The sequence below is a fragment of the Podarcis vaucheri genome, assembly GCF_965113315.1.
Source record: "Podarcis vaucheri genome assembly, chromosome: 5".
Lineage (NCBI taxonomy): Eukaryota > Metazoa > Chordata > Lepidosauria > Squamata > Lacertidae > Podarcis > Podarcis vaucheri.
This window is the reverse complement of record NC_138763.1, coordinates 99,332-170,945: the sequence shown is the minus strand read 5'-3', so window position 1 is coordinate 170,945 and position 71,614 is coordinate 99,332. Positions and strand designations below refer to the sequence as shown.

The window sequence follows — 71,614 nt, the reverse complement described above, 5'->3', positions numbered from 1 at the left end:
GGGCACTGACCAAAGCGAAAAAGCGGGCATGATACTGCCTTACGCTGGCCCTCCCTTGCCTTAGTCCATGCACCTCCTTTCGGGCAAGATCCACGTCAATGCTTGATAAAAAACACCCATCCATCGCTTTAATAAAGGCGTCCGCATTTTGGAGCGCAGGATCCTTATCTCTCCACAAATTGCGCAGCCATGCTTTAGCGTCTCCATGCAAATGGGACATGACGAACCCCACTTTCTCTTGTTCATCTCTAAAGTCTTTGTGCAGCAGTTGCAGTGCACACATTACGTCTGCTCTAAAGTTGGGATACTGTTGCAAATTCCCATCGAAGTGAGAGACCAGACCGCCTGTGCGTCTCCCCAACCCAATCCCCTCTGGTTTGGGAGTCTGTTGCCCTTGCTTCGTAAGCACGTCCAACCTGACCTGGAGATCCCTGTAGGCGGCAGCTGCTTCCTCCTCTCTCTTCCTGGACGCCAGCGCCTCGGCATTCAGTCGCGAAACTGCTTCTCTGAGTTCGGTTATTTGCTGTTCGGCCGTCATATTGTCTGCCGTTCGTGAGCTCTCTTGTAGGCACCCGCTTTCTCTCCTCTCCACGAGGCCGTGGATGCCCACAATTTGAAGAGACGGAGCTTACTGTCAGGGTTACTTCCAGATCCTAGCTCACAGAGGATCACGCTAGCCAGCGATCGTTAAATAAAAGTCTTTATTGAGTTACAGTCTCCATTCTCGAGCTGCTGCGTGCAACCCTACGTCTTATGCTTAGATCGGCGAAGCTCCGTCTGAGTCTCCGCCCCTTGCGCACCAACTTAATATCCTAGCCCTGCTCCACCTTTTCCGCCTGACAGTTCTCCTCTGGGTCCCTCTGCCCCCCTGGGTCTCTTCCTTCCGGGATTCTTCTGACGCTGACCCCCCTGACTCTCCTGTCTCCTTGCGCCGGGCTTTAGGACCTGGCTCCCTTTCCGGGCTGCCTACTGCGCCACCTTCCTGTGCATTTGAACTTGGCGCGCGCGCCCAACCTTCCACTTTCCGTCTAACCATCACTTCGCTCCCCGATGAAGGTGTGGCCACTCCTGACTCGTGCCCTCCCTCCTGTTGCGAGCTGCCAGTGCTTGATCCCTGGTGCTCTTCCTCTTTCCTACTCTCTGGCGGTGATGCTGGTCCCGATCTCCAACTGCTCCCCTCTGAGTCCCCTCTGGCTCTATCTTCCTGGGGTGTCCCCCTAGTCTCTGTTGATATAGCAGAGTCCTTTTGCACAACGGAATGATGAATAGTACGTGCCACATGCTTTAAGTTGCTTTATTTACAGTTCATTGTAGAGAAATTACAAACATGCATCTTGCCTCTGCGGGAGCAGAGAAGCAACCGTCCTTCTCCTCGGAATAACGAACACCGAGAACAGAGAGAAACAGGAAACCAGTGTAACGTCACATCCAGCTTCCCATTCCCGTGGGAAAACCCAACAGTACTCTGACTGTGGAATGTAAACATTGTCTTGTGACAAGCACTCTGCTGCACAGTGAAGAGAGCAGAAACCAACATCCTCCCCCTTTCCGTGAACATCACTGGGCAGCGTGTTCGTACAATATCAGTACAAACCCAACTTCTGTACATAGGTACAGTGTTGATCCCTTGACACAATCTTGGACAATACATCAGCAGGAATTTCATTACCTGGTATATAGGACACCGTTACGAGTCCCTTCTGAATATGTTCCCTAGCATGTTGCACCTTCAATTGCAAGTGCTTCGTGCTTTGCTTACAACCTTCCGAATTCAGCAAAGCCAAACATGCTTTGTTGTCCTGGTAAACCTGGATTGGACATTTGACAGGAATTTTCATGTCTTTGCACAATTGTAACAACCATTCACAATCCTTAAGTGAATAAGACAGTGCATTCAGTTCAGCTTCACAAGTACTTAAGCTAATTGTTGTTTGCTTCTTGCATAACCAATCAAATAGACCCTGATTGTACATGTAGCAAACTCCAGACGTACTTTTCCTGTCTGTAGTGTCACTTCCAAAACTTGCATCTGCAAAAATCTCAAGACCACCAGACTTCTGATTGTTAAATCTCAGTCTGTAATGCATAGTGCCTTTCAAATAGCGTGCTACGCGTTTCAGAGCTTTCCAATCCTTAACAGTAGGATTGTTAACTTGTCTGCTTAGCAAATTACAGCTAATAGCAATGTCAGGTCTTGAACATCTGGCAATGAAGTTTAGCTTGCCTAGCACACTTCTGTACAGTGTAGTGTCAGAAAATGCTTCTTCAGTGTCTTCTATCTGATAACCTGTTGTCATCGGTGTGTCTACAGGGTTAGCATCCATCAGGTTCAGTTTGCTTAATACATCAGCAATTTTCCGTGACTGGTGTACTAGAATGTTACCACTTTGATCTTTCTCTATTTCCAGAGATAGGTAGTTGTTTACCTCACCAAGATCTTTCATGTCAAAGTGCTCTTTCAGTTGAGCTAGGGTATTATTGTACATTGTGACATCTTTCCAAAAGAATAAAATATCATCAACATAAAACAAACAGTACAGTTTCTTTTGCCCCTCCTCTTTGACAAACACACATGGATCAGCTTTCCCTTGCTTAAAACCTAGAGAAAACAATGCTTCAGTGAGTTTTGTGTGCCAACACCGTGCACTTTGTTTGAGACCATAAAGGGACTTCTTTAGAGCACAAACATATCCCTGTTTTACCTGTACGCCATCAGGTGGAAGCATATAAAGTGATTCACCTAGAGATCCGTACAAAAACGCTGTATTTACATCGTGGTGACTAATGTGTAGATTCTCCTCTGCAGCTAGCTTGAGCATAAGCCTAATGCTCTCATACCTCACCGTGGGTGAGTAGGTCTCGTGATAGTCTTCACCTGGTACCTGTGCAAAACCTCTGGCTACCAATCTGGCTTTGTGTCTGACTATCTTGCCATTTTGATCAGTCTTCGCTTTGAAGACCCATTTGCTTCCAAGCAGTTTCATTCCTGGAACTACTGGAACTAGTTCCCAAGTTTTGTTCCTTTCTAAGGAATCAAGCTCAGCCTTCATAGCATTTAACCATGGCTCAGCTTCCTTAGAATCCAAATCCTGGATTTCTTGGAAACTTGAAGGTTCAAATACCTTCTTGGAGCTTTTAACAGCTGCTACTGCTGTCTTGGCATATTCATCAGCAAATCTCTTTGGAGGTCTGCCTTTTGTGGCTCTTTGTGACCTGCGAATCAGCCTTTGGTCTTCAACACTCTCCTCTTCCTTCTTAGGAGAAAATTGACCTATTGTGAACAATGGTTCTTCCAATTCCTGATCAGAGCTTTCAGAGGGTCGCATAGAGGCTTTCGCACTCTTGAAATCCTCTGACTTATCTGATTCAGTTTCAGACTCAGAATCAGAACCTTCATCAGTGGGTGTGGGTTGTTGTTGCTTATCCTCAGTCTCATCACTGTCATCAGGATAACATTGAAAAATTCCCACGTTCTCTCCCCACTTGGCATTGTACTCAACACTTCTTGTGAGCCTAATTGTTTTAGAGTCAGTCATCATTATTCTGTAAGAACCTTTCTGATAACCTAGAAAGATACCATGCAAACCACGTTTACCTAATTTGGAGCTTTGTGGTGAATGAATCCACATGTCAGAACCAAAAATTTTCATGTGTTTGATGTATGGTTTCTTTCCAAACATCTTCTCATAGGGGGTACAACCAATCGCTGAAGATAACCTGCGATTGTAACTGTAAAGAAAACATGAGAGAGATTCGGCCCAATAACTCTCTGGAAGATTGGCATCATGCAGCAAGGTTTTTAACCCTTGAAGCAATGTTTGATTTGCCCTTTCGCAAAGTCCATTCTGCCATGGCGAGCGAGGACTGGACAAATCGTGTTGAATTCCTTTCTCAGTCAGAAAAGCTTCAAACTGCTGAGAAGTGAATTCTCCCCCGCGATCTGTGAAAAGAATTTTTATCTTCTTACCATGCACATTTTCCAACCAAGCACAGAATTCCTTGAACCTTGGAAAAGCCTCTGATTTCTGTTTGAGATTGTACACGTAAATATACCTGGAAAATGCATCAATGAGAACCATGAAGAACCTATTGCCACCCAAAGAGGGCGATAGTGGACCAACTAAATCAGCATGAACAATCTGGTATGGTTCTGTAGCTTGCCTACTAGACACCTTACCTTTCGCAGCCATTTTCACCTTGTTTGCTGCGCATGCCTTGCACTTCATGTGGTACCTGCAGGGTTTTATAGTCATACCTTCAACCAAGGTAGGCATTTTAGAAACCGCCTCAAAATGCAAATGACCAAATTTTCGATGAAAATCATGAATACATCCTGCATGCAAACTTTTGTTAGAACCTGCAATGCAACAAGTATCATTCTGCACAACATCATCATAATACAAAACAAACAAACGATCAACACATTCAGCATGCAAAACATAATCGTCTTTCTTTGTGATGGTGCATTTCTTGTTCTTGAAGGAAACGTCAATGTTGCGTTCATTCAGCTGCATCACACTTAGAAGATTGTGTGTGGCATCTGGAACATACAGTACATCCTGTATCTCTAAGTCCAAACTGTGAAGAACAACAGTTCCGTAGCCTTGACTGGGGATCGTGTGGTCATCCGCCTGGTGAATCGCACCTTCCTGCGGTGTAAAAGACACGAACAGTCTCTTGTCATTGCACATGTGGTGGGTAGCTGCTGAATCAACAACGAAGAAAGATCTAGATGTCTTCTGGACCTTTGCAACCTTTGGAGTGAAGCGTGAGACCATTGCCTTGTGCTGCGTTGTCCTGGACACCGGACCTTTGCCTTTGCTTTGGCCTTTACCACGCGATGAACTTCCGCTGCGCTGCTCTGTCTTGGCCCTGGGATATTTGCATTCCCTCTTCATATGGCCTAGACGTCCACACGAGTAGCATTTCACTGCCTTCAAAGCTTTGGCGCCCTCTGGTGGTTCCACTGCACTCTGGGATGACGTCTGTGAAGACTCCCCCTTACCCATGCAGCTAGCACCCCGACGATCTGCTTCATTCTGGATCACGGCAGTAACATAGGCTACTGTGAGCTGAGCAGTTGGTTGAACAGCAATCTGAGTGGCAACGGACTCCCAACTTGGACCCAAAGAATGTAGTATCATGAAGGAATACACAGCCTCTGGAAAGTTGAGTCCTCTCTGCTGCAACTCATGTCTCAGATTTTGCATCTCCATCAGGTGTTTACGCACATCTCCACCTTCAGCAAGAGCCATATCATGCAGCTTTGCATAATAGTACATTGAGGAACCAGCCTCTGTCCTCAAGTGAGCCTCTCTTAAAGAGTCCCAAATTTCTCTGGCTGTGGTCTTTCCACGCAACAGACAGAGCTCTTCTGGGGATACTATCAACGTAAGCGTTCCCCGTGCTTTGGAATCCTTAGCATTCCATTCAGCTGTAACTGGAGCTGGGGGGTTGTCTGTAATAACATTAAACAGACCTTCTTTCCGCAGAACTGCCTCTGCATATAGCACCCACTCTGTGTAGTTATTCTTATTGAGCTTAGGAATCCCAAAAGCATCAACCAGCTTTGCGTTTGCCATTTCTGCTGCTTAAAACGAGCTGCGTCACAGTCCTGCAGCTTTAGCCAAAAGCACTTTTAAAAGTACTTTCGTTTTCCCAGCCATCCAAGCCTGTGAGCTTGTGCCTTTTGGAGCCTTTGCCTGTTACGCGGCAAAACGGCTTTAAAAGTTCAAAGTCCAGCCATAAAGCATAAACAAGGAGCTGGCAGGCTGCTCCGGGAGCATGAGCACATACCTTCATCAATCAAACTTGACGCGCAGAGCAGATAACGCCGATCCGTTCCTCTGTTCCTCTGCCGGCATTCCTCAGTTTGATTTACGTCTTTCTGGGCCCGGAACCAAAATGTTGATATAGCAGAGTCCTTTTGCACAACGGAATGATGAATAGTACGTGCCACATGCTTTAAGTTGCTTTATTTACAGTTCATTGTAGAGAAATTACAAACATGCATCTTGCCTCTGCGGGAGCAGAGAAGCAACCGTCCTTCTCCTCGGAATAACGAACACCGAGAACAGAGAGAAACAGGAAACCAGTGTAACGTCACATCCAGCTTCCCATTCCCGTGGGAAAACCCAACAGTACTCTGACTGTGGAATGTAAACATTGTCTTGTGACAAGCACTCTGCTGCACAGTGAAGAGAGCAGAAACCAACAGTCTCCCCCCTTGCCCTGGCCACTGGTGCTCCTTTTTGTGAATCTTCTGATTCACTGGAAAGACTCGGAGATCTCGGGTCGTCGTCATCACTCATCCTTTCTTCTGCCTCCTCCCCCTCGCTCTCTGTTTCCTCCCTTGCCCTCGCCTCTGCTCCTGAACCCCTGACAGTGTGTGTCACGGGCTCAGGGGCTGAGCCACAGGGGAAGGAGGAGATGGAGAGCGAAGGGGAACAATCTGAGGGGAGTTCAGGAGGGTATGCCAGTGATCAGAGAGATTCCATGAGTCTCTCCAGCGAATCAGAGCATTCCCAGAAGGGGGCCCCCAGAGGCAGGGCAAGGGGGGCCAGTGGGGAGTCTCCAAGCGGCAGCTGGAAATCAAGGGTAGCTTCCCCACCAGAGCGTAGCGGGGGGGAAGAATCCCAAGGATTAAAACAAGAGCCTCCTGCAGGAGGAGAGAGAGAGGCTGGACTGACCATGCCTCCGTCAGAGAGTGGAGCGGCGGAGGGAAGAGCAGGTCCGGCCAGCCTCCCTGAAGGAGAAAGCAGTGGGGGGAGCAGTGTAGCCGTGAGGAGGAAAGTAGGCGGCTGGGCGCGCGCGCCAAGTTCAAATGTGGAGGCGCACGGGCCAGCAGAAAACCCGGATTGGGAGCCAGGTCCTAAAGCCCGCCAGAAGGGTGGGGAGGAGTCAGAAGAATCCGCATCCGAAGAAAGTAGGAAGGAGGTAACCCCAGAGGACAGGAGGACCCGGAGGAGAAAGGAGCAGAAGGAGGAGAGGAAGAGGTGGAGCAAAGCTCGGGTCTTGAACTGGTGTAGGGGAGGGGAGGAGTCAGATGGAGCTTCGCCGGTCTAAGGACTCAGACGTAGCGCTGCGCGCCACGGATGTCAAACCAACAATGAACCACAATAAAGACTTTTGTTTATAAAGAGCAACTGGCGTTGGTTCTCTGTGAGCTAGGACCTGAGGCAGCGCTGACAGTAAGCTCCGTCACCAAAGAATTTAACCCTAGCAGCGCGAGTTGGTGCAGCGAGGGGCAAAACTTGGTGTTTTGCGAGCTCACGAAGAGAGACAAAGATGACTTCAGAAGGGAAGATGGAACAGCTGGAAAAAGCAGTTGAGGCGCTTTACGCAGAACTGGCAGTTTCCAGGAAGAGAGAGGAGGAAGCAGCGAAGTTCTGCGAGGATCTGCAGACCAGGTGGGAAAGATGGGGCAAGGAGGGGCTGCCGGGACCCAGATCAACAGAGGGAATTGGCCTCGGAAAGAGGGGGGCAGCCTAGTAGCCCATTTTGACGGAGACCTGCAGCAGTATCCTAACTTCAGAGCAGATGTAGTTTATGCGCTCAGGCTGCTTCGGAAGGACTTTAGAGATGAGGAGGAGAAAGTAGGATTTATCGTAACGCACTTGCATGGAGAAGCAAGATCCTGGCTGCGCAATTTATGGCGCGACAATGATCCAGCCCTCCAGAATGCGGACGCCTTTATAAAGGCTATGGACGCTTGTTTCCAATCAAACACTGATGTGGACATGGCTAGAAAGGAGATGCACGGTTTGCGGCAGGGGAAGGCAACAGTAAGACAATACCATGCCCGGTTTTTTGCGTTGGTAAATACGCTGCGCTGGGAAAAGGACTCTGTGGTTGTAAGAGATCTCTTCTGGGAGGGGCTAAATGCTTCCGTGAAAGATGAGCTGGCCAGGGGCGATAGACCTAGCACCACTGCGGAGGTGGTCCAGAGAGCACTCACAATAGGAGTGAGAATGGAGGAACGCCCATGGAACAGAGATGAGGGTCGCTTAGCACGCACACCGGCCAAAGCACCTCCTTTCATGCCCAGGGAGAGTGGACGCGCCCACTCCACGCCTCCTTTGGGGGAGGGAGTAGAACCAATGGAGTTGGGTGTTGCTAAGGCTCAGACAGCGGCCAGAGCCCTAACGCCAGGAGCAGTCAAGCCGAAAAATCCTAGAGGGAACAGGAAGTGTTTCTTATGTGACAGTGCACAACACATGGTCATAGAGTGTCCCCAGAGGATCCAGAAGAACACTGCAGCCTCCGCAATTATTAAAGGGGGAATTCAGCAGGAGGGGGAGCAGCAGGGAAACGAACAAGCCTGGTTGGAAGCAGAGGCACTGGGGCCCAGCCAGGCAAGGTTTTGAAGCAGTCCCCAGAGATTCTGAAGCCCAAAGACCCCCTCCCGCCCAAACCAGTGGTGCAGCTCACTGCCTCACTTCAACTGCCCAATGGATTCCTCTTGGAGGTTCCTATTACCATCGATTCTGGCAGCAATGCAGACTTTGTGGGGGTGGAATTTGTCAAGCAGCACAGCATAGCACTCCTACCTGCCACGCTGCCCCTGAACGTCGTCACAGTCGATGGCAGGAAGCTGTCACCTATGGTGATGCAAATTGGGAATCACCGCGAAGTCATCAGTTTCAATGTCACCCACCTAGCCGAAACGCCCATAGTGTTGGGCATGAGTTGGCTGGATAGGCACAGCCCAGCACTAGCCTGGTACCAGAGGCAACTGACCTTCTGCTCCTCTTACTGCGCGGAACATTGCATCCAGACCAGTCAGGAAGAGGAGGGAAAGGAGGATGCACAACAGTTACATCTCGGCATGGTGCAGGCGGTACCCAACAAGTACAAGGAGTTTTTGGACGTTTTCTGCAAGAAAGAAGCTGACAAGCTACCTCCTCATCGGCCCTACGAATGCACGATTGACCTCCTACCGGGAGCGAAGCTACCAACGGGGAAGCTGTATTCCATGTCTGAGGACGAAATGCAAGAACTCAAGGAGTTCATAGAGCTCAATTTGAAGCGGGGATTCATCCAAGAATCCAAATCAGTAGGGGGCAGTCCAGTGTTCTTCGTGAAGAAAAAAGACACGCCCCAACGGAGACTTGTGGTGGATTTCAGAATTTTAAACTCGAGGACAAAGCCCACTGCATTCCCCATGCCCAAGATAGAAGATCTGCTAACAGTGGTGAGGAAGGGGAGAATCTTCACCAAGCTGGATCTGCGAGGCGCATACAATCTGATACGCATGCGAGAGGGTGATGAGTGGAAGACGGCCATGTTTACACCCTTAGGCACCTATGAATACAAAGTCATGCCTTTCGGATTACAAAATGGCTCTCACACTTTCCAAAAATTTATGCAGCATGTGTTGGCGGGGCTCCTCTACAAGAAGTGCGTCTGCTTCCTAGACGACATCCTGATCCTCTCGGAATCGCAGGGAGCTCACGAGGAGGACGTCAGGGAGGTCCTGCAGAGACTACGGGAGCACAAGCTCTATGCCAAGCTGGAAAAGTGCCAGTTCGACGTGACGGAAGTGGATTTCCTGGGATACAAGCTGTCGGACAAGGGACTCGCCATGGACAGCGCCAAAGTCCGCTCGGTGCTGGACTGGAAGAGCCCACGTAACAGGAAGGAAGTCCAGAAGTTTGTCGGCTTCGCCAATTTCTACCGCAAATTCATCAAGGGGTTTGCAAAGGAGACGGCGGCTATCACGGACACCCTCAGCTCCAAGAAGAAGAAGTTCATCTGGACGGAACAGGCAGAGCAGTCTTTTCAGAGGCTCAAGCGTCTTTTCGTGTCCGAGGAACAGCTGCTGCACGTCAACCCCGGCAACCCGCTGAGGATTGAGACAGACGCATCAGACAGAGCGGTGGGGGCGGTCCTGTTGCAGCAAGATCCGCAAGAGAACTGGAGGCCCTGCGCATTTTACTCCAGGAAGCTCAGCAAGTCGGAGCAGAACTACACAATCTGGGACAGGGAGTTGCTGGCCATTCATGCAGCCTTCAAAGCGTGGCGGCATTTCTTCGTAGGAGCCCGACACACGGTGCAAGTTTGCACAGACCATAAAAACCTGGAGTACTGGCGCACGGCGAGGTTCCTGAACCAGAGACACATCCGATGGGCGGAGTTCTTTGCGGATTTCGACTTCAGGATAGAGTACATCCCGGGAGACAACAACGTCATGGCGGATGCACTTTCCAGGAAACCGCAGTATCTGGAGGAAGCGGCGCCGGCGGCAGCTAAACACATTTTCACACCGGCAGTGTGGACGTGCTCTGCAGCCACCGTCGACCTGGACGCGGTACGTTGAGCTCTACAGACGGATCCATTCGCGCAATCCAAGATGGAGGAGGTGCGATGGGGCACAGCGAAGGACGACGAGTTCCAGATACGTGACGGACTGCTCACCCGCAAAGGGGCGCTCTACGTGCCGGGAGATGACCTCCGTGCGAAAGTCCTGCAGCAGTTGCACGACGCGCCCAGTGCTGGACACTTTGGCAAGGAAAAGACAGCGGAATTGGTGGCCAGGGACTTTTGGTGGCCCCAGATGCGAGGGGAGGTTGCAGATTACGTCGCCAGGTGTGACACGTGCCAAAGAGCCAAACCAGTGCACAGGAAACCGGCGGGACTGCTGGAACCGCTACAGACGCCGTTCGAACCATGGGAGCAGGTGGCCCTGGACTTTGTCACGGATCTGCCCAGCTCGCGAGGCAAGACAGCGGTTCTAGTGGTCGTAGACCTGTTCACCAAGATGGCGCACTTCATCCCATGCGTGAAGGTAGCCACGGCGGAACAAACTGCCAAGCTGTTTATAGACCACGTGTTCAGGGTTCACGGCTTGCCACGGTCCATCCTGTCTGACAGGGGGCGCCAGTTCATCTCGAGTTTCTGGCGGAAGCTCCTGGGCATCCTGAACGTCAAGATCAACTTAGCGTTGGCGCGACACCCGCAGACCAACGGGCAGGCGGAGAGGGTCAACGCCATCATGCAGCAGTATCTACGATGCTACGCGAATCAACAGCCCTCGACCTGGGTGGACTACCTGCCGCTGGCCAAGTTTGCCTACAACAACACGAAGCACGGGTCCACAGGGGTGACACCGTTCTTCGCCAACAATGGGCGGCATCCCAGAACCTTCCCGGGGTTTGAGAAGACGGGGGAGGGGGAGTCACGAGGGGGAGCTGAGCACTTGGCAGCAGAGTTACAGGAGGTACATGAGCAGCTCAGGAGGCATTTGGAACTAGCCAAACACGCCTACAAAGTGCAGGCAGACAAGCACAGGAGGGTAGGGGAAGACATCCAGGTGGGGGACTGGGTATGGCTAGCGGCCCAGGCAGTGCCGGCCAAATCGTTAGCCAAGCAGAAGCTAGGACACAAGCAGTTGGGGCCTTACCAAGTGGAGGCACAAATCAATCCAGTAGCCTTCAGGTTGGCGCTTCCGGAGGGTTCCAGGATGCACCCGGTCTTTCATAGGTCGGTGCTCACACCCTACAAGGCACCACACAGGTTTCAGGCACAAAGGTCAGCACCAGCCCCAAGCAGAAAATCACCTGCGGGGGGGGGGAGTCACAGAGGGTGACACCAATCAACGAGGTCACAGAGATTTTGGACTCCAGATGGGGGGAAGAGGGAGTAGAATATTTCCTCGCCAGGGAGGGTACCCCGGCTAGCGCCAACAGATGGGTACCAGACTATGCCCTGGAAGAGCTCTATCTCAAGGACGAGTTTCATGCACTCTTCCCCCAAAAACCCATGCCAGCAGATTTTTTCGACGACTGGCTTTTCACACCCACACTTTCGGCCAGAACGTTCCAGGGGTTCTCATCAGACGAGGAGGCGGAGCCGGGATGGAGCACACCAAGGGGATCTTGTTCGGGGGTCGACACAGACCGCTCCTATTGGTGGGACGATCAACCGGAGGAGCAATGGAGGCAGAAATGGTTGAGGGGACCTTGGCACGCAGAGTCACCCGAGGTATCGGAGGGTGGGACAAACATGGACGAGTGGGGTGAGGAACAGGGGTTTGAGCACGAAAGCAAAGAGATGGAAGCGGAGGAGATAGACGTCTATTGTCAGAGTTGCTCCCCGATCCTAGCTCACAGAGGATCACGCTAGCTAGCGATCATTTAGTAAAAGTCTTTATTGAGTTACAGTTCCCATTCTCAAGCTGCTGCGTGCAACTCTACGTCTTATGGTTAGATCGGCGAAGCTCTGTCTGGGTCCCCGCCTCCTGTACACCAACTTAATATCCTAGCCTTACTCCACCTTTTCCGCCTGACTGTTCTTCTCTGGGTCCCTCTGCCCCCCGGGGTCTCTTCCTTCCGGGACTCTTCTGACGCTGACCCCCCAGACCCTTCTGTCTCCTTGCGCCGGGCTTTAGGACCTGGCTCCCTTTCCGGGCTGCTTACTGCGCCACCTTCCTGTGCATTTGAACTTGGCGCGCGCGCCCAACCTTCCACTTTCCGTCTGACCGTTTCTTCGCTCCCTGATGGAGGTGTGGCCACTCCTGACTCGTGCCCTCCCTCCTGTTGTGAGCTGCCAGCGCTTGATACCTGACTCCCTTCCTCTCCCCTGCTCTCTGTTGGTGACGCTGGTCCCGATTTCCAACTGCTCCCCTCTGAGCCCCCTCTGGCACTTTCCTCCTGGGGTGTCCCCCTAGGTTCCCCCCTTGCCCTGGCCACTGGTGCTCCTTTCTGTTAATCTTCTGATTCACTGGAAAGACTCGGAGATCTCGGGTCGTCGTCATCACTCATCCTTTCTTCTGCCTCCTCCCCCTCGCTCTCTGTTTCCTCCCTTGCCCTTGCCTCTGCTCCTGAACCCCTGACATCCATCCCCCCCTCGAAGCCCCCTCTTCCCGCCTCCCCTCCTTCCGGTGCGGGAGCTGGGTGCTGCCGTGTCATGGGGACGAATGTCGGATACAGTTCGCTTCCCGTGGCGGGCCTCCATCTGAAGTCTTCCGGTTCTTCCTCCCTGCTCTCGTCGACGACGGTCACTTCCGCTTCCATCTCTGTGCCGCCGTGCTCGAAACCCGGGTCGTCCCCGAATACGTCCATGTCCGTCTCTCCCTCACTTCCTCCTGGGGGCGTTGCTCGGCCTGGACCCTCCAGCCACTTCCTGCGCCACTGCTCCTCTGGTCTATCGTCCCACCAATACGAAGGTTCTGAGACAGATCCCGAGGGTGACCCCTCCGGGGAACGTGCGTCGCGTGTCGGTTCCTCGTCCGAGTCGAACCCCCGGAACATGCTGGCTGAAAGCGTGGGCGTGAAAAGCCAGTCGTCGAAAAAGTCTGCTGGCATGGGCCTGTGTGGGAAAAGGGCATGAAACTCTTCTTTGAGCAGAGGTTCGTCTAGAGCGTAGCCTGGCACCCAGCTGTTGGCACTGGCTGGGGTGCCCTCCTTGGCGAGAAAGTATTCTACCCCCTCTTCCCCCCATCTAGAGTCCAAAATCTCTGTGACTTCGTTGATGCGCTCCTCCTGTGCCACTCCCCCTTGCTCGGTTCTCTCTCGGAGTGGACTTGGTCCCGTGCCTGGTTCCTGAAATCTGTGAGGTGCCTTGTAGGGAGTGAGCACCGATCTGTGGAACACCGGATGCATCCTGGAACCCTCCGGAAGCGCCAGCCTGAAAGCCACCGGGTTGACCTGCTCTTCGACTTGGTAGGGCCCCAGTTGCTTATGCCCTAGTTTCTTCTTCGCCAACGACCTGGCCGGCACTGCGTGGGCTGCTAACCAGACCCAGTCTCCCACATGGATCTCTTCGCCAACCCTTCTGTGTTTGTCCGCTTGTACCTTGTATGCGTGTTTGGCCAGCTCCAGGTGCCGCCGCAGCTGATCGTGGACCTCCTGCAACTCTGACGCGAACGCATCTGCTGTCTGCGGCTCCCCCTCCCCCATTCTTTCCAGTCCCGGGAAGGTTCTGGGGTGCCTCCCGTTGTTGGCGAAGAACGGCGTGACCCCCGTGGACACGTGCTTCGTGTTGTTGTAGGCGAACTCGGCGAGAGGCAGGTAATCCACCCACGTCGCAGGCTGTTGATTCGCATAACATCTCAGGTACTGCTGCATGATGGCATTGACCCGCTCCGCTTGCCCGTTGGTCTGCGGGTGTCTAGCCGATGCCAGGTTGATCTTGACGTTCAGGAAGCCCATCAGCTTCTGCCAGAAATTCGAGATGAACTGTCGCCCTCGGTCGGACAGAATAGACCGCGGCAGACCGTGAACCTTGAACACGTGGTCTATGAACAGTTTGGTGGTTTGTTCCGCCGTGGCCACCTTAGCACATGGAATGAAATGTGCCATCTTGGAGAACAAGTCCACCACCACCAGCACGGCCGTCTTGCCCCTCGAGCTGGGCAGATCCGTGACAAAGTCCAGGGCCACTCTCTCCCATGGTTCGAACGGAGTTTGCAGCGGTTCCAACAGTCCGGCCGGCGGTCTGTGCACTGGTTTGGCCCTCTGGCAGGTGTCACACCTCGCCACATAGTCCGCGACTTCCCCTCTCATTCCGGGCCACCAGAAGTCTCTGGCGACTAATTCCATCGTCTTCTCCTTGCCAAAGTGCCCGGCAGTGGGCGCGTCGTGCAGCTGCTGCAGTACCTTGGCGCGAAGTTCGTCTCCCGGCACGTAGATGGCCCCTTTACGGATGAGCAATCCATCTCGCAGCTGGAACTCGTTCGTCGCTGCCGTGCCCCTGTGCACCTCTGCCATCTTTGCTTGCGCGAAGGAGTCACCCTGCAACGCTCGTCGCACCGCCTCCAGGTCAACTGTTGCCGCAGCGCACGCCCACACTGTTGGTGCGAAGATGTGCATGGCGGCCGCTGGCGTTGCCTCCTCCAGATACTGCGGCTTACAGGAGAGAGTATCCGCCATGATGTTGGTGTCCCCTGGGACATACTCTATTCGGAAGTCGAAGTTCGCAAAGAACTCAGCCCAACGTATCTGCCTTTGGTTCAGGAACTGTGCCGTGCGCCAGTGCTCCAGATTCTTGTGGTCCGTGCAGACCTGCACCGTGTGCTTGGCGCCGATCAGGAAGTGCCTCCACGCTTTGAACGCTGCATGAATGGCCAGCAACTCCCTGTCCCAGATGGTGTAGTTCTGTTCGGACTTGCTGAGCTTCCTGGAGTAAAACGCTCCCGGCTTCCAAGCCCCCTGCGGGTCTTTCTGCAGCAGGACTGCTCCCACGGCTCTGTCCGAGGCGTCTGTCTCCACCCTCATCGGCCTGCTGGGGTTGACATGAAGCAGCTGCTCTTCCGACGCGAAGAGCCGCTTGAGTGCCTGAAAGGACTGCTCCGCCTGCTCTGTCCAGATGAACTTCTTTTTCTTGGAGCTGAGCGTGTCCGTGATGGCCGCCGTCTGCATAGCAAAGCCTTTGATAAACTTGCGATAGAAGTTCGCGAAGCCGACAAACCGTTGGACCTCCTTCTCGCAGAAAACCTCCAAAAATTCTGCGTACTTGTGGGGAACCGCTTGCAGCGTGCCTAGCTGCAGCTGTGACTCCTCTTCCTCTCCTTCCTGCCGGGGCACGATGCAGTGTTCAGCACAAAAGGAAGAGCCGAAGGTCAGCTGCCTCTGGTACCAAGCCAGCGTCGGGCTGTGCTTGTCCAGCCAACTCATGCCCAATACAATGGGCGTGTCCGATAGTTGAGTGACGTTGAAGCTGATGATTTCCCTGTGATTCCCAAGTCGCATCACCATTGGTGGCGTCTGCTTCACCACTTGCCCCCCTAGCAGCTCCCTGCCATCCACCGTGACAACCTGCAGGGGCAGCGTGGCAGGCAGCATCTGTATGGCGTGCCGGTCGACAAAGTCCTGCCCTATAAAGTCCGCGTTGCTGCCTGAGTCGATGGTAATTGGCACGTCCATGGTGATTCCATTGGGCAGCTGGAGCGATGCGGTGAGCCTCACTACTGGCTTGGGTGGGAGGGGGTCCATGGGCTGTAAAATCTCTGGGGACTGCTTCACTGACACGTCTGGCTGGGCCCCAGTGCCTCTTCCTCCAGCCAGACTGCATCGTTTCCCTGCTGTGGTTCTCCTTGCTGTGTTGCTGCAGTTACCATTGCTGAGGCTGCAGTGTGCTTGTGGAGCCTCCGGGGACACTCTTTCGCCATATGCTGTGGATCATCGCAGATATAACACTTCCTGTTCCCTCTAGGAGGCTTCGCTTTCACTGTTGCCGGTGCTAGGGCTCTGGCTGCTGACTGAGCCCTTGCACTTCCAACCTCCATAGGTTCCGCCCCTCCTCCTGGCGGAGGCGTGGATTGCGCACGCGCTGCTTCTCTGGGAAGGAAGGAGGAGCCCCTGACTGGTTCGCGCCCTCCACGCCCTTCGTCCCTGCTCCACGGACGTTCTTCCAGCCACACCCCCACCGCCAGCGCCCTCTGAACGATCTTCTGCGTGGTCCGGGGTCTCTCCCCCCTCGCAATTTCATCTTTAACCGAGCCGTGCAAGCCCTCCCAAAAAAGGTCTCTGACAGGAGCCGAATCTCTGTCCCATTCCAGGGCACTGACCAAAGCGAAAAAGCGGGCATGGTACTGCCTTACGCTGGCCCTCCCTTGCTTCAGTCCATGTATCTGCTGCCGAGCAAGATCCACGTCAATGCTTGATAAAAAACACCCATCCATCGCTTTAATAAAGGCATCCGCATTTTGGAGCGCAGGATCCTTATCCCTCCACAAATTGCGCAGCCATGCTTTAGCATCTCCATGCAAATGGGACATGATGAACCCCACTTTCTCTTGCTCATCTCTAAAGTCTTTGTTCAGCAGTTGCAGTGCACACATTACATCTGCTCTAAAATTGGGGTACTGTTGCAGATTCCCATCGAAGTGAGAGACCAGACCGCCTGTTCGTCTCCCCAACCCAATCCCCTCCGGTTTGTGTGTCAGTTGCCCTTGCTTCCAACCTGACCTGGAGATCCCTGTAGGCGGCAGCTGCGTCCTCCTCTCTCTTCCTGGATGCAAGTGCCTCGGCATTCAGTCGTGTCACTGCTTCTCTGAGTTCCGCTATCTGCTGTTCAGCCGTCATGTTGTCTGCCGTTCATGAGCTCGCTAGTAGGCACCCGCTTTCTCTCCTCTCCGTGAGGCCGTAGATGCCCACAATTTAGGAGACAGAGCTTACTGTCTGAGTTGCTCCCCGATCCTAGCTCACAGAGGATCACGCTAGCCAGCGATCATTTAGTAAAAGTCTTTATTGAGTTACAGTTCCCATTCTCAAGCTGCTGCGTGCAACTCTACGTCTTATGGTTAGATCGGCGAAGCTCTGTCTGGGTCCCCGCCTCCTGTACACCAACTTAATATCCTAGCCTTACTCCACCTTTTCCGCCTGACTGTTCTTCTCTGGGTCCCTCTGCCCCCCGGGGTCTCTTCCTTCTGGGACTCTTCTGACGCTGACCCCCCAGACCCTTCTGTCTCCTTGCGCCGGGCTTTAGGACCTGGCTCCCTTTCCGGGCTGCTTACTGCGCCACCTTCCTGTGCATTTGAACTTGGCGCGCGCGCCCAACCTTCCACTTTCCGTCTGACCGTTTCTTCGCTCCCTGATGGAGGTGTGGCCACTCCTGACTCGTGCCCTCCCTCCTGTTGTGAGCTGCCAGCGCTTGATACCTGACTCCCTTCCTCTCCCCTGCTCTCTGTTGGTGACGCTGGTCCCGATCTCCAACTGCTCCCCTCTGAGTCCCCTCTGGCTCTATCTTCCTGGGGTGTCCCCCTAGTCTCCCCCCTTGCCCTGGCCACTGGTGCTCCTTTCTGTGAATCTTCTGATTCACTGGAAAGACTCGGAGATCTCGGGTCGTCGTCATCACTCATCCTTTCTTCTGCCTCCTCCCCCTCGCTCTCTGTTTCCTCCCTTGCCCTTGCCTCTGCTCCTGAACCCCTGACATCTATGAATATAGTACGGACTGGCTGGAGCCAGCAGGAGGGCTGCACGACAGGGGCACCGAACAGTATCCAGCTCTCGCCCCCGATGCACTGGAGCGCCCGGAACCCACGCCCGGAGAGGGGGAGGGGGGAAGGGGGGCTTCGAGGGGGGTGGATGTCACGGGCTCAGGGGCTGAGCCACAGGGGAAGGAGGAGATGGAGAGCGAAGGGGAACAATCTGAGGGGAGCTCAGGAGGGTATGCCAGTGATCAGAGAGATTCCATGAGTCTCTCCAGCGAATCAGAGGATTCCCAGAAGGGGGCCCCCAGAGGCAGGGCAAGGGGGGCCTGTGGGGAGTCTCCAAGCGGCAGCTGGAAATCAGGGGTAGCTTCCCCACCAGAGCGTAGCGGGGGGGGGAGAATCCCAAGGGTTAAAACAAGAGCCTCCTGCAGTAGGAGAGAGTGAGGCTGGACTGACCACGCCTCCGTCAGAGAGTGGAGGGGCGGAGGGAAGAGCAGGTCCGGCCAGCCTCCCTGAAGGAGAAAGCAGTGGGGGGAGCAGTGTAGCCGTGAGGAGGAAAGTAGGTGGCTGGGCGCGCGCGCCAAGTTCAAATGTGGAGGCGCGCGGGCCAGCAGAAAACCCGGATTGGGAGCCAGGTCCTAAAGCCCGCCAGAAGGGTGGGGAGGAGTCAGAAGAATCCGCATCCGAAGAAAGTAGGAAGGAGGTAACCCCAGAGGACAGGAGGACCCGGAGGAGAAAGGAGCAGAAGGAGGAGAGGAAGAGGTGGAGCAAAGCTCGGGTCTTGAACTGGTGTAGGGGAGGGGAGGAGTCAGACGGAGCTTCGCCGGTCTAAGGACTCAGACGTAGCGCTGCGCGCCACGGATGTCAAACCAACAATGAACCACAATAAAGACTTTTGTTTATAATGAGCAACTGGCGTGGGTCCTCTGTGAGCTAGGACCTGAGGCAGCGCTGACAGTGGGTTTATTAAGGGACTATGTTTAATGCATTTTTCAGAGTTTACCAATGAATTATTTTTGGGGATACAACAGAACTCTTATTTCTTGGTATTGATTCAGCTGTTACCTGCAGTTGACTGTGCTAGGGTGGTCTCTTCTTGCAATGGGCTTGAGGATGTCGTGTGTCATGCTATGCTATGGTTTTTTCTCAAACAGCACACAGGATATGATAGCAAATAGGCAAACACTACCCCAAAAGGAAAAGGCGGTGGCTCCAGACCAAGCTGGAGAATAGACATTCCCTGGAAATATCTCCTGCTCTGAATATGTTTAACATAGCCCACCCCCCAGCCCCGCCGTGGGCCTGACATATCGAAAAGGGGCAGCATAAACAAAAACAAGATCCTCTCTATGCTTAAAGAGCCTCCTCTACATGAACGGTGTGAGGATGGAAAAGGTGAAGCTACCTCTTTTGAAACTACCTGTCACCATACTATGAATTTCAAGTCTCCTCTTCCATTAACCCTTCAACCCCTGGTAGCCTTCTGAGAAGACATTTCTTTGGCAACGATCAAGGCATCTTCTCAGAATGAGAGCCAATGTGGTGTAGTGGTTAAGAGCGGTGGACTTGTAATCTGGTGAACCGGATTCACTTCCCCGCTCCTCCACCTGCAGCTGCTGGGTGACCTTGGGCCAGTCATACTTCTCTGAAGTCTCTCAGCCTCACTCACCTCACAGGGTATTTGTTGTGGGGAGGAAGGGAAAGGAGGTTGTGAGCCGCTTTGAGACTCCTTAGGGTAGTGATAAAGCGGGATATCAAATCCAAACTCGTTTTTCTTCTTCTTCTTTTTCTTCAGAGCATGATTTATCCAAGCACCGGGTCCTGTGCAGTGTTGAAGAAGAAAGAGACAAAAATAACATGAAGTCAAAAAAGGAAAAGAAGAAGAAAGAAAAGGCTAGACGGAATGAGGCTAGACTGAATGGAAATCTCTTTGGTGAAAGAGACCATCTGTGAACTGTGTGGGGAATCCCACCCATACCCAGTGACGTACCACATGAGACAAGCTCATCCAGGTAAGATGCTTGTTTCATGAAAGTGATTTTTTGCATCATGCAAAGGACCCTTGCTGCATATGGTCAAGAGAATGGGAACTGACCCAGAGGTGTTTGAGGGCTAAGCTATGGACATGATGGCAGCAGTCGTGTTTTGTTTCATCATGTGTTTGCCCCGTTCACGTAAAAACCAAAGAACATGGGATATGTGGGGGACAGATGGACCGGAATTGGGTCGGCCACTTTTGTCCGGTAGGAGGGACAACACACAGGCCAAAGGTTCGCAACTCCTGCTTTGAAGACTAATGGTTTTTTGTTGTTTAGTCATTTAGTCGTGTCCGCCTCTTCGTGACCCCCTGGGCCAGAGCACGCCAGGCCCTCCTATCTTCCACTGCCTCCCGCAGTTTGGTCAAACTCATGCTGGTAGCTTCAAGAACACTGTCCCACCATCTCGTCCTGTTGTCCCCTTCTCCTTGCATCCTCCATCTTTCCCAACATCAGGGTCTTTTCCAGGGAGTCTTCTCTTCTCATGAGGTGGCCAAAGTGTTGGAGTCTCAGCTTCAGGATCTGTCCTTCCAGTGAACACTCAGGGCTGATTTCCTTCAGAATGGAGAGGTTGGATCTTCTTGCAGTCCATGGGATTCTCAAGAGTCTCCTCCAGCACCATAATTCAAAAGCATCAATTCTTCGGCAATCAGCCTTCTTTATGGTCCAGCTCTCACTCCCATACTACTGGGAAAACCATAGCTTTAACTATACTGACCTTTGTCGGCAAGGCGATGTCTCTGCTTTTTAAGATGCTGTCTAGGTTTGTCATTGCTTTTCTCCCAAGAAGCAGGCGCCTTTTAATTTCGTGGCTGCTGTCACCATCTGCAGTGATCATGGAGCCCAAGAAAGTAAAAAACTTCTGGGAGTTCTCGGTCCATATACTGCTTGAGCCTTCCTTGTAGAATTTTAAGCATAACCTTGCTAGCATGTGAAATGAGTGAAATTGTGCGGTAGTTGGAGCATTCTTTGGCACTGCCTTTCTTTGGGATTGGGATGTAGACTGATCTTCTCCAATCCTCTGGCCACTGCTGGGTTTTCCAAACTTGCTGGCATATTGAGTGTAGCACCTTAACTGCATCATCCTTTAAAATTTTAAATAGTTCAGCTGGAATATCATCACTTCCACTGGCCTTGTTATTTGCAGTGCTTTCTAAGGCCCATTTGACTTCACTCTCCAGGATGTCTGGCTCAAGGTCAGCAACCACACTACCTGGGGTGTACGAGCCATCCATATCTTTCTGGTATAATTCCTCTGTGTATTCTTGCCACCTCTTTTTGATGTCTTCTGCTTCTGTTAGGTCCTTACCACTTTTGTCCTTTATTATGGTAATCTTTGGATGAAATGTTACTTTCATATCTCCAATTTTCTTGAACAAATCTCTGGTTCTTCCCATTCTGTTGTTTTCCTCTATTTCTTTGCATTGCTCATTTAAGAAGGCCTTCTTGTCTCTCTTTGCTATTTTTTGGAAATCTGCATTCAATTTCCTGTATCTTTCACTATCTCCCTCACATTTTGCTTGCCTTCTCTCCCCCCCTATTTGTAAGGCCTTGTTGGACAGCCACTTTGCTTTCTTGCATTCCCTTTTCATTGGTATAGTTTTCGTTACTGCCTCCTGTATAATGTTGAGAGCCTCCATCCATAGTTCTTCAGGCACTCTGTCCAGCAAATCTAAATCCTTAAACCTGTTCCTCACTTCCACTGTGTATTCATAAGGGATTTGATTTAGATTGTATCTTACCGGCCCAGTGGTTTTTCCTACTTTCTTCATTTTAAGCCTGAATTTTGCTACAAGAAGCTGATGATCTGAGCCACAGTCAGCTCCAGGTCTTGTTTTTGCTGACTGTATAGAGCTTCTCCATCTTTGGCTGCAGAGAATATAATCAATTTGATTTCGATGCTGCCCATCTGGTGATGTCCATATGTAGAGTCGTCTCTTGTGTCGTTGGAAAAGAGTGTTTGTGATGACCAGCTTTTTTGCTTGACAGAACTCTATTAGCCTTTGCCCTGCTTCGTTTTGATCTCCAAGGCCAAACTTGCCAGTTGTTCCTTTTATCTCTTGACTCCCTACTTTAGCATTCCAATCCCCTATAATGAGAAGAACATCCTTCGTTGGTATCACTTCTATAAGGTGTTGTAAGTCTTCATAGAAGTGGTCAATTTCAGTTTCTTCAGCACCAGTAGTTGGTGCATAAACTTAGATTACTGTGATGTTATAAGGTCTGCCTTGGATTCGTATCGAGATCATTCTATCATTTTTGAGACTGCATCCCAGTACAGCTTTTGCCACTCTTTTGTGGCCTCTTATGAGGGCCACTCCATTTCTTTTATGGGTTTCTTGCCCACACTAGTAGATATGATGGTCATCCGAACTGAATTCGCCCATTCCTGTCCATTTTAGTTCACTGATGCCCAGGATGTCAATATTTATTCTTGCCATCTCATTTTTGACCACATCCAACTTACCCAGGTTCATGGTTCTTACATTCCAGGTTCCTATGCAATATTTTTCTTTACAGCATTGGACTTTTCTTTCGCTTCCATGCATATCCGCAACTGAGTGTCCTTTCGGCTTTGGCCCAGCCGCTTCATCAGCTCTGAATCTACTTGTACTTGTCCTCCGCTCTTCCCCAGTAGCATGTTGGACACCTTCCGACCTGAGGGGCTCATCTTCCAGCGTCATAACTTTTATATGCCTGTTGTCTTTGTCTATGGAGTTTTCTTGGCAGGGATACTGGAGTGGCTTGCCGGTTCCTCCTCCAGGTGGATCACGTTTGGTCCAAACCCTCCACTATGACCTGTCCATCTTGGGTGCCCTGCTCGGCATAGCTCATAGCTTCTCTGAGTTCTTCAAGCCCCTTTGCCACGGCAAGGCAGTGATCCATGAAGGGGAATTCTAACAGTAGATTCATCCAAAGGCCAAATGGTGGGTGACTGACAGCATGTGCCCCTAAACTGTAGTTCTAACTTGGAGGTAGACAATGGCTTCAGTTGAAGAGAGTCCTTTCTTTCTTTATTTTTATTACTGTAATTAATTAATATACTAATACTATTAATTACATTCCCTCCAAGGAGCTCAAGGTGGTTTCTATCTTCTCCTCCTCACCCACAGCGAGCTGCATTTCTGAGTGAGGGATTTGGAACCCTGGTCTCTCCCCAGGTCACAGCCAGATCCTTGATCCACAGTGGTTCCCATCTTTATAAAAAGCCTCCACCTAAAGGAGCAACGTGTTTGTTGCCTGGGATCCTGTAAGGCAGGGAAGTGATTTTGCCGCAATGGAGCATGGACCTGTGTGTGAATCCAGTCCCAGCAAAACATCTTTGGGTGCCATTGCAAAGTCTCGTAGACTCTCCCACTCGGTCTGAGTTAATTCCGTAACAATCTGAAGTAACAATCTGGGTGGCAATCTGTCCACAAGCGGCAGGACTGAGAGCCCTCCGTGAACTCATTCTCTCTCTCTCTCTCTCTCTGCCCCACTTTTAGCAAATACAGATCTTTGGGAATATCCAGTACCTCCTTCAAGATCACCCTAGTCGTGTGCCTAACAAGTAAGCAGATCACTGTGTTATGGGGTTTGGGTTTGGGTTTGGGGCAGCTGCTACAAGGAAGGTGCGCAGTCAGATGTGAAACACGCCAATTCCCTCTTGAGCTGAAGGGAGCCTGAATTTGACTTACCCCAACCTGAATGAGCAAGGGACACGGGTGGCACTGTGGGTTAAACCACTGAGCCTCTTGGGCTTGCCGATCAGAAGGTTGGCGGTTCAAATTCCTGCGACGGGGGAGCTTCCGGTTTGGATCGCCAGCAGTATGGGAGCGCGGAGAAGTTGCTGAACGACTTCTCCGAACTGTACGGGGTTTTTGAGGGGCAACGCAAAGGCACTGCGACCCCCAAACCTCAAGGGGGGGCCCCTTGAGAGAAGCGCTGCCAGCAGTGTCGGAGTGGTCTGAAGTTCTTTTGAGTTTTTCTACTACTGGGGAAGACTCAGGAGCGATGGGACCGAGAGATGCATTCCGGTAAGCTCTGCGGACCCCGTACGGCTATGCCTCGAGCTCCCGCTGAAAAGCGGCGACAAACCTCCGTAATTTTTTAGAACTGCCGCCCTTGGTGTCGACTGATAAATGTTGGAACCGAAAAATTGGAAAAATAGAACCCAAGGCGCGACGGATGTTAATAGATTAAGTTAAGGAGCCCAACCTGTATTTTGGATCTAAGATGGCGCTGGGAATCTAATCGGGAGAGTGAAACAAAGTAACTTTTACTCACCCGCTGCAGAAATATAGAAGGGGAAGTCCCCGTCGGGAGTTTCGCGGGGCAAAAGTAACCAGCAGAAAAGTAGCTAATTTGAAAAGAAAACCTTGGAGACTTTGTATTGTATTCCTTAAGCGGTTTATGGGAGAGCTTTGATAGAGGCTTAAAGGGAGCACTGAGAAGATTGTACGGAGCTGACAAACAGAAGCGGAGAAGACGAGAAGAGGGGGAGGAGAGAGCTTATCTGCATAAGGCACCGAAGAAGTAAAGCTTCCCCCACCAGCCTTGGTGGTGGGGTTAAAAATTTATTCCGACCCTCCGTTCCCCCCTTTCTTTCTTTAAGTTTCTCAGTTCCCGGCCGTTGTTACATTTCATCAATAGCGGGAGGAAAACCTCGCGCAAAACCCGGGTGCATACGATACAACAGCTTTATCCTCACCTGGCAGTAGCCCTATTGGAACTGTTGGAACCTGCATGGGCTTTAAAAGATTTTAAAGGACTTTAAAGGACCCCCCTACTTTTTTCTGGATCTAACTTGGGTCACGGAAGCGGCCTCTCTTTCTGGCCCTGATCTACGCGTGGAACACATTCTCCCAGGGGAGGCAGAAGCCCCACCTCCTACCCCATTTTGTTGGGAAGTTGGAACGGAAACCAGACTCTCCCCCCCCCTGGAGGAAATTTTTTAAGCCCTGCAGAGAGACTCTGAAGCTCTTTGGACTTCTAGCCCTGCTCTTGCCTCCTGTCTCTCCCTTCCCCCCTGCTTGCCCTTTCCCCCTTTTTTGTCTGTACCCCCCCTTTCCTCCTGCATTTACCTCCTCAGTTTTGGCTGCCTTCACAGGAATACCAACCAGACAAGAGTCTGTAGCACGCAGAAACAGATTAAGCCAAACAAGTGGCTGAAATTCAAGAGAGAGACTCTTGCCTTATCTCATTTACTTAGTTTGTTTCTACTTTTCTGGGTACCCCGTTGTCCCCCCCCCTACGTCTTTTCTCTTTTATCACCTCCCCTCCATCTTTTTACCTTCTTTACCTTCCCTTTTCTTCCTCTTTCCAATCTCTTCTCAACTACAACCTCCCCAATATTTAAGCGCAACAGCTTTCTAAGTAGACGGGAAGGTTTCAGTATTGTGCACAGATATATTGTTAACGGTAATAAGCTGGTTCCCTGCCTACCCACCGTTGAATGGTTGCTGAGACCTTAAACGGGGAGGGGGAAAAAACTGGTTGGTTTAAGTTAATATCTGTAAAGCGGGGAACAACTGTCTATCGATTGTTGAGTTAGATAGAGCAGTCTCTACCTTGACCCAAAGGACAATTCAAATATAACATAGGCAGGGAGAAAACACTAGACGTGTTTCTTAGTGTAATTTCTTTTGAGATAACTAAAAGTACCTAAGATTGTGCGCCCTCTAGGGGAGAGCTACAAAAACTTTCAAGTCGGTTTATTGCTGGAGACAGGAGGTGCAGGAGGAAGTAGACCGGGCAGATGGCGGGGAGGGACGGGAAGAAGTCCGTGGGAACACCAATAGAGAGGAAAATCTCAAGACAAGAGGAAATAAGAGACTTAGATGCATTATGGTTGAAAATAAAAGAGGAATTCAGACAGAATGAAACTCACATGGAAAAAAAGTTAGGAGAGATGCAGGAATCTTTTGATAAAAAGATTGAAGTCGTGGTAGGGGAACTGTCAAATAAGATAAAAGATCTAACGGTCCGAACAAAGTCGTTAGAAGACTCAAACAAAAAAATGCAAAGAGACATGAAAGACCAGAGAAGAGAAGCTGAAAAAACTAAAGAGAATTTTGGAGAACTGAGCAAAAGTCAAGACCAGGTCCTAGACAACTTAGCCTTGATGGAGATGAAACAAAAACAGTTAAATTTAAAATTTAGGGGAATAGGGGAAGAAAGGGATGAAGACATTAAAGGAAAAATGATCAAAGAACTGGCGACATGGTTAGTATTAAAAGAAGAAGAAGTTGCGCAAACGATAGAAAATGCTTTTAGAATAAAAATAAGACCCAAACAAAATAGATTGAAAAAGGTTCCAGGAGACTGCTTAGTGATTTTTAAATCGATAGAAATGAGAAATACGATCTTGAGAGAAAGCTATCAGAAGAAATTGGTAATTGACGGGAAACCAATCATTATTTTTAAAGAAATACCAATCAGACTCCTTCGCAAGAGAGATGGCTACAAACAATTAGTTAGTACCTTAAAAAAGAACGGCATACAACACAGATGGGAATTCCCAGAAGGGATTTCCTTTTTTTACAAAGGGAAAAGATTCAAGATAACTGAAAATCAGGAAGTCAGCAAATTCTTACGCAGATATGAAAAAGATCTCGGGGGGACGGAGGAGAGACATGGAGGGAGAGATGGAGAGAGGGAGGAGAGAGGGGGGGTTTGGGGGGGAGATTGGAGAGTGGGGGGAGGGCGGAGGGAGGGGGAGGAGGATGAGGGTGAAGTGGCAGGGGAGGAGGAGGCGGGAGAGGAGGAAGAGGAAACAGAGGACAAAGTCACCCGAATCTAAATCGGTTAAAACCTAAATCGGCAAATTACTGACTTATCAGTAGATAAAAGTGATAATGAATCTTAAAATTTTAACATGGAATGTAAACGGTTTGAACGAAAAAACTAAAAGGAATAAAATTGTAAATGTATTGAAAAAGAAAAAATTGGATGTAATTTGTATACAAGAGACTCATGTAGCTAAAAAGCACAAACATGTTTTAGTAAATAAACACTTAGGAACGGAATTTATAAACTCCACGGAAGAGGAAAAAAAAGGAGTGGTAGTATATGTCAATGAAAAATGGGAACCAAAAATGATCTACAAGGATGAAGAGGGAAGGATACTGGGGGTTCAAATCTGCTTCCAGGGAGAAAAGATCAACGTGGTAAATATCTACGCCCCAAACATAAATAGGCCGGAGTTCTTCAAGAAACTAGAACAAGTGTTATTAGAATTAGGAGACAACAAGACGATACTATTGGGAGACTTCAATGCGGTGCCGACTCTAGAAATTGATAGACAAATGGAAAAAAGAAAACGAAAGCAAGGAAAACTACCGAAATCATTTCAAGATTTGGAAGAAAATATGGACTTAATAGATATATGGAGACATAAGCACCCAACAGAAAAGCAGTTCACCTTCTTTTCAGAGGTGCATAAAAGTTGGGGCAGAATAGACCAAATTTGGATTTCGAGGGCACTTACCGTAAGAACCACAAAATGTGAAATCCAACCAAGAACCCTCTCCGATCACAACTCAGTAACATTGGAAATAAAAGGCGTAACGCATGGAGGCTTTAGATGGAGGCTGAATGAATATCTACTAGACAATGATGAGGTTATCGAAAAAGCTAAAGCCACTCTAAAAGAATACTTCGATCTGAATCTGAACACAGGAACAAATATAGAAGTGGTATGGGATGCCAGTAAGGCGGTACTAAGAGGTCTGTTTATCCAGCAAAACAATTATAAGAAGAAAATAAGACAGCAAAAGAAGGAAGGAAGAAGGAAGAAATTCTCAAGCAGCTAAGCGAGTACGAGAAAAAATTAATAGATCACCCGAAAGATGAACAAAGCATACAAACAATAAAAATATTACAAACACAATATTCAATGCTTACGAGCCAAGAAATTGAATGGAAAATTAAATCAATGAGGCAAAGATACTTCGAATCAGCGAACAAAACGGGAAAATTCTTAGCTTGGCAACTGAGAAAAAGACAGAAACAGAATGTGATAAACAAAATAAAGGTAGAGGAAAGAATACAAGAAAACTTTCTTAAATTCTATGAGAAGTTATACAAGAAAGGAGAAGAAGACCCAACCCAAATAGAAAGATATTTAAAGAGCTGTAAAGGGAGGATCATTACAGAAGAAGAAAGACTTCAACTAAATAGACCCATTAACATAGAAGAGGTTCAGAACGCGATGAAAAAAATGAAAGTAGGAAAAGCACCAGGGCCGGACGGTCTCTCGGCTAAATATTACAAAGTCCTGGGAAGCCAACTGTCACCAGTGCTTTGTGATACTATGAACAACATTTTAGGAGGAGGGAAAATACCTGAGTCTTGGAGGGAAGCTTTTATAACACTAATCCCAAAACCAGACACAGACAAAACGTGCATCAAGAACTATAGGCCAATATCTCTATTGAATAACGACTATAAAATATATGCTGACATTATGGCAAACAGATTGAAAAAGTGCCTATCAAACCTAATCCACAAAGATCAAGCAGGCTTCCTCCCAAATAGGTTCCTGAAAGACAATGTGAGGCACATCATAAACTTAATTGAATATTTGGAAATCAATAATGACATACCAGCAGCCTTGATCTTTATAGACGCAGAAAAGGCGTTTGATAACGTCTCTTGGTTGTTTCTATCAAAAACTATAGAAAAGGCAGGGATAGAGGGCAAATTCTTGAAAGGAATACAGGCAATATATTCAAATCAATGTGCCAAATTGGTAATAAACAACAATCTTACAAACACATTCCAAATTGAAAAGGTACAAGGCAGGGATGCCCTCTCTCCCCGCTCTTATTTATTATGGTCTTAGAAGTCCTGGTGAACAAAATAAGATCAACGCCTGAGATACGAGGGATCAAAATAGGATCAAAGGAATTCAAATTAAAAGCCTACGCGGATGACTTGATGCTATCCTTAGAAGAGCCGCAAGGAAGTATTGACAAAGCGTTGGAAACACTAGAGGAATATGGCAGACTATCGGGCTTTAAACTGAATAGATCAAAGACAAAAATGCTGACAAAGAATCTGAAGAACGATGTGAAGGAAAAATTAGAGAGACAATACGGAATCAAAGTGGCTAAAAAAATAAAATATTTGGGAATTTGGCTTACACCCCAAAATATAAACCTAATTGAAGATAATTATTCGGCGACGTGGAACAAAGTTAAAAAAGACCTGGATGTTTGGAATAGAGCTAACCTCTCGTGATTGGGCAGGATGGAGGCAATAAAAATGAATATTCTCCCCAAGATGCTGTTCTTATTTCAAAATATTCCTGTTATTAGAGGGACCAAAATATTTAAAGACTGGCAAAGAATTCTCTCAAGATTCATATGGCAGGGAAGAAGGCCAAGGATTAGATTTAAATTACTTACAGACCGAAAAGAGAGAGGAGGGCTCGCAGTACCCAACCTGAAATTGTATTATGAAGCTGCCTGTCTATGTTGGGTTAAAGACTGGATAACCTTGGAGAACACTGATCTATTGGACCTCGAAGGCGCAGATAACAGGTTTGGCTGGCACGCCTACCTTTGGTTAAATAAGGAAAAAGCACATAGAGGATTTTCGAGCCACATCATTAGAGGTCCTTTGTATGAAGTTTGGGGGAAAAACAAAAAAGTGCTAGAACGGAAAACACCCTGGTGGCTGTCCCCAACAGATATCCTATCAATTAAAAAAATAAATCTGGAAGAGCAAAGATTGACATATGAAGATCTATTGGTAAGCTTTCATGATAGCTGGAAATTAAGACCGTATGAGGAGTTGAAGGAGAAGCTGAAGGGTTGGTTACAGTACCATCAGATCAATGCAATATGGACAGAAGATAAGAAAGTAGGAATGAACGAAAAGAAATCCAAATTTCAAATTGAAATAATAGAGAGTAAATCTAAGTTATTATCCAAAGTGTATAACATCTTACTGGAATGGGATACTGTCAGGGTTGCTTCCAGATCCTAGCTCACAGAGGATCACGCCAGCCAGCGATCATTAAATAAAAGTCTTTATTGAGTTACAGTCTCCATTCTCAAGCTGCTGCGTGCAACTCTACGTCTTATGCTTAGATCGGCGAAGCTCCGTCTGAGTCTCCGCCCCTTGTGCACCAACTTAATATCCTAGCCCTGCTCCTTTTCCGCCTGACAGTTCTCCTCTGGGTCCCTCTGCCCCCCGGGGTCTCTTCCTTCCGGGATTCTTCTGACGCTGACCCCCCGGACCCTCCTGTCTCCTTGCGCCGGGCTTTAGGACCTGGCTCCCTTTCCGGGCTGCCTACTGCGCCACCTTCCTGTGCATTTGAACTTGGCGCGCGCGCCCAACCTTCCACTTTCCGTCTAACCGTCTCTTCGCTCCCCGATGGAGGTGTGGCCACTCCTGACTCGTGCCCTCCCTCCTGTTGTGAGCTGCCAGCGCTTGATCCCTGGCGCCCTTCCTCTTCCCTGCTCTCTGGCGGTGACGCTGGTCCCGATTTCCAACTGCTCCCCTCTGAGTCCCCTCTGGCTCTATCTTCCTGGGGTGTCCCCCTAGTCTCCCCCCTTGCCCTGACCACTGGTGCTCCTTTTTGTGAATCTTCTGATTCACTGGAAAGACTCGGAGATCTCGGGTCATCGTCATCACTCATCTTTTCTTCTGCCTCCTCCCCCTCGCTCTCTGTTTCCTCCCTTGCCCTCGTCTCTGCTCCTGAACCCCTGACAGATACAAAAGATGAAGAAATTAAAGAAGTTATGGTTAAGTGGGCGAGAGATCTGGGGTACAATATAGAATATGAGAAATGGTCAAAATTATGGAATGAGGGAATAAAATTCACAGCAAGCGCTGCAATTACAGAAAACTTAGAAAAGATGATATACAGATGGTATTTAACACCAGAAAAATTAAATAGGATGTATAAGACTGGTAACAAGGTCTGCTGGAAATGCAAAACAAAGGAAGGTAACTTTATACATATGTGGTGGATATGTGAGGAAACGAAAAAGTTTTGGAATCAGATATATAATGAGTTAAAAAAAAATATTCAGATACACATTCCCCAAAAAACCAGAGGCCTTTTTATTAGGGATGGTTGGAAAAGAAATACCGGAAAAAGATAAAACCTTATTTCAATATTCAACAGCAGCGGCTAGAATGTTAATCGCTCAAAATTGGAAAAGTACAAATCTACCAACGGTGAGGGACTGGCAAATGAAACTATATGATTTTATAGAATTGGCAAGAATGACGCAAAGAATCAGAAATCAAAAAAATACAAAGTTAAGGGAAGACTGGAATAAGTTCACGGCTTACATTGAAGGTAACTTTAGTAACTTACCAACTACAGCAGGTCTGATATAAAACTTCCGATGTTCTAAATTAAAAACCAATACCAGCAGTAAAATGAAATTATTAAAAGTAGAAACCCGAAATCAGGAGGGAAGGAAGTGAATGTATCCTAATTGTTATTTGTTTCACTTTTTTGTACCTTTTTTCTTCTTTTTCACTTTCCTTTCCTTTCTTTTTTAGTGCCTTTTTTCGTTAACTTACTTAATTATGGTGTGTATTTAAATTTTCTCTTTTTTTATTGAATTGTCTGTTTTTCTATTTTTTTTTTTTTTGTATGTGTATGATGAAGGAAATATAATAAAAAAAACATTAAAAAAACAAATTCCTGCGATGGGGTGAGCTCCTGTTGCTCGAAAGCAGCCACAGGTGAGGCCCCCATCCAAAGAGCGCACCTCCCAGGGAGAGGCTTAGAGGTGGGCTGGGGTGGGAGGCCAGGGGGTGCCGTTTCCCTCTTGCTGGTGTCTAAGGGTAGAGGCTCCCCTTATTCCCAGAGGCAGCAGTGGGAGGGTGGGGGCAAATTTGAAGCTCACCCAGGCTTGCTCTGCTCATGGAGAATACCCCCAACTTGCTCACGGGGAAGTCATACGAGATCCTCTCTCGGTGGAGCCTTCCTTCTGATCTGTTTGTGGGGAGCTTAGATGCCTCATCCTTTTGAGCTGCAAAGTGTCTCCTTAAAAGAAAGAATTGGGAGGTGGTGATGGGTGCTGAAGGGGCAACAGGGTTTAGTGAGCAGGAAGAACCTGTGACAGGGGGCAGTTCAGACTCTGAGGCTGGAGCAGAGGAGGGGGTTCAAGAGGCTGCTGCAGAATCCAGAGAGGCTGGGATATGTGATCCATGAGAGGCAGTCAAGTACAACGTTCATTCTAATGCTAGAGAAGACATGCAGGGGAATGTTGGGTCCAGCCAGTTGAAACTTCCTGTTCCTCCTGGCTGGAGCATCCTTGCTTTGCATGTGACTAAAGGTGGGCTTCAGCAAACCTGTCCAGGTAACAAAAGGACAAATCACCTCTGTCCTTTCGATTGCCATCTTTGTTTGACCAGCTTCTAGCTAGGACTGCTCTGCTAGCTGTCAGCTAGCAGAAGCTCTGGGATTATTCCCCCATATGGGGTAGATCCACATGTACATATTTGTAACTAAGTCTGTCTTTGGGAATCCAACTGTGAACTGATGTGAGTAAACATCTTTCATCATCTTTGAATAAGACTGTGGCATCTTTATACTTTTAAGAGGGATTCAAGGGAAGTTACCAGGAACGTACAATTCAATCTGAGACAGACTGAATTGTATGTTGGAGGGGGAGATTTCCAGCTGGTGGCAGAGGACAGAGTGACTCCAGGAGACATAGGTGTAAAAACCCAAACTAAAACGAAGACTTTATTACAAAATAATAAACACAAACTCTGGTGGGTGTTATTCCTGCAGGCAGGCTACAAAACTCAGCTTTTTTCCTTTATAGCAACGGCCAGCTGCAGCCAATTAATCCCAGAAACTTCTTAAAGGTATACACACATGTTTCTGTGCCGAATGTCCCCTAACACCCCCTCTCATTCAAACAGAAACAGAAACAGTACTTTAAACATATACAGACATATTTACACATCACACACAACAATTCCTAATTTTGTCACCAGTTGTGCATGTTTTTCAAAAGTTAGTGCTTTTGTAAATACATCAGCCATATTTTGCATACTCTCACAATACAGTGGTGCCTCGCAAGACGAAATTAATTCGTTCCGCAATTCTCTTCGTCTTGCGGTTTTTTCGTCTTGCGATGCACGGTTTCCCATAGGAATGCATTGAAAATCAATTAATGCGTTCCTAGGGAAACCACCTTCAGGCCAGGTCCGGGGACAGTCTGTCCCCGGACCTCTTCTGAAGGCTGGGGGGGGGGACAAGGGCTTTTCTTCCCACCCCCAGCATTTTAAAAAACCCTGGGACAGCGGAGGACTTCTCCGCTGTGCGGGGCTATCTTAAAATGCTGGCTGGCGGCATTTTAAAATCGCTCCGGACAGCGGAGGACTTCTCCGCTGTCCGGGGCGATTTAAAAGCCCCTGGGAAGGCAGGCGGGGGGGACAAAGACTTTCGCCCCCTGCCCGCCTTCAGAAGGTGTTCCCGCCCCCCGCCCCACTTCGGAACAGCTTTCCGAAGTGGGGCGGCGGGGCCAGGTGTTCCCGCCCCCCTCCCCACTTCGGAAGAGCTTTCCGAAGTGGGGCGGCGGGGCCAGGTGTCCCCGCCCCACTTCGGAACAGCTTTCCGAAGTGGGGCGGCGGGGCCAGGTGTTCCCGCCCCCCCTCCCCACTTCGGAAGAGCTTTCCGAAGTGGGGCGGCGGGGCCAGGTGTTCCCGCCCCCCCTCCCCACTTCGGAAGAGCTTTCCGAAGTGGGGCGGCGGGGCCAGGTGTTCCCGCCCCCCCTCCCCACTTCGGAAGAGCTTTCCGAAGTGGGGCGGCGGGGCCAGGTGTCCCCCCCCCCACTTCGGAAGAGCTTTCCGAAGTGGGGCGGCGGGGCCAGGTGTTCCCGCCCCCCCTCCCCACTTCGGAAGAGCTTTCCGAAGTGGGGCGGCGGGGCCAGATGTTCCCGCCCCCCTCCCCACTTCGGAAGAGCTTTCCGAAGTGGGGCGGCGGGGCCAGATGTCCCCGCCCCCCGCCCCACTTCGGAACAGCTTTCCGAAGTGGGGCGGCGGGGCCAGGTGTTCCCGCCCCCCCCGCCCCACTTCGGAACAGCGTTTTAAAATGCTGGGGGTGGGGAGCGAAGCGCTGCCGACCCCCAGCATTTTAAAATCTCCCCGTGTCCCGGGGAGGTTTTAAAATGCTGGGGGTCGGCAGCGCTTCGCTCCCGACCCCCAGCATTTTAAAATCTTAAAATGCTGGGGGTCGGCAGCGCTTCGCTCCCGACCCCCAGCATTTTAAAATCTTCCCAGGACACGGGGAGATTTTAAAATGCTGGGGGTCGGCAGCGAACGCTTCGCTCCCGCCCGCCAGCATTTTAAGATCGCCCGGGGCAGGCGGGGGGGAGGCAGGCGGGGGGGAGCAAAGACTTTTGCCCCCCGCCGGCCTTCAGAAGAGGTCCTCTTCTGAAGGCCGGCTGTGGGCGAAAGTCTTTGCTCCTGACCGCCAGCATTTTCCTATGGGCTTTCGTCTTGCGATGCAAGCCCATAGGGAAATTCGTCTTGCGAAGCGCCTCCAAAACAGAAAACCCTTTCGTCTTGCGGGTTTTCCGTCTTGCGAGGCATTCGTCTTGCGGGGTACCACTGTATTATTTCAGCATTATCAGGTTTTGCTTCACATTCTCAGCCACATTTGGAAATTTAATTTCTAAACTGTTTCTAAACTGCTCAGACCCAGCCAAAGTTATTACAGCTTGATTGTCTTCCCATATTTGAACTGGATAATCACATTGTATATCTAAATCCTTGAGGATCTGAACATAAAATTTTATTTCATTACACAACTCTGATAAAGCACAGTATTCAGCCTCTGTTGAAGATGTGGCCACGATACCTTGCTTTTTGGACTTCCAACCGATCAAGGAATCCCCAAACTGAAATACCATTCCAGAAATTGATTTTCTATCAGGCAGGTTGGCCGAATCGCTGTCAACGTAACACTGCAATTTTGTAGACCCTGAAGATGGTAGTCTTAAACAATAAGTGTTTGCTTTAAATACCGGAAAATACTTTTTAAACCTTTCCAGGCATTTTCTGAGGGACAGCTTACTAGTCTGCTCAGTATTCCAATTGCATAACTCAAATCTAGTCTACTCCACTATGAAATGTATAGTAAACGTCCAACTATTGAATGGTACATTTCAGGACTTACAGGTTCTGTGCATTCTCCTTCATCCTTGAAAAAACCTATTTCCATTGGGGTTTTACTCCCTTGCAGTTTTGCATATTGTTTCTTTCAAGTAACTCCATTATTTTGTCTTTTTGACTCAACAAAAAACTTCCATCGTTTGTTCTTTGAATTTCTAGACCGAGATAATTTTTTACTGGACCCAAATCTCTTACTTTAAATTCCTTTCTTAGTTGTTCTGCAAACTTTTCCACTTGCTTGTCACCTTTTGTAGAGTAAAGCAAATCATCAACATTAGACAGGCATAATTCTTGTTTATCACCCTTTCCTTTAGTGTACAAGCAGTTATCAGCTAAGCTTCTTTTAAAGCCAAGATTTTTTAAAGCATTATCAAGACACTCGTTCCAATTTCTAGCTAACTGTTTGAGCCCATAAATTGCTTTGTTCAGCCTATATACAGAATTCTGTTCGCCTGCCTCAAAACCTGGCACTTGGGGGAAAAGGCCCTTACTGTGGGGACTTTCAGATGCCTTTGCTGAACAGCATATGCCTTCACAAACCCACTGAGCTTGGAGGGCGACACAGCCCAGAAAGGCGCCGCTGACGCTTCCGCGGCCTCCACCGCCACAGCAAAGGAGCTCAGCAAATTGGTCTCAATTACCTGCCTACCTTGGAAGTAGTCCCGCGGAGAACCCTCCTGCAACACCCGACGGAGCCAATGAACCAAGGTGATATTTTTACCAACTTGACCTTTACAAGATAAATAATGGTGATGACCAGGAGTAGCGGTAGAACACCAGGCTTTTATCGGACTGATCTAAAACCTCTATCTAAAAGAGCTACCCTAAAGGGAGCTCAAACAAAAAGCACTCGGCCCTTTAAGAATGGGGGTAACGTCAAGCCGAGTGAGAATCAGCAGGAAACTGAAACTTCTCCCTCCTGCACTGTGCAGAGAGAGGATTGTGTAGAAGAATGCCACAACAAAGGTCCAATAAAGCCCAAAGTAAATCCAAACATAACTGGTACAGTCACCGAAGTACTCCCAAAACAGAGACTTAAATCCCAAGCTTCTCCCGAACCATCCCGAGTCCGAGAAGTGGAAGAACTGATGTTAAAACAAATTGCAGAGATGTCTTCGGGAAACCCTAAAACATCAAGAGACTCCTGCTTCCAACTTGAGACAAATGAGGATGAGGATTTATCAGTTATCAAATGGCTTGTGCTTTTAACTGAGGATATTGAAAATATAAAATCTCATCTGGCCACCTGTACAAAAATCCTCACTATAATAATGGACACTTGCAAAACTCTCTGTAGGGAATCCAGCGGGGTGACTGTAGAATTGGAAAGTAATAACAACTTCCTTCCTACCACCTGCAAAAGCAGATCACCAAGGAAGGCCAAGAGATCTTGTAGGGCTACTGCCTTGAAAAAGAGGCGCATAAGGGTAAAAAAGAGCAGAAATGTTAAAAATTTTAAGGCAGTGCGTTACAAAAAAATGGATTTTAAAAAGCTCTTTAATCTTCTCAAGAGTATCCCAATAACCGAGACCAGTGGGAACACTGAGAAACTTCTAACCAGGAAATCTTCTAAGCAAGAACGTTCTATAAACCCTTGCCCTGACGCTGCGATGGATTGCTTGGAACCCTGAACACCTACCCCAACACCTAACTCCAAGCAAGACATTTTGATCCAAGATCCATGGTCTTACATTCTATCTGTAGATGAAACCAATCCCTCTAAGAAGAGAAATCTGACAAATCTAACAAATAAAAACTGGAATCTGGTGCTGTACCGAAACAAACTTGTTTTATCAAATTATCCTAAACCCCCAGGACTCCTGTCACAAGAAGAGCGTAAAGCCCATCTATTGAACCTTTTAAAGATCTATATGCCGGGTATACTTAATAACCCTACTGATTTGGCCCAAGTGGAATATCTATACTTCAACGGATTCCTTGCCAGAGCGGTGGTCTCATTCTATGAGGGAAGACTGGCAAAACTAGTGTACAAATGTAGAGAACATCTGGAGACGAGTGGTATAAGAATCTCAAGGTACTTTAAGAATGAAGCACCTCCAATTCCACTTATCCCCCATATTGTAAATTTGCCAAAAACTCAACATGAGATTGATCAACACGTTCTAGAACAACGTTTCCTAAACTCCTACCCACTCAAACCTCTCTTGTACCTGTGATACATTGACGATATTTTTATCATCTGGACACATGGTCAACAGACCCTGGACACCTTTCACCAGAAATTTAATGATTTTCACCCCACAATCAACCTTACAATGAATCAATCTATGCAAGAAATACATTTTTTGGACACTACTATAAAAATACAGGATGGGCGCTGTCAGGGCTGCCTCAGGTCTCAGCTCACAAAAGACCAACGCCAAGTTCTTCTTATATACAAGGATGTTTATTGCAATTCATTATTGGTTCCACAACCGAGGCGTGCAGCCCCACGTCTCTTAGCCTTAGACCATTGAAGTCCCTTCTGAGTCGGTCCCTCCCCTACCAGGGACGCGGACTTATAAAAAATATTGGGGGGGCCCGGGAAAGCTCATGAATAATAAATAAGCTCATGAATATGCAAATAAAGTGGCGCCGCCTCCTCATGAGCGAATAGGGGAGAGCATGCTGCGCCTATTAATCAGCTCCAAAGGAAATTGGGTGGAGCTTTTGCTCGGGAGGGAGGGCAGAAGGCATGCAGGCAGCCCGACCCTGTGCATTTTGGGCTGGGGGAGGGGCGGCGATGGCGCTCTGCTGGAGGGGCGCCGGAGATTATTGGGGGGGCGGAGCCCCCCAAACGAATTTTTGAGGGGGCTCGGGCCCCCTCAAGCCCCATGGAGTCAGCGCCTATGTCCCCTACACCAGCTTAAGATGCTTGCTTTGCTCCACCTCCTCCTGTCTTTCCTTTTCCGCAGGGTCTTTCTGCCCGCTGGAGTTCCGCCCCTCCTGGATTCCTCTGACGCTGAATCTCCCGATGGCTCTCCCTCCCTCCTGCGGGCTTTGGGACCTGGCTTCTCCCCCGGGCTCTCCGTTTCCCCGCGCGCTGGCACATTTGAACTTGGCGCGCGCGCCCAGTTTCCAACCTGTTATGTACTGAGTTGAATAGGATCCAAACTGCAGCAGTCTGATTGGTCCTAGAACAATAGGCTCCAAATTGCAGCAGTTGGATTGGTCCTAGAACAATAGGATTCAGAATGCAGCCGTCTGATTGGTCCTAGAACAATGCAGCAGTATGATTGGTTGGCAGGAACCACCCAATCCTGCTCCAGATTGAAGTGAATCCACAACCTGATTGGCTTACAGTAGAATTCCGGAATTAGCCAATCATGTGCAGCCCATTGTGTAAATAATGTATATAAAGCAGATACTGTGAGAGGACTTTCATTCATTCCTCCTCACCACTATGAGCTGAATAAAGAGCATGAAATCACTTTGCGACTCTGAGTATATTTCACTGGCGACGAAGGTGGGATCCCGCTGAGCTGACTGCGACACACAGCACCGCAGCACCGCCACCTGCCGCACCGCTGCCTCGCACCGTGTATCCAGGCTTCAGCTCCGGGACACAAGGAACTCAGAATGGCAACCGACAGCAGCTTCTCGCCGTTCAACCCAGCATCTGGAGACTGGGAAGCGTACGCCTCCCGTTTCACCTTCCTCCTAGAAGCCAAAGGGGTCACCGACGAAGAAGACGCCAAGAAGAGGGCGATATTCTTCAGCGTCTGCGGAGAGGAGACGTTTGAAATCGCCCGGGCTCTCCTTGCGCCTGAAGACGTCGCTACTGTTCCATACAAAACAATAATGGAACAGCTGAAGGGGCACTTTTCGCCGCAGCCCTCAGTGGTGGCTCGTCGAAATGCCTTCTACGCAAAGCGACAAGCCCCTGGGGAAACCATAACTGGGTTTGTGACCTCTCTCCGCCAAGCCGCCCGGTTCTGCAACTTCTCAGAGTTGGAGAACATGCTTCGTGACCGCCTCGTCGGTGGCCTGAAGGATGAGAAGCTGCAACGACGCCTCTACGCTAAGAAGGACCTAACATTCCAGGTTGCTCTGGAGGAGGCCCTGGCAACGGAAGCTGCCGAGAGGTCGACGCAAGAGGCACGGCCGAGCCTGCCATCCCAACCGAGGGTCCACCACGAAGACCTCACTGACGACTCAGGATCCGACAGGGAGGAGGTGCACCGAGTACAGCAGCGCACTCAAGCAGCGCACAGACCACAGCTGCCTCGACGAGAAGGAGGAAACTGCGCAAGCTGCGGGGAGAGTCACGAGAGGAGGACCTGCCGTTTCCGCAACGCAGAGTGCAGGCAGTGCAGAAAATCGGGACACATCGCCCGGGTGTGTCGGGCTCGGCCCACCCGACACCAGGCATCAGATGACCAACCCAAGAGCCCCAGGTCCCGGGGCCCAACGCACCAAGGCAACTCGACGGAGCTCACGGACTGCCAGGTATACCAGTTGCCCCACCCCAACGTAGAGAAAATTTATGTAGAGGTACAGATAGAGGGGGCCCCATGCCGCATGGAGCTTGACACGGGTTCAACTCTATCCATAATCTCGGCAAAGACCTTAAGGAAACTGTGTCCTACTGGGGGTCCCAAACTCAGGCCGGCCCCATTCACCCTACGGGACTTCCAGAAACGTAAGGTCCCCACAATGGGGGTGGGGACATTCAGGGTGCAATACCGAGGGCGGACGCGGCAACTGGACTTGCTTGTGGTCAAGGGCCCCTACATTAGCTTACTGGGATTGGCATGGTTTGGACCACTGGGGCTAGCTGTCACCGGGGTGAACCACACTAGCTTACAAGTGGACGTGGACGCCATATGCAAGGAATTTCCAGGGGTTTTTGATGGGAAATTGGGACAGTATACGGGCCCCCCCATTGCGCTACAGCTTGACCCCACAGTACGACCGGTCAGGCTCAAGGCCCGCCGGGTCCCGTTCGCCTTGAAACCCCGTATAGACGAGGAATTGGACCGACTCGTGGAGCAAGGAGTGCTGGAGCCGGTGCCTAATGCCCCCTGGGAAACTCCAATCGTCACACCCGTCAAGCCTAATGGTTCGGTCCGCATCTGCGCAGACTACAAATGTACCATAAACAAGGCCCTCACGGCCCACGCATACCCAGTGCCAGTGGTCAGCCATGTCCTTGCCACCCTGGCTGGGTCGAAAATTTTTGGCAAGCTGGACTTGGCCCAAGCATATCAACAGCTGCCAGTAGATGAGGCCACAGCAGAGGCACAGACGATTGCGACGCACAGAGGAGCGTTCAGGGTAAAGCGGCTGCAATTCGGGGTCAGCGTGGCACCAGGCATATTCCAGAATCTAATGGACTCTCTCCTTAAAGGGATTCCTGGTGTCACCCCCTTCTTCGATGATGTGTTGATTGCTGGGCCCACACCAGAGGAGTTTGAGGACCGCCTCCGCACCGTTCTGCACCGTTTCCAGACGGCGGGTCTCAAGGTGAAGCGGGAAAAATGTCTACTAGGAGTGCCTCAGGTGGACTTTCTGGGATTTATGGTGGACGCAGAAGGGGTCCACCCGACTGGGGACAAGGTACGGGCCATTTGTGATGCCCCAGCGCCCAAGAGCAAGACTGAACTTCAGGCCTTCTTGGGACTATTGAACTTTTACCATTCCTTCCTTCCCCACAAGGCGGCGGTAGCGGAGCCCCTACACAGACTCCTGGACAAGCGGGCCCCTTGGGTGTGGGGCCAGCGCCAGGAGGCCGCATTCCAGGCAGTCAAGGACTTGCTTGTCTCAAACTCTGTCTTGGCACACTTCGACGAGAGGCTGCCGGTGGTGCTAGCATGCGACGCCTCACCCTATGGCATTGGCGCTGTCCTGGGGCACCAACTTCTGGATGGAAGAGAGGTACCGGTGGCGTACTTTTCCCAGACACTCAACGCAACCGAGCGGAACTACTCACAAATTGACAAGGAGGGTCTGGCAATCGTGAAGGGAGTAAAAAAATTCCATGATTTCTTGTACGGGCGGCCCTTCACCGTGGTGACTGACCACAAGCCGTTGCTTGGCTTGTTTGCCCCCGAAAAGCAGACCCCCCAAGTGCTGTCTCCTCGCGTCCTCAGGTGGTCAATTTTCCTTGCCAGCTACCAGTATGCACTGATTCACCGCCCGGGGAAAGCGATGGGCCATGCGGACGCCCTCAGCAGGCTACCACTACCGGAAACAGGCCCTGACCCAGCACCTGCACAAGAGGTTATGAGCCTGGAGCTGCTTCCCGACCGCCCCATTCAGGCACAAGAAGTTGCACACCATTCCAAGAAAGATAGGGTCATCTCCCGGGTCCTGGACTGGGTGTGGAGGGGATGGCCCAGCAGCAGCCCCGGGCCAGAATTCGCCGGCTACACAACCCACAAACATGAACTGTCAGCCCACAAGGGGTGCCTGTTATGGGGAAGCAGAGTCATTGTTCCCCAGCCCCTCCGCAAAAGGGTCCTCACAGCCCTACACGAGACACACCCAGGGGTAGTAAGAATGAAGGCCCTTGCCAGGAGTTATGTGTGGTGGCCAGGGATCGACGGAGAGATAGAGGCCTGGGTCAAACACTGCCAGGCCTGCCAAGAATCCCGCCCAGATCCCCCAAGGGCCCCAGTCCAGACCTGGGAGTCCGCCCGAGCACCATGGTCACGCCTGCATGTGGATTTCGCTGGCCCCTTTCAGGGGAAAACATTCTTCATAGTGGTGGACTCCTACACCAAATGGCTGGAAGTCGCACTGGTACCGTCCACTTCCACGTCCGCAGCCATCCGGGTACTACGCAGGCTGTTTGCAACCCACGGGCTCCCTGACACTCTCGTCTCAGACAACGGGACTGCATTTACGTCAGGAGAATTCCAAACCTTCACAGCACAGAACGCCATCCGCCACATCCGTTCGGCGCCGTTCCACCCTGCCACCAATGGGCAAGCAGAACGCATGGTGCGGACCACCAAGGACACCCTTCGCCGCATGACGCAAGGGGACTGGGAGTACCGCCTTGCCACATTCCTTCTAGCACAGCACAGCACCCCCAGCTCAACGACTGGCCGGAGCCCCGCTGAACTACTAATGGGTCGGCGCCTTGCAATCAGATTGGACCGCCTTCACCCCGATAGAGCTCAGGATGAGGTAGTGGTGGGGGAAGGCAGGAACCCCCGGACCTTCGAGGCCCAGGACCCAGTGTACGCAAAGAATTTTGGGGCAGGCCCAGCATGGGTACCCGCCACAGTCACCAGGGTCACTGGCCCAGTGTCGTACGAGGTGCTAACGGATGGGGGGCAATGCTGGCGCCGCCACTGCGACCAGATACGGCGACGATTCCCGGGAGAAACCCAGGAGGAGGACAGGTCAGAGGAGTCCCAAGGGAACAGCGGGGCAGTGAGGCCCATAGAGCAGGAGGGGCCAGCAGGAGAGGCAGAATCAGTAAATACAGAGAGGACCCGTGAGGCCGAAAGGACACCAGAACCAGAACCACGACTGAGCGAGCCGGTTGCACCAGACCAAACAACCCCATCACAGCCAGCATCCTTGGAACATGAGCCAGAACCTGAACCCCGGACCAGGGAACAACCCAGGCCGCAACGCACACGTAGGCTGCCGGCATACCTTGAGGACTATGAATGCGACCTCCCGGGCAGGACTGGAACTTAGAGGGGAGGGGTGTTATGTACTGAGTTGAATAGGATCCAAACTGCAGCAGTCTGATTGGTCCTAGAACAATAGGCTCCAAATTGCAGCAGTTGGATTGGTCCTAGAACAATAGGATTCAGAATGCAGCCGTCTGATTGGTCCTAGAACAATGCAGCAGTATGATTGGTTGGCAGGAACCACCCAATCCTGCTCCAGATTGAAGTGAATCCACAACCTGATTGGCTTACAGTAGAATTCCGGAATTAGCCAATCATGTGCAGCCCATTGTGTAAATAATGTATATAAAGCAGATACTGTGAGAGGACTTTCATTCATTCCTCCTCACCACTATGAGCTGAATAAAGAGCATGAAATCACTTTGCGACTCTGAGTATATTTCACAACCCTTCTCCTGATGGTAACGTCACTCCTCTCACTGCTCCCCTCCCCTTCCGGGAGAGTGGCTTGTTCTGACCTCCCCTCCGTTCCAGCCAACGGAGCTGCTTCTCCTGACACACTGCAACTCCCCCCCCCCCTTCGCTACGCTCTGGAGGGGAAGCCGTCTTTGATCTCCAGCTGCTGCTTCAGGATTCCCTGTTGGCTCTTTCTCCCTGATGAGTCCCCCCTGGGGCTCCTCTCGCCCTAGCTACAGGCGCCCCCTCCTGGGAATCCCCTGATTCACTGGAGAAGCTCATGGAGTCCCTTGGGCCACAGTCCTCCTCCTCCTCGCTGTCCTCGGACTCTGCCCAATCGTCCTCCCTCTCCTGCCTCCCATGTGCCTCTGCCCCTGAACCCCTGACAGGCGCATAGACACCACCTTATACCGTAAACCAACTGACTGACAAACATATCTACATGCCTCTAGCTACCATCCCAAACATACCAAACAGTCCATTGTATATAGCCAGGCACTACGTTACAGCCGCATCTGTTCCAATTCTACAGACAGAGACTCTCACCTAAGAGATCTACAGCAAACCTTTTCAGAACTAAAATACCCAGCAGATGAAGTTGGACAACAGATCAACAGAGCCAGACTGATACCCAGAGAGACCTTGCTGCAAGACAGACCCAAAAAAGAAAACAACAGAACACCTCTAGTCATCACATACAGCTCCCAAGTTAAAACAGTACAACGCATCATCAGAGATCTACAACCTCTCCTGGACAATGACAGTTCTCTTTCTCAAGCTCTGGGAGGAAGACCTTTCATTGCCTACAGACAGCCACCCAATCTTAAACAACTCCTAACCCACAATAATACTACAACCAGACTTAACACGGACACTGGCACCAGAGCCTGCAATAAACCCAGATGCCAACTTTGCTGCCACATACACCCGGACAACACCATTACTGACCCCAACAACATCACACATACCATCTCGGGACTATTTAATTGCTCATCGTCTAACATTGTGTATGCCATCAAATGCCAACAGTGTCTGTCAGGGGTTCAGGAGCAGAGGCGAGGGCAAGGGAGGAAACAGAGAGCGAGGGGGAGGAGGCAGAAGAAAAGATGAGTGATGACGACGACCCGAGATCTCCGAGTCTTTCCAGTGAATCAGAAGATTCACAGGAAGGAGCGGCAGTGGCCAGGGCAAGGGGGGAGCTTAGGGGGGCACCCCAGGAAGAAGGGTCCAGAGGGGGCTCAGAGAGCAGCAGTTGGAAATCGGGGCCAGCATCACCAGCAGAACGCAGTGGAGAGGAAGGGCGCCAGGTACCGAGTTCTGGCAGCTCGCAGCAGGAGGGAGGACATGAGCCAGGAGTGGCCACACCTCCATCGGGGAGCGAGGAAACGGTCAGGCGGAAAGTGGAAGGTTGGGCGCGCGCGCCAAGTTCAAATACACAGGAAGGTGGCGCAGTAAGCAGCCCGGAAAGGGAGCCAGGTCCTAAAGCCCGACGGAAGGAGACAGAAGGGTCCGGGGGGTCAGCGTCAGAAGCGTCCCGAAAGGAAGAGACCACGGGGGGCAGAGGGACCCAGAGAAGAACAGTCAGGCGGAAAAGGTGGAGTAAGGCTAGGGTACTTAGCTGGTGTACAGGGGGCGGAGACTCAGACGGAGCTTCGCCGGTCTAACCCTTAAGACGTAGAGCTGCACGCAGCAGCTTGAGAATGGAAACTGTAACTCAATAAAGACTTTTACAAAGTGACCGCTGGCTAGCGTGATCCTCTGTGAGCTAGGATCTTGAAGCAGCTCTGACAGTGTCCTTCAGCTCTCTATATTGGACAAACAGGCCAAACCCTACGCCAAAGAATAAACGGACATAAATCTGACATCAAGAATCACAAAACAGAGAAACCAGTAGGAGAACACTTCAATCTCCCAGGACATTCTATACAAGATCTCAAAGTAGCTGTTTTACTACAAAGGAATTTCAGAAATAGACTGGAAAGAGAAGCTGCTGAATTGCAACTCATTACCAAACTTAAAACCATGGAAAGACCTGGGCTGAACAAAGACATTGGATTCTTATCTCATTATACATGACTAAGCCATGTTTCACCTTCTCACCCCTTGCCTTTTCCTGTAAGACCTATTGCAGTCGTTAAGAGTCGTCAACAGGCTCATCTCAGCTATCTGCCAATCTCCCATTCCCACCACCCTTCTGAGTAATACCCCTCCCCACCTTCTCACTATATAGAAGGATCTGGCAACTTCTGTTTCAGTGTATCTGAAGAAGTGTGCATGCACACGAAAGCTTATACCAAGAACTAACTTAGTTGGTCTTTAAGGTGCTACTGGAAGGAATTTTTTTATTTTGACTATGGCAGACCAACACGGCTACCTATCTCATAGAATCATAGAGTTGGAAGAGACCACAAGGGCTATCGAGTCCAACCCCCTGCCAAGCAGGAAACACCATCAGAGCACTCCTGACATATGGTTGTCAAGCCTCTGCTTAAAGACCTCCAAAGAAGGAGACTCCACCACACTCCTTGGCAGCAAATTCCACTGTCGAACAGCTCTTACTGTCAGGAAGTTCTTCCTAATGTTTAGGTGGAATCTTCTTTCTTGTAGCTTGGATCCATTGCTCCGTGTCCGCTTCTCCGGAGCAGCAGAAAACAACCTTTCTCCCTCCTCCATGTGACATCCTTTTATATATTTGAACATGGCTATCATATCACCCCTTAACCTCCTCTTCTCCAGGCTAAACATGCCCAGCTCCCTTAGCCGTTCCTCATAAGGCATCGTTTCCAGGCCTTGGACCATTTTGGTTGCCCTCCTCTGGACACGTTCCAGTTTGTCAGTGTCCTTCTTGAATTGTGGTGCCCAGAACTGGACACAGTACTCCAGGTGTGGTCTGACCAGAGCAGAATACAGTGGCACTATTACTTCCCTTGATCTAGATGCTATACTCCTATTGATGCAGCCCAGAATTGCATTGGCTTTTTTAGCTGCCGCGTCACACTGTTGGCTCATGTCAAGTTTGTGGTCAACCAAGACTCCTAGATCCTTTTCACGTGTACTGCTCTCAAGCCAGGTGTCACCCATCTTGTATTTGTGCCTCTCATTTTTTTTGCCCAAGTGCAATACTTTACATTTCTCCCTGTTAAAATTCATCTTGTTTATTTTTGCCCAGTTCTCTAATCTGTCAAGGTCGTTTTGAAGTGTGATCCTGTCCTCTGGGGTGTTAGCCACCCCTCCCAGTTTGGTGTCATCTGCAAATTTGATCAGGATGCCCTTGAGTCCATCATCCAAGTCGTTGATAAAGATGTTGAATAAGACCGGGCCCAAGACAGAACCCTGTGGCACCCCACTAGTCACTCTTCTCCAGGATGAAGAGGAACCATTGATGAGCACCCTTTGGGTTCAGTCAGTCTGCCAGTTACAAATCCACTGAGTGGTAGCATAGTCAAGACCGCATTTTACCAGCTTCTTTACAAGAATATCATGGGGCACCTTGTCAAATGCCTTGCTGAAATCAAGGTAGGCTACATCCACTGCATTCCCTTCATCTACCAGGCTTGTAATTCTGTCAAAAAACGAGATCAGGTTAGTCTGACATGACTTATTTTTCAGAAATCCATGCTGACTATTGGTGATCACAGCGTTCCTTTCTAGGTGCTCACAGACTGTTTGCTTAATGATCTGCTCCAGAATCTTCCCTGCTATTGATGTCAGACTGACTGGGCGGTAATTATTTGGGTCCTCTCTTTTCCCCTTTTTGAAAATAGGGACAACATTTGCCCTCCTCCAGTCTGCCGGGACTTCGCCTGTTCTCCAGGAATTCTCAAAGATGACTGCCAGTGGTTCTGAGATCACATCTGCCAGTTCTTTTAATACTCTTGGATGCAGTTCATCTGGCCCTGGAGACTTGAATACATCTAAACTAGCCAAATATTCTTGTACTATCTCCTTAGTTATTCTGGGCTGTGTTTCCTTTGCTGAATCATTTGCTCCAAATTCTTCAGGTCGGGCATTGTTTTCTTTATTGGAGAAGACAGAGGCAAAGAAGGCATTGAGTAGTTCAGCCCTTTCTGTGTCCCCTGTTTGCATTTCACCATCTTCTCCTCTGAGTGACCCCATTGTTTCTTTGTTCTTCCTTTTGCTACGAACATATCCATAAAAGCCTTTTTTGTTGCTTTTAACCTGTCTAGCAAGCCTGAGTTCATTCTGTGCTTTAGCTTTTCTGACTTTGTGTCTACACGTGCTGGCTATTTGCTTGAATTCCTCTTTGGTGGTTTCCCCCCTTTTCCATTTTTTGTACACATCCTTTTTTAATCTTAATTCAGTTAAAAGTTCTTTAGATAGCCACCCTGGCTTCTTTAGGCACCTTCCATGTTTCCGTCTCATTGGTATTGCCTGACGTTGTGCTTTTACTATCTCCCTCTTAACAAACTCCCAGCCATCATGAACTCCCTTTCCTTTTAGTATTGTTGTCCATGGGATCTCACCCAGCACTTCCCTAAGTTTTATGAAGTCGGCTTTCTTAAAGTCAAGAAATTGAGTCCTAGTATGCTTGGCTGCTCCTTTCCGCTGTATAGTAAACTTCAGAAGAGCATGATCACTCGCGCCTAATGATCCTTCCACTTCTACCCCACTAACCAGGTCATCAACATTGGTTAGGACCAGATCTAAAATGGCTGTTCCTCTTGTTGCTTCTCCCACTTTCTGGACAATGAAGTTGTCTGCAAGGCCAGTGAGGAATCTGTTTGACCTTATGCTCTTGGCTGAGTTTGACGTCCAACAAATATCCGGGTAATTGAAGTCCCCCATTACTACTATCTCCCTTCCTTTTGCATGCTTGGCCATCTGTTCCAGGAAGGCATCATCTATGTCCTCCGTTTGGCTTGGGGATCTATAGTAAACTCCCACAATGAGGTCTCTGTTATTCTTCTCTCCCTTAATTTTATCTGTTCTGTATGTAGTTAGCACACAGAATTCCTTCCCCCCAATACTTCATGGATAAGCCAGAATCACATAGCATAGAATCTAGCATTGTTTGTAAAGACCTTATCTTGCGTTCTGCAACTGAATTTTCTTCAGGCGAAAAAGGACACGATTTACGGTGACTAATACCAGCAAATTCATAACCCTTGGTTTGTCTATTTATTAATTTAGTCTTAAATTTTATCTTATTGCTAGAGCCCCCACAGTTCATTTCAATGTCATCAACATTCAGAAATTTTACAGTGTTTCTGCAGATAAATTTTAAATTTCCCCCAATCTTCTTCCACTTGCTCTTCTCCCTGGTCTCAAATTCTGCCAGTCATCTCCACCATCTCCATGTAGTCAATTAGTTGCATCTGCCAGTCTTCCACGGTGGTTAGATCTTCTGTCTTCCAATGTTTTGCTATAAGAATTCTTGCTGCTGCTGAGGCGTACATAAAGAAAGTTCTATCCTTCTTTAACACCGATTGGTCAGCTATGCCCAGGAGAAAAGCCCCTGGTTTCTTCAGGAAGGTATATTTAAATACCCTTTTCAGTTCATTATATATCATTTCCCAGAAAGCCTTGATCCTTGGGCACGTCCACCAAAGGTGGAATTTGCTGAACCAAACTTTTAAAAGGGATACAAGAACGGGGGATGTGAGGAAGTCAGGAAAATATGTGAATTTAAGATATAAAACCAAGAAAGAGGGAATTTTTGTGTTTTCCTTATATGTGCTTTTTCTTTTTTATTATTAGTTTTTTAAGGTATGTATTTCTGTATTTTTGTGTTTAATGTTTGTAGTGTGGTATTTTGTAGTATGTATGTTGTGTTTTTATATTTTTCTTGTTTTTGTCTTTGTATTTTTCTTGTTATATTGTGTATTGTTAAAACTTAATAAAAAATTTAAGTTTTTTTAAAAAAAACTTCTTGTAGTCCTACTAGCGTAATTTGTTGATTACAGTTCTCTTCAAATAATTCATATACTTCTTCCAATCTTCTGTAAATCTCTGGTCCGGCAAGTTTCAAATCCTTCCTGTCATGTTGCCCAACTCTGCGTAGTCCATTAATTTCGTCTGCCATTCTTCTTTCGTCTTCTTGCTTCCTTTTCTGGGCTAACAATACTCTTGCCGCTGTTGTTGCATATAAGAACAGTTTGACATCTTGTCTATTAATACCTTGGCATATAATACCAAGTAAAAATGCTTCTGGTTTTTTTAAGAATGGATGGGCCCCTTTCTCATGCTCCCATGTTCTTCTCGGTAGTGGCGCCCGCCCTGTGGAATGCCCTCCCTTAAGATGTGAAGGAAATAAGCGCCTGTCTTATCTTTAAAAGACATCTGAAGGCAGCCCTGTTTAGGGAAGTTTTTAATATTTAATACTGTATTGTTTTTAACACTCGATTGGAAGCCGCCCAGAGTGGCTGGGGAAACTCAGCCAGATGGGTGAGGTATAAATAAATTATTATTATTATTATTATTATTATTATTATTATTATTATTATTATTATTATCATCATTATCATTTGTAGGACGGCATCCTGCAGAACCACCAGCTCTGGCTTCTGATCAAGGCCCTCTTCCGCTTCCGCTCCTCCAGCCAGTACCGGAAGCTGCAGCGGCAGCTGCAGGAGGACGCAAAGTGGCCGCCCACCAGCCAGAAGGACTTTGCAGAAGAGCCCAAGAGTGGCGCTTACGTCAACCCCGTCTATGACGAGGCGGGAGAGAACTAGCTGGGGAGGCCGCAGGCTGGCCCAGGAGGACTGGCCAAAAGGGACTTATTGTGTGCAGAGAGACTGATGGGAACCCACGGGAGATCGTACTCCTAGGAAGCCCCTCTGACGGAGCCTGCCTTTGCTCATCCAGCTCAAGGAGGTTTGCCAGGGGGGCATTTTGCTGTTGGCTCTGCCTGAGTGGGGAAATCTAGGCCTTGATCCCTGTGCCCACGCAAGGGATCCCAGCCTCTTCCACAGGGATCCAGGCTGCTCCAGTGGAAGGGACACATGAAGGAACACCGTCCGCCATGTGGAAAACAAAGACAACTCTGTATTTTTGCTTTCCAAAAGAGAATAAAGTGGGGTTTTTTTTCTTTTATGATCGTTGCTAGCCATTTATTTGGGGTTCTGCTACTTGCAAAAATGTGCCACAGAGTTGGTGCATCTGTGTGTATATGGAGGGCAGGACAAGATTTGGGGGGTTTGGGGAGGAGAGGGAAGACTTCACGGGCATTAAGATGAATGTCATTGAGTTGTTGGGTTGGAAGGGACCCCAAGGGTCATCTAGTCCAACCCCCTGCAAGGCAGGAATCTCAGCGACAGAATCCCTGAGAGATGGTCATCCAATGTCTGTTTAAAAGCTTCCAAGGAAGGAGAGTCCTCCATCTCCCAAGGTCATCCGTTCTGCTGTCAAACAGCAATCACTGTCAGAAGCCTATTCTTGATGTTGGGTCGGAATCACCCTTTTTGTAACTTGAAGCCCTGGGTTCAGGTCCTGCCTTCTGGGGCAGCAGAAAACCTTCCAAGGGGCAGTCCTTGAAGTGTTTGAAGACACTGGCTCTCGTCCTGCCTTTCAGTCTCCTTTTCTCCAGGCTTATCCCGACCCGACTCCTAATAAGACTTCGGTCCTAAATTCAGTAATTCTCTCTCAAACAGTCATAAAGTTGGTGTTTAGCGTGCTCATCCTCTGTGTAGAAATTCAAGGGTCTCAAATATATAATAGGTAGAGGTAAAGGGATCCCTGACCATTAGGTCCAGTCGTGGACGACTCTGGGGTTGCGGTGCTCATCTCGCTTTACTGGCCAAGGTAGCCAGCTTACAGCTTCTGGGTCATGTGGCCAGCATGACTAAGCCACTTCTGGCGAACCAGAGCAGCACACGGAAACAGCGTTTACCTTCCCGCCGGAGCGGTACCTATTTATCTACTTGCACTTTGACGTGCTTTTGAACTGCTAGGTTGGCAGGAGCAGGGACCGAGCAATGGGAGCTCACCCCATCACGGGGATTCAAACCGCCAACCTTCTGATCAGCAAGCCCTAGACTGTGTGGTTTAATCCACAGCGCCACCCGCATTGATAATTGCACAAGGCAAACACACATTGTCAGGGGCTCAGGAACAGAGGCACAGGGGAGAGAGGAAATGGAGAGCGAAGGGGAAGAATCTGAGGGCAGCGTAGGGGAGTATGACAGTGACCCGAGAGATTCCATGAGCTTCTCCAACGAATCAGAAGATTCCCAGAAGGAGGCGCCGATGGTCAGGGCAAGGGGGGTCCCAGGGGGGACACACCAGAAACAGGTGGCCAGCAGGGACTCCCAGGGCAGCAGCGGGAGATCAGGACCAGATTCCCCACCAGAGCGTAGTGGGGGGGAAGAGTCCCAGGTGTCAGGGCCAGCGTCTCCTCCAGCAGGGAGAGAAGAGGAGTCAGGGCTGACCACGCCTCTATCGGAGAGTGGGGGAACGGAGGGGAGGTCAGGTCCAGCTAGCCTCCCCGAAGGGGGAAGCAGTGACAGGAGCAGTGTAACGGTCAGGAGGAAGGTTGCCGGCTGGGCGCGCGCGCCAAGTTCAAATGTACAGGCGCGCGGGACAGCAGAAAACCCGGATGGGGAACCAGGTCCTAAAGCCCGCCGGAGGCAGGGGGAAGACTCAGGGGACTCAGCATCAGAAGAGTCTAGGAAGGGCGAGACCCCAGCTGACAGGCGGAGCCAGAGGAGGAAAGAGCAAAGGAAGAGGTGGAGTAAGGTTAGAGTCTTAAACTGGTGTCTGGGGGGAGGAGATTCAGACAGAGCTTCAGCGGTCTAGAGTTTCAGACGTAGAGCTGCGCGCTGCGGCTGTGGAAGCGAAACTGAACTTCAATAAAGACTTTTGTATATAACAACGAACTGGCGTTGGTCCTTTGTGAGCTGGGACCTCGGGCAGCTCTGACACACATACATAAGTATATAAACCACATGTCTAGAGCAGTGCAGCAGAGAAATCCAAAAGCCATTTTGGCTCTCCGAAAGACCCCACGGAGGCAGAAAGCCATCCAGGGAAGTTCCTGAAGGGATTCCTCTCCTAGATCGAGGGACCTCCTCAGCCTTAATGGTTGTGGTTTGCCCATTGCAAATGTTTTGTGTAAACTGTGGCTGGAACTAGGTGAAACTTGCTTAATCCTCAGGAATATCACCCCTTGGCCTGCCTGAGCCAAAGGAACCTGGTGTGTGATGTGATTTCTGACTCTCCAGGCCAAAATGCCAAAGCCAACTGTTATAAGAAACAAAATTAAAAAAAATCCTTCCAGTACCACCTTAGAAACCAGCTAAGTTTGTTATTGGTATAAGCTTTCGTGTTCATGCACACTTCTTCAGATACACGCACATGAAAGCTCATACTAATAACTAAGTTACCTGGCGTCTAAGGTACTACTGGAAGGAATTTTTTAATTTTAATTTTCTTTTGACCAACACGGCTACCTACCTGTTATAAGAAAAAAAAACTTCTCCTTTATCCCTTATGGGGTACCTAAGAGCCTGTATAGAGTCCTTATGTAGGTTCTCTATCAGTAAGAGAAAAGAGGCCAACTAGAGAATATGGATTTGTTAAACACAATTGAAATTTGATACCAGTGACTGGGGTGATAAGACAATGGGTTAAGATTGGAAATATGAAATTGGGGGAAAACGAGAGGAAAAAGTAGGAACAAGTAAAAAAAAATATTTCTTTTTTTTTTAAAAAATTGATATTTATTACATTTTAAAGAGTTACAAAAAGAAAAAGTTAAACAAGACAGCATATTTAAGAGATACAAGTCATCACATCACGATAATATCAAAACAAAAAAGAAAAAAGAAAAAAGAAAAAAGGGGGGAATACAAAAAAATACAATACAATACATCTTCCCATAACTTGTCTTTCATTTGCTTCTTTCCTTGACCTCCTCACACCTCCCTTTTTTGTATTCTAGTTCAATTAACTATTTCAGCAAATCCTTTCCATCTTTTCCGGTTTTTGTCCTCTATTCTATCTTAATAAAATGTAACTTTACTTTCCCTCCTTCACCATTTAACAATCTATTTTTCCCTAATCCTTTATAGCATTTCTGCTAAAGCCACATTATTTCATTCCAACATCCTTCTAACATTCCTTAATTTTACAATTTTTCTGTAAATAAACTTTAAATTTCTTCCAATCTTCTTCCACCGACTCTTCTCCCTGGTCTCGGATTCTGCCAGTCATTTCCGCCAGTTCCATGTAGTCCATCAGCTTCATCTGCCATTCTTCCCGGGTGGGTAGATCTTGTGTCTTCCAATACTTCACGATGAGTAAACTTGCTGCTGTTGTTGCATACATAAAAAAAGTTCTATCCTTTTTTGGCACCAATTGACCGACCATGCCCAGGAGAAGGCCTCTGGTTTCTTCAGAAAGGTATATTTAAATACCTTTTTCATTTCATTATAAATCATCTCCCAGAATGTCTTAATCCTTGGGCATGTCCACCAACGGTGAAAGAATGTACCTTCAGTCTCCTTACATTTCCAACATTTGTTATCAGGCAAATGGTAGATTTTTGCAAGCTTGACTGGTGTTATGTACCACCTATAGATCATTTTCATTAGATTCTCTCTTAAGGCATTACACGCCGTAAACTTCATACCTGTGGTCCATAACTGTTCCCAGTCAGCCATCATAATATTATGTTCTACATCTTATGCCCATTTAATCATAGTTGATTTCACCGTTTCATCCTGAGTATTCCATTTCAACAGCAAGTTATACATTTTTGACAAATTCTTAATTTTAGAAATCCACTCCCGAACTACGGAGGGGGGGGTTGTGGGCGCACGCCCCATTCACACTCTTGCGGGGCTGGCGCCAGCCCCGCGGGACTTAGGGATCCCATAAATATTCATACCTGGTAGCGCCAGCCAATGGGCTGGCGTGGGGGTGGGGCTACCTGGGAGCACTTAAGGTCAGGGAGCCCTGACTCGCCCCCTTTCCTCCTCTGCAGCGGCCACGGTTTGGATCTTTAGGAGCGTTGTTGTGCCTTTCTCCTGCGCCCCAGAGATTTTCATTTAATCAGTTGAAGAGGACCGGAGCGGCGTTCTTGTCGTCACCGCTTAACAGCGGAGCCTGCCGCAGCCGACGCTGTCCGATCTACATCGGGTCGAGGCTCTCATCTTCTCTGCTACCCGGCATCCGGAGATCAGGTTTCGTAACGGGGGTTTGGGGATTGCGGCTTTAATTTGTTGCGCAGCGGGTTACCGCCGCAGGGGCGGGGGGCTCTGGTGCCTGTTCGGGAGCGCCGTCTGGCCCTAAGCACAACCAAACTTGCTTTTGCGTTTCGTGGGGCGGCAGGGGAGCTTTTGTTTTGTGGTAGTGGGGCTGTCGTGTGTTGTTTGGGTGACTGTAGGCTCGTGACTGGGGCGATTTAATTCCTTATTTTAAGCCTTTCTGGATTTGTTTTCTGCTGCGGCTTGATTCCTGGCCGCTGCTCTTCGGAAAAAAGTTTCAGCTTAGCCCGAGTGCCGGGCACAAGCAGCGCCGTTGCCAGGCTACGGGTCCGCCTTCAGCCGCCATTTTGCAACCCCCACGTGGCCTTAAGGCGGCCGCCATTTTGGGATAGGGAAAGATAGCGTGTGAGTTCTCTCCCTCGGGGAGGCCTCTTTACAGCACAGCGGCAATAGCGGTAGGACTAGATTACAGTAATTTATTGCTGGCTTGGCAATATTTATTACTGTCAGGGGTTCAGGAGCAGAGGCGAGGGCAAGGGAGGAAACAGAGAGCGAGGGGGAGGAGGCAGAAGAAAAGATGAGTGATGACGACGACCCGAGATCTCCGAGTCTGTCCAGTGAATCAGAAGATTCACAAAAAGGAGCACCAGTGGCCAGGGCAAGGGGGGAGACTAGGGAGACACCCCAGGAAGATAGAGCCAGAGGGGACTCAGAGGGGAGCAGTTGGAAATCGGGACCAGCGTCACCGCCAGAGAGCAGGGATGAGGAAGGGCGCCAGGGATCAAGCGCTGGCAGCTCACAACAGGAGGGAGGGCACGAGTCAGGAGTGGCCAAACCTCCATCGGGGAGCGAAGAGACGGTTAGACGGAAAGTGGAAGGTTGGGCGCGCGCGCCAAGTTCAAATGCACAGGAAGGTGGCGCAGTAGGCAGCCCGGAAAGGGAGCCAGGTCCTAAAGCCCGGCGCAAGGAGACAGAAGGGTCCGGGGGGTCAGCGTCAGAAGAATCCCGGAAGGAAGAGACCCCGGGGGGCAGAGGGACCCAGAGGAGAACTGTCAGGCGGAAAAGGTGGAGCAGGGCTAGGATATTAAGTTGGTGCACAAGGGGCGGAGACTCAGACGGAGCTTCGCCGATCTAAGCATAAGACGTAGAGTTGCGCGCAGCAGCTTGAGAATGGAGACTGTAACTCAATAAAGACTTTTATTTAACGATCGCTGGCTGGCGTGATCCTCTGTGAGCTAGGATCTGGAAGCAACCCTGACAGTAAGCTCCGTCTCTTCAAATTGTGGGCATCCACGGCCTCGCGGAGAGGAGAGAAAGCGGGTGCCTACTAGCGAGCTCACGAACGGCAGACAATATGACGGCCGAACAGCAAATAGCGGAACTGAGAGAAGCAGTGTCACGACTGAATGCCGAGGCGCTGGCATCCAGGAAGAGAGAGGAGGACGCAGCTGCCGCCTACAGGGATCTCCAGGTCAGGTTGGACGTGCTTACGAAGCAAGGGCAACAGACACCCAAACCAGAGGGGATTGGGTTGGGGAGACGCACAGGCGGTCTGGTCTCTCACTTCGATGGGAACTTGCAACAGTACCCCAACTTTAGAGCAGACGTAATGTGTTCACTGCAACTACTGCACAAAGACTTTAGAGATGAACAAGAGAAAGTGGGGTTCATCATGTCCCATTTGCATGGAGACGCAAAAGCATGGCTGCGCAATTTGTGGAGAGATAAGGATCCTGCGCTCCAAAATGCGGACGCCTTTATTAAAGCGATGGATGGCTGTTTTTTATCAAGCATTGACGTGGATCTTGCCCGGAAGGAGGTGCATGGACTAAAGCAAGGGAGGGCCAGCGTAAGGCAGTACCATGCCCGCTTTTTCGCTTTGGTCAGTGCCCTGGAATGGGACAGAGATTCGGCTCCTGTCAGAGACCTTTTTTGGGAGGGCTTGCACAGCTCGGTTAAAGATGAGATTGCGAGGGGGGAGAGACTCCGGACCACGCAGGAGATCGTTCAGAGGGCGCTGGCGGTGGGGGTGCGGCTGGAAGAACGTCCGTGGAGCAGGGAAGAAGGGCGCAGCGGGCGCGAACTAGCCAGGGGCTCCTCCTTCCTTCCCAGAGAAGCAGCGCGTGCGCAATCCACGCCTCCAACAGGGGGAGGGGTGGAACCGATGGAGGTTGGGAGTGCAAGGGCTCAGTCAGCAGCCAGAGCCCTAGCACCGGCAGCAGTGAAAGCGAAGCCTCCTAGAGGGAACAGGAAGTGTTATATCTGCGAGGATCCAGGGCATATGGCGAAAGAGTGTCCCCGGAGGTTCCACAAGCACACTGCAGCTTCGGCAATGGTGACTGCAGCAACGCAGCAAGGAGAACCACAGCAGGGAAACGACGATGTCTGGCTGGAGGAAGAGGCACTGGGGCCCAGCCAGACGTGTCAGTGAAGCAGTCCCCAGGGAATTTACCGCCCATGGACCCCCTCCCGCCCAAGCCAGTAGTGAGGCTCACCGCATCGCTCCAGCTACCCAATGGAATCACCATGGACGTGCCAATCACCGTCGACTCGGGAAGCAATGCAGACTTCATAGGGCAGGACTTTGTCGACCGGCACGCTATACAGTTGCTGCCTGCCACGCTGCCCCTGCAGGTCGTCACGGTGGATGGCAGGGAGCTGCTAGGGGGGCAAGTGGTGAAGCAGACGCCACCTATGGTGCTGCGGCTTGGAAATCACAGGGAAATCATCAGCTTCAACGTCACTCAACTGTCGGACACGCCTATTGTATTGGGCATGAGTTGGCTGGACAAGCACAGCCCGACGCTGGCTTGGTACCAGAGGCAGCTGACCTTCGGCTCTTCCTTTTGTGCTGAACACTGCATCATGCCCCGGCAGGAAGGGGAGCAAGAGGAGTCACAGCTGCTGCTAGGCACGCTGCAAGCGATTCCCCACAAGTACGCAGAATTTTTGGAGGTTTTCTGCGAGAAGGAGGCAGACAGGCTACCCCCCCCACAGACCATATGACTGCAAGATTGACCTGCTGCCGGGGGCGGCGCTGCCCAAAGGGAAGCTGTATTCCATGTCTGAGGACGAACTGCAGGAACTCAAAGAGTTCATAGATCATAATTTGGAGCGCGGTTTCATCCGAGAGTCCAGGGCAGCGGGGGGCAGTCCGGTATTCTTTGTTAAGAAGCGAGACACGCCCCAAAAAAGACTCGTGGTGGACTACCGCATTTTGAACAGTGTGACCAAGCCATCGGACTTCCCCATGCCCCGAATCGACGACCTACTCGCAAAAGTACGCAAGGGCAGCGTGTTCACCAAGTTGGACCTGCGAGGGGCGTACAACCTCATTCGCATGCGGGAAGGAGATGAGTGGAAGACAGCCATGTTCACGCCCCTGGGCACCTACGAATATAGAGTTATGCCTTTTGGATTGCAAAATGGCTCCCACGTTTTTCAAGCTTTCATGCATCACGTGTTGGCGGGGCTCCTCTACAAAACGTGCGTCTGTTTCTTGGATGACATCCTGATCTTTTCGGAATCGCAGCAGGAGCATGACAGACACGTCAGGGAAGTGCTGAGCAGGCTACAGCAACATAGGCTCTACGCCAAGCTGGAGAAGTGCCAATTCGACGTAACGGAGGTGGATTTCCTGGGCTACAAGTTGTCTGACAAGGGGCTCGCCATGGACAGCGCCAAGGTTCGAGCGGTGTTGGATTGGAAAAGCCCACGCAACCGGAAGGAGGTCCAACGATTTGTCGGCATCGCGAATTTCTATCGCAAGTTCATCAAAGGCTTCGCTATGCAGACAGCGGCCATCACGGACACGCTTAGCTCCAAGAAAAAGAAGTTCATCTGGACGGAGCAGGCGGAGCGGTCCTTTCAGGCACTCAAACGTCTCTTCACGTCGGAAGAGCAGCTGCTGCATGTCGACCCCAGCAGGCCGATGAGGGTCGAGACAGACGCCTCGGACAGAGCCGTGGGAGCAGTCCTGCTGCAGAGAGACCCGCAGGGGGTTTGGCGGCCGGGGGCGTTTTACTCCAGGAAGCTCAGCAAGTCCGAACAGAACTACACTATCTGAGACAGGGAGTTGCTGGCCATTCATGCAGCATTCAAAGCGTGGCCGCACTTCCTGATCGGCGCCAAGCACACGGTGCAGGTCTGCACGGACCACAAGAATCTGGAGCACTGGCGCACGGCACAGTTCCTGAACCAGAGGCAGATACGTTGGGCTGAGTTCTTTGCGAACTTCGACTTCCGAATAGAGTATGTCCCGGGGGACACCAACATCATGGCGGACGCGCTCTCCCGTAAGCCACAGTATCTGGAGGACGCCACGCCAGCGGCCGCCATGCACATCTTCGCACCAACAGTGTGGGCGTGCGCTGCGGCGACAGTGGACTTGGAGGCGGTGCGACGAGCGTTGCAGAATGACTCCTTCGCGCAAGCAAAGATGGCAGAGATGCAAAGGGGCACGGCGGCGACCGATGGGTTCCAGCTGAGAGATGGATTGTTCATCCATAAAGGGGCCATCTACGTGCCGGGAGACGAACTTCGCGCCAAGGTACTGCATCAGCTGCACGACGCGCCCACTGCCGGGCACTTTGGCAAGGAGAAGACGGTGGAATTAGTCGCCAGGGATTTCTGGTGGCCCGGAATGAGAGGGGAGGTCGCGGACTACGTGGCGAGGTGCGACACCTGCCAGAGGGCCAAACCAGTGCACAGACCGCCGGCCGGACTGTTGGAACCGCTGCAAACTCCGGTCAAACCATGGGAGAGAGTCGCCCTGGATTTCGTCACGGATCTGCCCAGCTCGAGGGGCAAGACGGCTGTGCTGGTGGTGGTGGACTTGTTCTCCAAGATGGCACATTTCATCCCGTGTGCAAAGGTGGCCACGGCGGAACAAACCGCCAAACTGTTCATAGACCACGTGTTCAAGGTTCACGGTCTGCCACGGTCTATTCTGTCCGACCGCGGGCGGCAGTTCATCTCGAATTTCTGGCAGAAGCTGATGGGCTTCCTAAACGTCAAGATCAACCTGGCGTCGGTGAGACACCCGCAGACCAACGGGCAAGCGGAGCGGGTCAATGCCATCATGCAGCAGTACCTGAGATGCTATGCGAATCAACAGCCTGCGACGTGGGTGGATTACCTGCCGCTCGCCGAGTTCTCCTACAACAACACGAAGCACGTGTCCACGGGGGTGACGCCGTTCTTCGCCAACAATGGAAGGCACCCCAGAACCTTCCCGGGACTGGAAAGAATGGGGGAGGGGGAGCCGCAGGCAGCAGAAGCGTTCGCGTCGGAGTTACAGGAGGTCCACGATCAGCTCCGGCGGCAGCTGGAGCTAGCTAAGCACGCATACAAGGTGCAAGCGGACAAACACAGGAGGGTTGGCGAAGAGATCCAAGTGGGAGACTGGGTCTGGTTGGCAGCCCACGCGGTGCTGGCCAGATCGTTAGCAAAGAAGAAACTAGGGCATAAGCAACTGGGGCCCTACCAAGTCGAGGCACAGGTCAACCCGGTGGCCTTCCGGCTGACACTTCCGGAGGGATCCAGAATGCATCCGGTGTTCCACAGATCGGTGCTCACTCCCTACAAGGTGCCTCACAAATTTCAGGAGCCAGGAACGGCACCGAGTCCGCTCCGGGAGGGGAGCGAGCAGGCGGGAGTGACACAGGAGGAGCCCATCAACGAGGTCACAGAGATTTTGGATTCTAGATGGGGGGAAGAGGGAGTAGAATACCTTCTCGCCAGAGAGGGCACTTCAGCCAGTGCCAGCAGCTGGGTGCCAGGCTACGCTTTGGAGGAACCTCTGCTCAAAGACGAGTTTCATGCCCTCTTCCCGCACAGGCCCATGCCAGCCGAGTTTTTCGACGACTGGCTTTTCACACCCACGCTTTCCGCCAGCACGTTCCGGGGGTTCGACTCGGACGAGGAACCGACACTGGACACGCGTTCCCCGGAGGGGTCACCCTCGGGATCGGCCTCAGAACCCTCGTATTGGTGGGATGATTGACCAGAGGAGCAGTGGCGCAGGAAGTGGCTGGAGGGTCCAGCTCGAGCGACGGATCCGGGAGCGACCGAGGCAGAGACTGACTTGGACGTGTTCGGGGAGGATCTTGGGTTCGAGCACGGCGGCACAGAGATGGAAGAGGAGGTGACCGTCGTCGACGAGCGCAGGGAGGAAGAACCGGAAGTCTTCAGTTGGATGCCCGCCACAGGGAGCGAACGGTATCCGGCATTCGCCCCCATGACAATGGAGTGCCCAGCACCCACACCTGAAGGAGGGGAGGGGGGAAGGGGGGGCTTCGAGGGGGGATGGATGTCAGGGGTTCAGGAGCAGAGGCGAGGGCAAGGGAGGAAACAGAGAGCGAGGGGGAGGAGTCCAAAGGAAAGATGAGCGATGACGACGACCCGAGATCTCCGAGTCTTTCCAGTGAATCGGAAGATTCACAGAAAGGAGCACCAGTGACCAGAGCAAGGGGGGAGCTTAGGGGGACACCCCAGGAAGAAGGGACAAAAGGGGGTTCAGAGAGCAGCAGTTGGAAATCGGGGCCAACGTCCCCAACAGAGCGCAGTGGGGAGGAAGGGCGCCAGGCATCGGGATCCGGCGGCTCGCCGCAGGGGGGAGGGCATGAGTCAGGAGTGGCCACACCCCCATCGGGGAGCGAAGAAACGGTCGAGCGGAAAGTGGGAGGTTGGGCACACGCGCCAAGTTCAAATGCACAGGAAGGCGGCACTGTAAGCAGCCCGGAAAGGGAGCCAGGTCCTAAAGCCCGCTGCAAGGAGACAGAAGGGTCCGGGGGGTCAGCGTCAGAAGAGTCCCGGAAGGAAGAAACCACGGGGGGCAGAGGGACCCAGAGAAGAACGGTCAGGCGGAAAAGGTGGAGTAAGGCTAGGGTATTAAGTTGGTGTACAGGAGGCGGGGACTCAGACGGAGCTTCGCCGGTCTAGCGTATAAGACGTAGGGCTGCACGCTGCAGCTTGGAATTGGAAACTGTAACTCAATAAAGACTTTTATAAAGTGAACGCTGGCTAGCGTGGTCCTCTGTGAGCTGGGATCTGGAAGCAGCCCTGACAGTAAGCTCCGTCTCTGTATTTTGGCACCTAAAGCCTCACCGAGAGGGGTGAAGACTGGTGCCTACTCGCGAGCTCATGAGCGGCAGACAAGATGACTGCCGAACAGCAGATAGCAGATCTGCAAGAAGCAGTGAGACAACTGAATGCCGAGATACTCGCATCCAGGAAGAGAGAGGGGTAAGCAGCCGCCGCCTATCAGGATCTCCAGGTCAGGTTGGAAGTGCTTATGAAGCAAGGGCAACTGACACCCAAACCGGAGGGGATTGGGTTGGTGAGAAGAGCAGGCGGTCTAGTATCTCACTTCGATGGGAATTTACAACAGTACCCCAACTTCAGAGCAGATGTACAGTGTGCGCTGCAACTGCTGGACAAGGACTTTAGAGATGAGCAAGAGAAGGTGGGGTTTATCCTGTCCCATTTGCATGGAGATGCTAAAGCATGGCTGCGCAATTTGTGGAGAGATAAGGATCCGGCGCTCCGAAGTGCGGATGCCTTCATTAAAGCGATGGATGCGTGCTTTTTATCAAGCATAGACGTGGATCTTGCCCGGAAAGAGGTACACGGACTGAAGCAGGGGAGGGCCAGTGTAAGGCAGTATCATGCCCGCTTTTTTGCACGGGTCAGTGCCCTAGAATGGGACAGAGATTCAGCTCCAGTCAGAGACCTTTTTGGGGAAGGCTTGAGCGGAGCGGTTAAAGACGAAATTGCGAGGGGGGAGAGGCCCCAGAGCACGCAGGAGGTCGTTCAGAGGGCGCTGACGGTTGGGGTGCATCTGGAAGAACGTCCATGGAGCAGGGACGGAGGGCGCGAAACAGCGAGAGGGTTCTCCTTCGTTCCCAAGGAAGCAGCGCGTGCGCAATCTACGCCTCCGCCAGGAGGGGGAGCGGAGCCTATGGAGGTTGGAGGTGCCAGGGCTCAGTCAGCTACCAGAGCCCTAGCGCCGGGAGCAGTCAAGGCGAAGCCTCCTAGAGGGAACCGGAAGTGCTACATCTGCTACAGTCCTCAGCACATGGTGAAAGAGTGTCCCCAGAGGATCCACAAGCACACTGCAGCCTCTGCAACGGTAACTGCAGCTACTCAGCACAAAGACCCACAGCAGGGAAACGACGGAGTCTGGCTGGAGACAGAGGCACTGGGGCGCAGCCAGACGAGTCAGTGAAGCAGTCCCCAGAGTTTTTGCAGCCCACAGACCCCCTCCCGCCCAAACCAGTAGTGCAGCTCACCGCATCGCTCCAGCTACCCAATGGACTCACAATGGACGTGCCAATCACCGTTGACTCTGGCAGCAACGCGGACTTTATAGGGCAAGACTTCGTCGATCAGCACGCTATACAGTTGCGAGGGCAAGGGAGGAAACAGAGAGCGAGGGGGAGGAGGCAGAAGAAAGGATGAGTGATGACGACGACCCGAGATCTCCGAGTCTTTCCAGTGAATCAGAAGATTCACAGAAAGGAGCACCAGTGGCCAGGGCAAGGGGGGAGCCTAGGGGGACACCCCAGGAGGAAAGGGCCAGAGGGAGCTCAGAGGGGAGCAGTTGGAAATCGGGACCAGCGTCACCAACAGAGAGCAGGGGAGAGGAAGGGAGTCAGGTATCAAGTGCTGGCAGCTCACAACAGGAGGGAGGGCACGAGTCAGGAGTGGCCACACCTCCATCGGGGAGCGAAGAAACGGTCAGACGGAAAGTGGAAGGTTGGGCGCGCGCGCCAAGTTCAAATGCACAGGAAGGTGGCGCAGTAAGCAGCCCGGAAAGGGAGCCAGGTCCTAAAGCCCGGCGCAAGGAGACAGAAGGGTCTGGGGGGTCAGCGTCAGAAGAGTCCCGGAAGGAAGAGACCCCGGGGGGCAGAGGGACCCAGAGAAGAACAGTCAGGCGGAAAAGGTGGAGTAAGGCTAGGATATTAAGTTGGTGTACAGGAGGCGGGGACCCAGACAGAGCTTCGCCGATCTAACCGTAAGACGTAGAGTTGCACGCAGCAGCTTGAGAATGGGAACTGTAACTCAATAAAGACTTTTACTAAATGATCGCTGGCTAGCGTGATCCTCTGTGAGCTAGGATCGGGGAGCAACTCTGACACTATGAAAAAGATTCAGAAAGAAATTTTGGCCGGGAGGGTGGCCGGTCCATTCCCAGAACCGCCCATTGATCAGCTGCATATTTCTCCACTGGGCATTGTCCCAAAGAAGGCCCCGGGGGAATTCCGGATGATACACAATCTCTCCTACCCTAGGGGTGCCTCTGTTAACGACACTATTCCCCAGGAAATGTGCACGGTGAAGTATGCATTTTTTGATCAAGCAGTAAAGTTGGTTCAGGGATTTGGGAGAGGTGCTTTTATGGCAAAATGTGACATCGAGTCAGCGTTTCGCCTTCTTCCAGTTCACCCAGAGGACTACCGCTGGTTAGGTTTTAAATTCCAGGACACCTATTTCATCGATAAGGCGATGCCTATGGGGTGCTCGATTGCTTGCGCCGCTTTCGAGACCTTCAGCACTTTCCTGGAATGGGCGCTGTCAGGGCTGCCTCAGGTCTCAGCTCACAAAAGACCAATGCCAAGCTCTTCTTATATACAAGGATGTTTATTGCAGTTCATTATTGGTTCCACAACCGAGGCGTGCAGCCCCGCGTCTCTTTCCCCTAGACATTTGAAGTCCCCTCTGAATCGGTCCCTCCCCTACACCAGTTTAATAAGCTAATGCTGCTCCACCTTTTTCTCTCTTTCCTTTTCCGCAGGGTCTTTCTGCCCGCCGGGGTTCCCCCCCTCCTGCTTTCTCCTGAAGCGGAGTCCCCAGACTGCTCCTGCCCCCTCCTGCGGGCTTTGGGTCCTGGCCCCTCCTCCTCCGGGCTCCCTGTTCTCCCACGCGCCTCCTCATTTGAACTTGGCGCGCGCGCCCAACTTCTGACCTTCCTTTTGACAGTTATGCTACTCTGCTCACTGCCTTCCTCCCCTTCCGGGAGAACAGCTTGCTCTGATCCCTCCCCTTTCTCTGTCGCCGGAGCTGCTCCCTCTGACACACTGGAACCTCTCCCTCCCTCGCTGCGCTCTGGCGGGGAGGCTGGCCCTGATTCCCAGCTGCCGCTTTGGGGTCCCCTGCTGGCCCCCCGCTCCTGACACTTTCCACCCGGGGCTCCCCTTGCCCTTACCACAGGCACCCCTTTCTGGGAATCCTCTGATTCGCTGGAGAGACTCATGGAATCCCCTGCGTCATTGCTATCCTCTTCCTCGCTCTCCTGGGATTCCTCTCCATCGCCCTCCATTTCCTGCCTTCCCTGTGCCTCTGTCCCTGTACCCCTGACAGGCGCTTAAATTTAAAACTGGCTACGAAGGGGTGGGGCATTACTTGGATGACTTCCTTTTTGTCGCAAGGACCGCAAATGGCTGCAAGGCCTTGCTACACGCCTTCATGTCCTTGGCGGAGGAGCTGGGGGTTCCTCTAGCGAACGACAAGACAGAAGGCCCGGTCACCACGATGACTTACTTGGGCATCGAACTTGACACACTTGCTCAGACATCTCGCCTACCTACAGAGAAGTTGGTTGCCCTAAAGGAGCTTATTGAGCAGACTTTGGCACTAAGGAAGGTCACTCTGAGGCAAATTCAATCACTTCTGGGCCACCTCAACTTCGCGTGCCGTGTAGTTTCCCCGGGTCGCCCTTTTTGTGGGCGGTTGGGAAAGCTAGCAGCAGGTTTACTGTCACCGCATCATAGGGTGCGTCTCTTGAAGGCAGTAAAATTGGATCTCCAGGTTTGGCTGCAATTCTTAGACGGCTATAACGGTTTTTCACTTTGGCAGCTTGGCCCTGCAATCGGATTTCCAGGTGTATTCCAGGCGGGTTCCTTAGGATTCGGTGTTTACTTCAGAGGTCAGTGGTGTGCGCAGCGATGGCCCTCTTCTTGGCAAGGTAAACCCATATTACGTGATCTGACATTCTTAGAATTCTTCCCCATTGTGGTCGCAATTCACATATGGGCTGAGCAATTTAAAGACCATAGGATCTGTTTCTGGACTGACAACCAAGCTGTGGTGTCAGTCTTGAATAAGCAATCTTCACATTCCCCCAGAGTAGCATCGCTGCTGCGGTATTTTGTTCTTTCCTGCCTCCGGCTAAACCTGTATGCCTCTGCCAGATTTGCCCCTGATATTGATAATAACATCACGGATGCTCTATCTCGTTTCCAGATGGATCGCTTTCGCTCATTGGCGCCGGATGCGCAGCAGCTGCCGCAGCCATTTCCGGAGCACCTCTGGAGTATTGGCAACGAGAAGCAATAAAGGGAGTATTGTCGGCGGTTGCACCGTCAACATTAAGATCGTATAACAAGGCGTGGTTAGACTTCACATCTTTTCGCCAAAAAAAGGAGCGGTTTAAACCTGGCAGGCCCCCCTCTAAGCCCGAAGTCATTGAATATCTGGTGTACCTCCGTGATCTAGGCCGGGCTCCCAAAACCCTCAATATACATGCAGCGGCAATATCCTTTTTCTCCAAAGCCCTGTTTTCAATCGACCCCTGCTCTCACTTCGTGGTTCGGAAGATGCTGGAGGGCTGGCGCACGTCTCGGCCTCCTAGCCTTGACAGCAGAAGGCCCATAACTTTTGACATACTCGTGCAAATTCGACACAAGCTCCGGGTTATCTGCTGGTCCGGGTACGAAGCCAGGTTATTCTCCGCAGCATTTTCTTTCGCCTTCTTTGGGGCTTTACGCATAGGCGAGGTGGTCTGTGAGGACCAGTCATCCAACGCTAGGGGGCTCTTGTTGGAGGATGTGACCTTGTCTAGCTCGGACGTAATTTTAAAAATCCGCAGCTCTAAGACCAATCAGCTTGGCCGAGGGGCCCTAATTCACCTGCAAGCAACTCAGAAAGCTGGCCCCTGCCCAGTAAAGGATGCCAGGAAGTTTCTGTGCATAAGACCTAAAATTAGTGGCCCTTTCTTCGTACATGCCAACGGCTCTTACCTGTCAAAACATCAGTTCACAAGGGTTATGTGCAAGGCAGTCGCGGCCATCGGGCTCCCACCTGAGGAGTATGCTGCGCACTCTTTCCGCATTGGGGCTGCAACCACCGCTGTCCACATGGGTTTACCGGCCGAGAGGATAATGGACATGCGGCGGTGGAAGTCTAACGCGTACAGGGGATACCTTCGGAATTCACGTTGACTTCCCCCTCCCCCCCCCTTCGACCCCTCTGACCCGGCCCCTTTTAATTTTTTCTTTCAGGTGTGATGGCGGTGCATCTCTGGATAGTTGGACACAGTATTGTCCACTGGGCAAGACTACGAGCAGTTACCAGAGGCTGGGGAGGTGACCTACAACTCCCAGATAATGTCAAAGTGTCCTGGATTGCACGGCGTGGGATGCGTTGGCGGGAATTCTTCCCGGCAGTAACAAAAAGAATGGCAGCTGAAGGTCCACCGGATGCGCTGGTCATCCAACTGGGCAAGAACGATCTGGCTTATAGAAAAGGGGTAGACTTAATGTGGAACATTGTCAATGACCTTGGGGAGTTGCGTGCATTACATCCAAACATGACAATAATCTGGCCATCTCTGCTGGAGAGGCGCTGTTGGCGGGATGCGGAGAATCCCTTGGCGGTGGCTAGAGCCAGGCGGATCCTGGAGCGCTTGGTGGCACGTAGAGTGTCTGCAATGGGGGGACGGGTCATTGAGCACCCAGGCATCCAGTTTAGCAAGGAAGCACTCTATCGCGGGGATGGCGTGCAACTCTCGGATGCTGGTAACAACATTTGGCTGGCCGACATTTTCCAGGGACTCAGGGATTGGTTACAGGTTTGAGGGTATTGGCGGCGAGCTGAGCTCGTGTGGCGGTTAGGCATTGGCCGGGGGTATTGTTATGCAAATGAGGATGCAGGGGAGGATTGCCATCACCTCCCCCAATGCTTGGAGGGTAGTTCGTTAAAGGACTCCGGGGGGCGATGCCTCGTCCGAAACCTACGGAGGCTAGGGCCTAAAGCGCACTCCCGAGCGGTAACTCCTTGGGGAGCGCCTATGGATGTACATCTGGGGGGCTCCCCCTGTTGGTGCTTAACCCTCCCCGGTTAGACCGGATAGACTGTTAGGGCCAATGCCTAAGGCCAATACCGCTCTTACCTGTAATCAATAAAGTTGTGGCCATTTTCCGCCCATCAACCTAAATTCTTGTGTCCGGTGTCGTTATTTATTCCATCTGTGGGAGGGGGCAGGTATCGCCACGCAATCTAACAATTCTGTTTCCAATTTTGATTTTTACACCTGGAAGCCAATTTTTTTATCCAAATTGTGCACCTCCATTATTTGGTATAATAATGACCTAGCAGGGCAGCAGTTGAAGAAGGAGCAGAAAAGGTTTTCTTGTGTGTTTCTTTGTGGCTGATTAGCTGTTCTCCCTGTGCAAAGGTCAGAGGGGGCAGGGTTTCTGTTGAGGCAGGGGATTAGCTGTGGGAGGAGCTTATCAGACCTAGCAGGGCAGTTTGATCCATCTTTTAGATTTAGGGGAGCTAGTCTCAAATGTTTGTTGGGGGAGAACTAGGGTTTTTTTTCTTGTGGGGGGAGTTATTTGTCCTGTCTTCACACTTTTTATGATGGAGGACCGCTGTAGCCACCCCCAACGACACGTTCTCAGGATGGAGGGGGAGGGAACAGCTGCAGTCGCCTGTGGTTCCTGCGCAATGTTTGCCATCTTGCCAAAGGTTGCAGGCAGCTTTACCTGCAGCAATTGCATGTTGATTGCCCTCTTAGAAGACAAAGTCCAGCAACTGGAGGAACGTTTAGCTACGCTCCAAAGAATTAGGGAGCTGGAGCTCTTCTTGGAAGCAACAGAGCACACCGTCTCCACCAAGGGGACTCCCCTGAGGAGGCTAGTTCACCAACACAGGAGCCAGATATATGGAGAAACATGACTCAAAGAAGTAGGAGGCCCAGGGTTCGCTCTGATTGTTTAGAAATACACAATCGCTTTGAGGTCCTCTCCCCTAGCATGGAAGATGAAGAGCAGACTCCATTTGAGGATCTCTCCCTCATTACAGTCGATCAGGTATATGAAGACGAGCAGCAAAGTCAGTCCTCAGGGAATGTGCAGGCGACCTTGGAACGGACAGCTCACGGAAGAACCCCGACCAAACCTAAGAGGAGGCGTGTAGTGGTGATAGGGGATTCCCTACTGAGGGGAACAGAAGCAGTGATCTGTGGGCCTGACAAGATGTCTTGGGAAGTGTGCTGTCTCCCCGGGGCTAAGATCGAAGATGTAACTGAACGACTGCAAGGAATCATAAAACCCACTGACAAATACCCCTTCCTCTTGGTTCATGTGGGAACCAATGACACTGCAAGCAATAGCCTCCAGAAGATCAAAAGAGACTACGAGGCTCTGGGCAGGAAATTGAAGCAACTAAATGCACAAATTGTCATCTCATCTGTCCTCCCAGTTGAACGACGTGGCCCAGGGAGAGAGGGAAAAATAGTGGAAGTGAACAGCTGGCTTCGCAAATGGTGTAAACAGGAACAGTTTGGATTCTTAGATCACGGACTGCAGTTTCTTGAAGATGGACTTCTGGCAAGTGATGGGCTGCACCTCACAACGGTTGGGAGAAATGTTTTTGCCAAAAATCTCAGAAACCTCATCAGGAGGGCTTTAAACTGACTAATGTGGGGGAGGGAGACAATGCTCCTGAAGGTAGGAGTCTATCAATTAATGAAGATGATCATCCAAATGTCATAGACCAAATGGAGCAAACAGCACGCGGACCTAGTGGTGGGAGGAAAAAATCCTTAAATAAGAGACACGGGGGAATGATTAATGGACTTCAATGTCTGTACACTAATGCGCAAAGCATGGGAAATAAACAAGATGAGCTTGAGCTCTTGGTACAGCAAACTAAATATGACATAATAGGCATCACTGAAACCTGGTGGGATAAGTCCCACGATTGGAATGTAATAATGGGGGGTACAATCTATTTCAGAGAAACAGACCAGACAAGAAAGGAGGAGGAGTGGCGTTATATGTCAAGGATGTGTATACCTGTGAAGAGATCCAAGATTTAGAACCTCAAAGCCAAAGTGAGAGCATTTGGGTCAAAATTAAGGGAGAGAAGAATAACAGAGATCTCACTGTGGGAGTTTACTATAGAGTTTACTATAGATCCCCAAGCCAAACGGAATACATAGATGATCCCTTCCTGGAATAGATGGCCAAGCATGCAAAAGGAAGGGAGATAGTAGTAATGGGGGACTTCAATTACCCGGATATTTGTTGGATATCAAACTCAGCCAAGAGCTTAAGCTCAAACAGATTCCTCACTGGCCTTGCAGACAACTTCAATGTCCAGAAAGTGGGAGAAGCAACAAGAGGAACAGCCATTTTAGATCTGGTCCTAACCAATGTTGATGACCTGGTTAGTGGGGTAGAAGTGGAAGGATCATTAGGCGCAAGTGATCATGCTCTTCTGAAGTTCTGAAGACAGAAAAGCTAAAGCACAGAATGAACTCAGGCTTGCTAGAGAGGTTAAAAGCAACAAAAAAGGCTTTTATGGGTATGTTCATAGCAAAAGGAAGAACAAAGAAACAGTGGGGTCACTCAGAGGAGAAGATGGTGAAATGCAAACAGGGGACACAGAAAGGGCTGAACTCCTCAATGCCTTCTTTTCCTCAGTCTTCTCCGATAAAGAAAACAATGCCCGACCTGAAGAATTTGGAGCAAATGATTCAGCAAAGGAAACACAAGAATACTTGGCTAGTTTAGATGTATTCAAGTCTCCAGGGCCAGATGAACTGCACCCAAGAGTATTAAAAGAACTGGCAGATGTGATCTCAGAACCACTGGCAGTCATCTTTGAGAATTCCTGGAGAACAGGTGAAGTCCCGGCAGACTGGAGGAGGGCAAATGTTGTCCCTATTTTCAAAAAGGGGAAAAGAGAGGACCCAAATAATTACCGCCCAGTCAGTCTGACATCAATAGCAGGGAAGATTCTGGAGCAGATCATTAAGCAAACAGTCTGTGAGCAGCTAGAAAGGAATGCTGTGATTACCAATAGTCAGCATGGCTTTCTGAAAAATAAGTCATGTCAGACTAACCTGATCTCGTTTTTTGACAGAATTTCAAGCCTGGTAGATGAAGGGAACGCAGTGGATGTAGCCTACCTTGATTTCAGCAAGGCATTTGACAAGGTGCCCCATGATATTCTTGTAAAGAAGCTGGTAAAATGCGGTCTTGACTCTGCTACCACTCAGTGGATTTGTAACTGGCTGACTGACCGAACCCAAAGGGTGCTCATCAATGGTTCCTCTTCATCCTGGAGAAGAGTGACTAGTGGGGTGCCACAGGGTTCTGTCTTGGGCCCGGTCTTATTCAACATCTTTATCAACGACTTGGATGATGGACTCAAGGGCATCCTGATCAAATTTGCAGATGACACCAAACTGGGAGGGGTGGCTAACACCCTAGAGGACAGGATCACACTTCAAAACGACCTTGACAGATTAGAGAACTGGGCAAAAACAAACAAGATGAATTTTAACAGGGAGAAATGTAAAGTATTGCACTTGGGCAAAAAAAATGAGAGGCACAAATACAAGATGGGGGACACCTGGCTTGAGAGCAGTACATGTGAAAAGGATCTAGGAGTCTTGGTTGACCACAAACTTGACATGAGCCAACAGTGTGACGCGGCAGCTAAAAAAGCCAATGCAATTCTGGGCTGCATCAATAGGAGTATAGCATCTAGATCAAGGGAAGTAATAGTGCCACTGTCTTCTGCTCTGGTCAGACCTCACCTGGAGTACTGTGTCCAGTTCTGGGCACCACAATTCAAGAAGGACACTGACAAATGGACGTGTCCAGAGGAGGGCAACCAAAATGGTCCAAGGCCTGGAAACGGTGCCTTATGAGGAACGGCTAAGGGAGCTGGGCATGTTTAGCCTGGAGAAGAGGAGGTTAAGGGGTGATATGATAGCCATGTTCAAATATATAAAAGGATGTCACATAGAGGAGGGAGAAAGGTTGTTTTCTGCTGCTCCAGAGAAGCGGACACGGAGCAATGGATCCAAACTACAAGAAAGAAGATTCCACCTAAACATTAGGAAGAACTTCCTGACAGTAAGAGCTGTTCGATAGTGGAATTTGCTGCCAAGGAGTGTGGTGGAGTCTCCTCCTTTGGAGGTCTTTAAGCAGAGGCTTGACAACCATATGTCAGGAGTGCTCTGATGGTGTTTCCTACTTGGCAGGGGGTTGGACTTGATGGCCCTTGTGGTCTCTTCCAACTCTATGATTCTATGATTCTATGATTCTCTGACTGTAA

At 50.5% G+C, this 71,614-nt stretch overlaps 1 long non-coding RNA gene across 1 annotated transcript; it reads left to right on the top strand.

The window, feature by feature from the left end:
- The first annotated feature begins 19,715 nt into the window (after nt 1-19,715).
- LOC309533352 lies at nt 19,716-50,147 on the top strand. Its single transcript, XR_014220159.1, has 3 exons — nt 19,716-19,884; nt 23,394-23,458; nt 49,586-50,147. It is a non-coding gene; the product is annotated as an uncharacterized lncRNA (long non-coding RNA).
- Nucleotides 50,148-71,614: the final 21,467 nt, after the last annotated feature.